General features: G+C 35.0%; 6 protein-coding genes across 10 annotated transcripts in view; 2 read left to right on the forward strand and 4 right to left on the reverse strand.

Annotated features, from left to right (window-relative positions):
- Nucleotides 1–13,072: 13,072 nt before the first annotated feature.
- LOC140878678 (protein FAR1-RELATED SEQUENCE 3-like) lies at nt 13,073–13,618 on the reverse strand. Its single transcript, XM_073282293.1, has one exon. It carries the CDS (start codon nt 13,616–13,618, stop codon nt 13,073–13,075), a length of 546 nt encoding a protein of 181 aa, XP_073138394.1.
- A 90-nt stretch (nt 13,619–13,708) lies between these two features.
- LOC140878679 (protein FAR1-RELATED SEQUENCE 5-like) lies at nt 13,709–14,236 on the reverse strand. Its single transcript, XM_073282294.1, has one exon. The coding sequence runs from the start codon at nt 14,234–14,236 to the stop codon at nt 13,709–13,711; it is 528 nt and encodes a 175-aa protein (XP_073138395.1).
- A 25,157-nt stretch (nt 14,237–39,393) lies between these two features.
- Nucleotides 39,394–41,030, reverse strand: LOC140879436 (probable pectate lyase 5). The gene is made up of 4 exons (XM_073283131.1): nt 40,924–41,030; nt 40,106–40,843; nt 39,766–39,904; nt 39,394–39,615 (listed from the first exon to the last, which is right to left on the reverse strand). The coding sequence occupies exons 1-4, from the start codon at nt 41,028–41,030 to the stop codon at nt 39,394–39,396; spliced, it is 1,206 nt and encodes a 401-aa protein (XP_073139232.1).
- A 3,915-nt stretch (nt 41,031–44,945) lies between these two features.
- On the forward strand, nt 44,946–46,088 carry LOC140883322 (large ribosomal subunit protein eL37x). Its single transcript, XM_073289745.1, has 4 exons — nt 44,946–45,033; nt 45,124–45,259; nt 45,601–45,702; nt 45,817–46,088. The coding sequence occupies exons 1-4, from the start codon at nt 45,031–45,033 to the stop codon at nt 45,861–45,863; spliced, it is 288 nt and encodes a 95-aa protein (XP_073145846.1). The 5' UTR covers nt 44,946–45,030; the 3' UTR covers nt 45,864–46,088.
- A 774-nt stretch (nt 46,089–46,862) lies between these two features.
- Nucleotides 46,863–54,587, reverse strand: LOC140882084 (uncharacterized). 4 transcript variants are annotated; one of them, XM_073287832.1, is made up of 15 exons: nt 54,177–54,587; nt 52,581–52,977; nt 52,312–52,489; nt 51,869–52,008; nt 50,595–51,795; nt 50,392–50,492; nt 49,901–50,045; nt 49,547–49,615; nt 49,410–49,455; nt 48,956–49,323; nt 48,671–48,750; nt 48,428–48,563; nt 48,073–48,271; nt 47,910–47,992; nt 46,863–47,331 (listed from the first exon to the last, which is right to left on the reverse strand). In XM_073287832.1, exons 1-15 carry the CDS (start codon nt 54,244–54,246, stop codon nt 47,197–47,199), a joined length of 3,348 nt encoding a protein of 1,115 aa, XP_073143933.1. In that variant the 5' UTR covers nt 54,247–54,587; the 3' UTR covers nt 46,863–47,196. The 4 variants fall into 4 exon arrangements, with proteins under 4 accessions (XP_073143933.1, XP_073143934.1, XP_073143932.1 ...); XM_073287833.1 differs by having other exon boundaries at nt 46,864–47,331; nt 52,581–52,844; nt 54,181–54,587; XM_073287831.1 differs by having other exon boundaries at nt 46,864–47,331; nt 54,181–54,587.
- Nucleotides 54,588–68,881: 14,294 nt separating this feature from the next.
- LOC140881611 (sulfite exporter TauE/SafE family protein 3-like) overlaps nt 68,882–72,089 on the forward strand; it is a 3,449-nt gene continuing 241 nt past the window's right edge. The window contains exons 1-12 of one of the 2 annotated variants that reach the window (XM_073287059.1): nt 68,882–69,189; nt 69,342–69,598; nt 69,748–69,907; nt 70,011–70,211; nt 70,284–70,345; nt 70,434–70,461; nt 70,691–70,773; nt 70,838–70,924; nt 71,004–71,054; nt 71,318–71,539; nt 71,709–71,802; nt 71,923–72,063. In XM_073287059.1, coding sequence (XP_073143160.1) covers nt 69,374–69,598; nt 69,748–69,907; nt 70,011–70,211; nt 70,284–70,345; nt 70,434–70,461; nt 70,691–70,773; nt 70,838–70,924; nt 71,004–71,054; nt 71,318–71,539; nt 71,709–71,802; nt 71,923–72,063 — 1,354 coding nt within the window. In that variant the 5' untranslated portion in view covers nt 68,882–69,189; nt 69,342–69,373. Of the gene's footprint in view, nt 69,190–69,341; nt 69,599–69,747; nt 69,908–70,010; nt 70,212–70,283; nt 70,374–70,433; nt 70,462–70,690; nt 70,774–70,837; nt 70,925–71,003; nt 71,055–71,317; nt 71,540–71,708; nt 71,803–71,922; nt 72,064–72,089 lie in introns of both variants that reach the window. The other variant, XM_073287060.1, reaches the window with a different exon arrangement.

Genomic DNA, 72,089 nt, shown 5'->3' on the forward strand with positions numbered 1-72,089 from the left:
TAATTTTATGAGTTTTGATGAGCATGATGTAGAAAGGTGAAACGTGAATTGTTCTTGATATTTTGGTTAAAGATTTTTTAGAAAGATGTTCAAGATGTTTGAGAAAGACTTTGAATATGAGTATTTTTTATGTATGTATTTTTAGTTTAAAAGCTTTTGGAAGTTGAGGTGTTCTTGAGTGAATACTTTCAAGTGTTGAAGATTTTTCATGTGGGAAATCAAGTTTCCAACAAGTGAATATTTTGTCTAAAGATTTTTTAGATTTGATGAAAAATATGTGTGAATCTGAGAATTTTGGTGTGTGTATTTTGAATGAAAAGTTTAGATGTAAATCCTTTTGAAGATGATGTTTTTGGATGAATTTTTTTTTTTTAGATTTTGAAGTTTTTCATGTGTTTGATCATAAATTTCAATGAGTGAGTGAGTGAGTAGCTTTGAAAAAGTATCGAAAAAGACCGAAAAAGAGCGAAGAAAAGAAAATTCACACCCTGCCCGATGTTGCCAACATGCGCAAGCAGCAGCACCAATGCAAGGGCGCTGTTTTTGTAGCGCCCCCGCACTAAGGGTCGCACTGGGGTGCCTCCTTTTGGGCGCCCTAGCACTCACTGTTGCGCGGGGGCGCTAAACATCGGCACTTTAGCCCGAAATTTTTTTTTGCCGTTTTTGAAACCTAAATTTATGTTTAAGATATTTTAAGGTGTTTTAAGTACTTTTAAGAGTTCCTATGCAAAAAGTTTTAAGTTTTAATGTTAAGAATGAAAAGAACGACTCATGTGGATCGGTTTAGTTATGTAATGCATTATATGCTAGTATGTTATCACAAAAGCTATGTTCTCTATGAAAGCATGAAATGTTATGGAAGATTTATGAACGTGTTTATCTTTATTTTATTTAACATAGAGCATGACATATCAAGTTTCAAGTTATTTTCAAGGTTCATGATCAGGGGCGGATCCACTATAGGACCACGGCCCCCCGAAAAGTAAAAAAAAAATTAATAGTATATAATTAATATTTTTACGAAACTAAATATATAAATAAATTTCCCCTAAAATAAGTGAGAAGAATGCTTGGCTTGGTGGATAAACTCTCGTTCATATTTGGGGAGATTTAAGGTTGATTCTTGTTTTTTAATTTTATTTCATATTTTCCATCTGATTCTCTCTCTTAGTCACCAAATACCTAAATTATTATTATATTTTAATTAATGATAAATTATTTATTTACTGAAATTTTTAAAATTTATCCTCTTAAATTATATAAAATTAAATGATATTACATTAACAAATAAAATAGAGGAAAATAACATATTAATCGAAGAGGCAATTTCAAATATTTATATATTTATTGAGATTTTTAAAATTTATTCTTTAAAATTATATTCTACTTTTCTCATATATAAATCAATTTTTCTTTTTTTTTTGGGTCCAAAATTTATAGATTGTTATGATAATAAGTAATATTTTCTCTACCTTTTTACGAATATGCTCATATTTAATTAGACTTGCCATTAAATATATTGATTATTTCAATAATCTTTTGCACTACATAAGCACTTATTAAATAAGTGTAAACTTGAAAATTTATTTACAAATTGACATTTTCAAAAAAAAATATTAATTTGTGTGAAAAAATAAGTAAGAACAAATATGTTGCAATAATTGACTATAAAATAAAATGACATATATATATTTGAAGATAGAAATATATATTTTAAAAGTAAATAAAAAATATTTAAAATAAATAAAAAGAGATGAGGAGATATATGATCTTGTTTTTAGATATCGTGTTTGTGGTTATTCTTTTAGTTTCTATGGTTACTGTGGAAAAAAAGTCATTATCAACCATTAATATTAACAAAACTAGACTTAAGAGCAAAATGAAGGAAGTTTTAATTTTTTCTTTGATGCATTGATTATACGTATAAAAAAATTACTAAAAAATTTGTATTGATGTTATCATCGAAAATTTTGAAAATTCTAGTGAACTTTGAATTTCTTTAACTTACAAAATTTTTGTTCGAAAATATAATTGATGCTTAATTATTTGAATATAACTAGTACTGTAATTTATCTATTCTCTTTTAATTTTGTGTCTAGCTTGTAGGCGGGCCCCCATGACTAAAATCCTGGATTCGTCCCTGTTCATGATGACATGATGATTTTAACATATTTTAAAGTATGTATCATGAACGATAAGAAGTTTTATGATGAGAATGATGAATTCAAGAATAATGATGATGATGTTTATGATGATACAGCATGAGAAAGTTTACGATAAAGTTTATGATGAAGTTTATGATGAATGATGTTATGTATGCTTGTAAATATTTTGATTGTGTGGACTTGTGGTGGAAAATACAGGATTGGTGCCCCGGGATGAGCTCCAGGGAGGGCCTTTTCAAAAAAATGAAAGTTTAAGTGGCACAAGACTGAGACGGTACGCATATTGGCACAAGACTGGTATGAGTTGTATCATTATATGCTTGTTGTACAACGATCATGATCACGGGATCCAAAGGTTCTAATGGTTGTCACATTTACATATATTTCATCACCCCAAATGAAGAATTTTTTATATATGCTTTTTATGCATAATGTTTATGTTTAAGTCTTGCACATCCAAAAACATGATGATTTTTATTTTGTATTTATGTTAAATATAAATAATGTTTGTTGAGTTTTTGGACTCACTTTGTTTGATTGATACAGTTGGATTGAAAAGTTATAAACTAAAAGTTTTGGTAGAAAGGCTGAAAATTCAAAGAGACGAATGCATTGCATGGCACGACTGTTCGAGTCTCGGATGTTTTAAAGCGAGAACAAGTTTCATATATTTATTGTTCTTTTGTTATTACACTATTTTGATGCACGGTCTTTAACAGTCAGTCTTAAGAAAAGTTTAGATTTAGTATTTTAAATGACGGTCTCGCGACGACGAGTTTTAATGATTTTATGTTTTTATCATTTATGTTGTTTATTTCATTATGATAGTTTATGTTGGTTTCACGAATGTTTTATAAAGTATTTTTTCGCACCTAGTATCTTTTATTGAAACTCATGTTTTGTCTGTTTTTCCAAGATTTTATTTGTCGGTTCAGGTTTGCTTAGTAGTAGTAGTTTTGGCGTACCCGTATAAGAACTTATCGTAGACTGTAGGCTTGCATATTTTGTTTTAAATATTTTATGTGTGTTAGAGTCATGAGAATTTTTAAGTGTTATTTACATAGATTTTAAATTTCATTCATGAGTTGTTGAACTTGCAAACGCGATGCATGCCCTGTGTTGAAGATTGATTCAAATAATTAGAAGATTTGGTCGTTCTTATTTTAGTTAGTTATTAATTTTGTTTTTAGTGGATATAAGTAGAGCCAATAAAATCTCTAGTTTTTGAGATATTTCAGTTGTTTTTAACGTTGTATTGTTAGCCTATATAAAGGCTTTTTTGTTGTGGAATAAATCAAGGAAGAAAAGAGACCCGTTCTCAGAAAAAACTCTTTTGCTTTGTTGTTGCTTCTTTGTTTTTGCATACAAATATTTCTGTTTTTTCCTTTGTCTATCCAACATTTGTGGTATCTCAGCCAGGTTTTTTCATAACTGGGTTTCTAACTCATGGAAACTAATGGAAATGTTGTGAACATTTCTCAACCAGCAATACCTGTGTTTAAAGGAGAAAGTTATGAATTCCGGAGCATTAAAATGAAGACTCTTTTCAAGTCTCAGGAGTTGTGGGACTTGGTAGAAAATGGATATCCTGATCCAGACGATGAAGCTAGGCTGAAAGAAAATTGAAAGAAAGACATGAAGGCATTATTCTTCATTCAACAAGCTTTTCATGAGTAAATTTTTTTCTAAAATTTTCGGTGCAAATACAACAAAAGAAGATTGGAAAACATTACAAAAATGCGTTCCAAGTTAGCTCGAAGGTGATTGCTGTGAAACTTCAAACTGTTCGTCGGGATTTCGAAACCTTACTTATGAAAAGTGGAGAATCCGTGCAAGATTTCCTGACCAGAGTTGCTGAAATTGTTAATCAATTGAGGTCCCGTGGAGAACAAATTTCTGATCAAAAACAATCGTGGAGAAGGTGCTGAGAAGTTTGACTCCAAAATTTGATCACGTCGTCGCAGCAATTGAGGAATCTAAGGATTTATCAACATACTCATTTGATGAGCTAATGGGATCTCTGCAATCTCATGAGGTAAGAATAAATAAATCAGTTGAGAAAAATGAAGAGAAAGTATTTCATGTGCAAGGAGAGAACTCAAACCAGAAATATGAGCAAAGAAATGTTACTGGTAGAGGACGTGGAAGGGGAAGATGACGTGACAGAGGTGATTATGGCAGAGGCCGAGGTGACAAAAACAACATCCAATGTTATCATTGCAAAAAGATTGGACATGTACATGTTGAATGCTGGAGACCAGATAAGCAAAACAACTCTGCTCAACAAGAAGAAGAGGATAATGTTTCATATTGTAATTAATGTAAGAAATATGGACATGTGGAGGATCAATGTTGGCATAAAAATAGGCAAGCAAATTATGCAGAGGAGCAGGAACAAGAGGGAAATTTGTTCATGGCTTATAAAGAAAATGCAAAGTCTTCTAACTATATTTGGTTTTTTGACAACAGATGTTCTAATCATATGACAGGATCAAATACATTATTTAAGGAGCTCTATGAGTCATACAAAGTAAAAATAAGGCTTGGAGATGACAAACAAATGCAAGTTGAAGGAAAAGGTTCTAATGATGGTCATGTTAATGTTAAGCTCCTCTATAATGTCTATTTCATTCCAAACTTAACTCAAAATCTCTTGAGTTTTGGGCAACTCATGGGCGGTGGATATTCTATCCTTTTTGGTAATGGCTCATGTGTGATTATAAATAAAAAAATCTAATCAAGTCATTGTTGATGTCCAAATGATGCCAAATAAATTGTTTCCGCTTGAAGTTTATAGTGTTGAAAAAAATGTTTTTTTTTTGTCAAAGAAAACACCGAGTCCAGATTGTGGCACTTGCATTATGGGCATTTGAATATTAAAGTTTTGAAATTGTTAAGTCAGAAAGAAATGGTTTTCGGGCTGCCTAAAATTGAAACTTTAGATTTTTGTAAAGGGTGTGTGTATGGGAAGCAATGCAAGAAATATCCTATTGAGAAGTCTAAAAGGGCAACTAAGTGTTTGGAACTTATTCATGCTGACTTTTGTGGTGCTATGCAAACTGAATCATTTGGAGGAAGTATATATTTTTTTGTTATTCACTGATGATTATAGTCGCATGAGTTAGGTTTATTTTCTAAAATTCAAGTCAAAAACATTTGAAGCATTTAAAAAATTCAAGGAACTTGTTGAGAAGCAAAGTGAGGGAATTAAGCATAAAGACACTTCGTACTGACGGAGGAGGTGAATTCTTATCTAACGATTTTATTCAGTTTTGTGAAGATCAAGGGTTGCACAGAGAGTTGGCGGCTCCATATACACCCGAGCAAAATGGCATATCTTATCGAAAAAATATAATGGTGGTTGAAATGGAAAGGAGCTTGCTTAAGGCAAAAGGATTGCCAAAATATTATTGGGCCGAAGCTGTTGCTACATCAGTTTATTTGCTAAATTTATCACCAACCAAAGCTATTTTGAATCAAACACCATATGAATCTTGGAGTGGTAAGAAACCTTCAGTAAGCCATTTAAAAATCTTTGGTTGTACTGCATATGCTTTGATTGATTCACATAATCGTAGCAAACTTGATGATAAGTCCAAAAAATGTATTTTTGTTGGTTATTGTGCACAATCTAAAGCATACAGGTTGTATGAACCTGTCAATGGAAAAGTGATTATAAGAAAAAATGTCATGTTTGCTGAATATGAAAACTCGAAGTGGCAAGAAAAATCTGTAGGTGCTCAAATTGACGATTTATCACTAATTGAAACTCCAGAAGTTGAAGAATTGTCTCTTGAGCAGAGTTCCTCAAGCCCAACTCTTTCAAACTCAAGCATTTCAAGTCCTATAAGTTGTAGCAGCTCTTCTTCAGATGAAATGCCACCACAAAAATTTTGATCATTGAGAGAAATCTATAATTCAACTCAAGCTTTATTTATTGCTGATCCTGTAAAGTTTGAGGAAGCTATAGGCAAAGAAGAATGGTGTGCTGCGATGAACGAAGAGCTGGAAGCAAATAAAAAAATGAAACGTGGGAATTGGTGGACTTACCACAAGGAAAAAATGCAATTGGAGTCAAATGGGTGTTTAGAACAAAGTATCATTCGGATGGTACCACTGATAAATATAAGGCTCGTCTCGTTGTGAAAGAGTATGCACAGCAACAAGGAATTGATTATGAAGACACTTTTTCTCCAGTCGCACGTTTCGAAACAGTGAGAATTCTACTTGCATTAGCTGCCTATTTGAGTTTGCCTATCTATCAATTTGATGTTAAATCTGCATTTTTGAATGGGGAATTGCAAGAAGAGGTTTATGTCACCCAACTTGAAGGTTTTGTTATTCATGGTAAAGAAGACAAGGTGTATAAGCTTAAAAAGGCTTTTTACGGGTTGAAAAAAGCGCAACGCGCATGGTATAGCAAAATTGATTTATATTTTCTTGACAATGACTTTAAAAAGAGTAAAAACAAGCCCACGCTGTACTTGAAGAAGCAAGGTAAAAATGATATTCTGCTCATATGTATTTATGTGGATGATATGATATATATGGGCTCATCTTCTGCTCTTGTTGATGAATTTAGAGCTTGCATGAAAAAAAATTTAAAATGTCGGATTTGGGTCAACTGCGTTACTTTCTTGAAGTGAATTAAGTAGAGGATGAGATATTTGTTTCACGAAATAAATATGCTACCGATCATCTTAATAGATTCAACGTGATTGATTGTAAAGTTTCAGACGCTCCAATGAATTTAAATGAAAAGCTACAACTTGGTGATGGTACTGGAGAAGTAAACTCAAAGTATTTTAGAATTTTGGTTGGAGGTTTGATTTACTTGACTCATACTCGGCCTGATATAGCATTTTTAGTTGGGGTGATATCTAGGTTTATGCACTACTCTTTGAAAACATCATCTTGGAGCAGCAAAAAGAGTGATGTGTTATATTGCCGGAACAATTGATCTTGGATTATGGTATGATCACAGTTCAGATTTTAAATTGTTTGGATTTACAGATAGTGATTATGCTAGGTGTTTGGAAGATAGAAAGAGCACATCTGATTCAAGCAGCTACTCTCTCCATTCTCCCTACGATGACTCTGATTCCATCCTAGTTGGGAATGACACTGGTTTGTCCATTTCTCACATTGGTCATCATGTTTTTCCTACTTCCTCACAAACTCTCAAGCTTACTAATGTCTTGTGTGTTCCATCAATGACTAAAAATCTTATCTATGTAGCTCAACTTTGTCATACTAATAATGTCTCCGTCACTTTTCTGCCATATTTTTTTCAGATGAAGGATCTCAGCACCGGGGATCTGCTGCTCACGGGACCATGTAACCATGGAGTTTACGTCTGGCCACAATCTGCACTAGCACCTCCATCACCCTCTGCCTATCTTTCTGCCTCCATGTCTATCCCACTTTGGCATGCTCGTCTCGGTCACCCATCGCCTGATATTGTTCGTCATTTAGTGTCTTCTAGGCTCATACCAACGTCTATTAGTTCAAATTCTAGTTTTTCCTGTAATTCTTGTCGTATTAATAAAAGTCACAAACTCCCATTTTCTACATCTTCACTTCATTCATCTGCCCCTCTTGAGTTGATTTTTTCGGATGTATGGACCTCTCCTATTACTTCTATGGATGGATTCAAATATTATGTTATTTTTGTAGATCATTTTACTAAATACATATGGCTCTATCCTCTACGTTGCAAATCTGATGTCCTCTCCATCTTCAAAACGTACAAATCTCTTGTTGAAACCTATTTCCAAACAAAAATTATAACCTTATACTCTGACAATGGTGGCGAATTTCTAGCCCTTAAATCGTTTTTGGTCGAACATGGCATCACTCACCTTACCACTCCACCCCATATGCCTGAACATAATGGTTACTCAGAGCGCCGTCACCGTCACATTGTCGAGACTGGCCTTACCCTACTACATCAAGCCTCACTACCTTCCACCTTCTGGTCCTTTGCCTTTGCCGCTGCCACATATCTGATTAATCACATGCCTAAACCTAATTTGTCCATGCTTTCTTCCTTCGATAAGCTTTTTCATCGCCCTCCCAATCTCCTTAAACTTCGCATTTTTGGGTGTCTATGTTATCCCTGGCTTCGTCCCTACGCCACTCATAAACTTGACCCTAAATCCTCTTCCTGCATCTTCCTCGGCTACTCTCTTACCCAGAGTGCTTATCTATGTCTTGATGTGTCCTCCTCCAAAATGGTTGATTCTCGTCATGTGCGTCTTGCCAAATCAATTTTCCCATACTCCTCTCCTGGCGTATCCTCCGATCCCCTGCCTACGTTTTTTGAGTCCACCGCCCATGCAGAAGTGGCCCCGACGTTCTCCGAGCTTCCTCCACCACTGGTCCCGCAGCCGCCCTCGCCTGTTGAGCCTTCTCCTATCCAACCTCAACCTTTGCAACAGACTTCCTCCGTAGCTCCCTCTCTTCCCTTGACTCACCCCATGACCACTCGCTCTTGCAATAACATTTACAAACCAAACCTCAAATACTCCCTTCACACCATAAGTCACACCTTGGATCGAGAGCCCACTTGTGTTACAGCCGCTCTCTGAGACACACGCTGGCGTACTGCTATGTCCGCCGAATTTGATCTTCTAGCCAATGGCACTTGGGATTTTGTTCCCCCGCATCACACTAAAAATCTTTTTGGTTGTAAATGGGTTTTTCGGATCCAACGCAACTCTGACGGGTCCGTGGATCGTTACAAAGCTCGCTTGGTTGCTAAAGGATTTCATCAACATTCGGGTATTGACTTCCATGACACCTTCAGTCCAGTGGTCAAACCTACTACTATTCGGGTCATCCTAAGCCTTGCTGTTCAACGTGGTTGGCTCCTTCGGCAGCTTGATGTTAACAATGCCTTTCTTCAAGGCTCTCTTGATGATGAAGTGTTTATGGCTCAACCACCCAGCTTTCTTGACAGCAATTTTCCGACGTATGTGTGCAAACTCAATAAGGCTATCTATGGCCTCAAGAAAGCGCCCGGTGCTTGGTATCAAGAATTGAGTCGCTACCTTCTTACCCTTGGCTTCTCCAATTCTCGATCTGATGCCTCACTCTTTATTCTCAACTGTGATACCTCTACTATTTATTTTTTGGTGTATGTCGATGACTTGATTGTTACAGGCAACAATACAGCTATGATTGATGATATCATTCACAAATTGGCATCCCACTTCTCGATCAAGGATCTGGGCTCTTTATCTTACTTTCTTGGGGTTGAGGTACTTTCTATCTCTCAGGGACTTTTTCTGTCCCAACGGCGGTACGCTCTTGATCTTCTGGCTCGATTTAACATGCAACACTCAAAGCCCGTTCAGACACCTCTTTCCCCTAGTTCGGTGTTATCTGCTCATGATGGTGCTCCTCTGGCTGATCCTACTGCTTATCGTCAGGTCTTTGGTAGACTCCAGTATTTACTTCTTACTCATCCTGATCTTGTCTTTGCGGTCAATCGGTTATCTCAGTTTATGCACTCACCTTCTGAACATCATTGGGGTGCTGTCAAACAACTCCTTCGCTATATCAATGGAACATTGAACTACGACCTTCACCTTCATCGCACTGATTCCTTGGCTCTTCATGGCTTCACTGATTCTGATTGGGCTGGAAATCCCGATGATCGATGCTCCACTGCTGCGCATATTATTTTTCTCGGTGCAAATCCTGTCTCTTGGAGTTTGAAAAAGCAGCGCACTGTGGCTCATTCTTCTACTGAAAATGAGTATCGAGCCATCGCCACAGGCGCTGCGGAGCTCTCTTGGCTCTGCTCGCTTCTCCATGAGCTTGGGGTACCTCTTCCAGATGCACCCGTGATCTATAGTGACAACATTGGTGCCACGTATCTCTGTGTCAATCCAGTTTTTCACTCGCGCATGAAACATATTGCTATTTACTATCACTTTGTTCGTGACTTAGTGCAACGCTCCAAATTCCGCATTTCGCATGTTTCCTCTGTTGATCAGCTTGCTGATGCCCTAACCAAACCACTATCAGGCCCTCGTCTTCGAGATCTTATTTGCAAGATTGGTGTTTCCTTGGAATCTCCATCTTGAGGGGGCATGTTATCATATCTACCAATATAAATATTTTATTCTCTGTGATTTGTTTACCTTGTACATCGTTGCATCTATTAGGCAATTATTTGTATGTATCTTTAGCTTATTTAGATGCTTAAACTTGTATATAATTCTGCACAACTTGAGTAATAAAATATCAATTTCATTCTCAATTATTATATATAGCAGCTACCTCAACTGCATGTCAAGCTGTTTGGTTGCAAAGAATTCTAGCAGATCTCGGCCAGAAGCAGATTGAAGCAACTAATATTTATTGTGATAATAAATCTACAATAGCTATGTCAAAAAATCCAGCATACCATGGAAGAACAAAGCATATTGATCTTCGAGTGCATTTCATCATAGAATTGGTTTCAAAGGAGATGATTGCCTTGGAGTTTTGCAATACCAATGAACAAGTTGCTGACATACTTACGAAATCTATTTCTTCCAAGAAACATGTCTATTTCAGAAGTAAAATAGGAGTGTACAGCTTTGAATCAAGGGAGAGTGTTGAAGACTGATTCAAATAATTAAAATACTTAGTGATTCCTATTTTAATTAGTTATTAATTCTATTTTTAGTGGACATAAGTAGTGCCAATAAAATCTCTAGTTGTTGAGATATTTTAGTTGTTTTTAACGTTGTATTGTTAGCCTATATAAAGGCTTTTTTGTTCTGGAATAAATCAAGGAAGAAAAGAGACCCATTCTTAGAAAAAACTCTCTTGCTTTGCTGTTGCTTCTTTGTTTTTGCATACAAATATTTTTATTTTTTCCTCTGTCTCTCCAACACCCTGCACTGTTGTATTTGAAAATTTTCTCCACACTTTTCCGCATTTAAATTCTTGCAAATTAAATGTCTAAAAATACAAGACGTCACATTGAGTATCTCTTTTTCCTTCGGAGGCACTTGGGATGCCAGGGCTTTCTGCACGGCTGCATTGATCAGTAACTCGAGCTGCTCAGCATAGATGATGATATTCTGATGAGGATTCTTTGGGGTGGTTATTCTCGATGAAACCCAAGGTATGTGGTATCTTTTCCAGAAGAATATCCTTGAGTTATTTTATTGGTGAAAACCATATTTACGCTTATAGACTTGGTTTTCCACAGAAGGCGCTAATGATGATGCTCAAGAACAATCGGCTAATCAGGTTGGGCAATTTTTCAGGTGAAAGATGGAAGGGATCTGACGGGTAGAAGCCAAACGATTGGGTAATGAGTGTTCCACTTTTCGAGGTCTGCCCACGCTTAAACAAAAAACGAGTTAGTGGCACGCCAGAAGATTTTCTGGTGTGACCACTTTGACGCTCAAGTCAAAAAAAGGATGTATACCCAAAAATCGAAAAAATGTAGAGAGTAATTTATTTTTTTGAGATCGAAAAGAGTTCCCCTGTTATACCTCAATAGATAGTATTTATAGCTCTGGATGGTTATCCCTCCCCTTAGGTTCTCGCGTCACGACCACGATATGGGCGAGTGGGCCACGTTTTATGGGAACGGATTCACTGCTATGGGGGATCCACAACAGGGGATGTTGTTCCCTTAATTATGGCAAGTCATAAACCAATTGCAAATCTTAAATGAGATATTGATACGTAAGGAATTTTTGGGTTTCATTAATATGGTTTTTTTTTTAATTTAGTAAAAAGTTTTAAGTTTACATTAATTGTTTCCTTTTCTTTTGTTTTTCCTTCTTTCTTATTTTCTCTTCCATCGAATATGTTAAATTTATTATAAAACAATATATAGTTTAATTTATTGATGTTAAATTAATGGTTATCGAAAAGAAAAATTTAAATTCATGATTTTAATATTAAATATTATATTATTTCAAAAAATATATCTTAAATATTATATTAATAATACTATTTTTTATCATTTAATAATGCCTTTGTATTATTTTGCAGAATGCTATGAGTATTGTTAATTTTTTTAATAAATTTTTAAATAATATAAGACTATTAATATGTTAATGTTTAACTTAAAATGTAGAATATTTTCATCATGCATTATTAGATAAAACTAAAAGTAATCAGTACACTTCCATAAAAAATGAATAACTCATATATTTTGAGTCTTATTTCAATTAACAATCTTAATATATTATTCTTTCAAAAAGAAACATAGATATTCAAGGACATATATTGGATATATCTCCATTGAAATCCATGGGTTCAAGAGAATGCTCATGATGATCAAGCTGTGCCTACATCAAATAAGAATACTAATTATAAAAACATTTTCAACTCATAAGAATTTTTTTTTTTTGCTTAAAATTTTTACACACCAAAAAATATAATCCTCCGGAAGTTTTTTTTACGTTCAATACATCATATACTTTCACAGTATGACAACACAATAATCCAGTCATCTCAAATTTTCGGCAACTACATGAAATCATCTTGGTGCTAGGATTAAATGTCACCCTCCATTCTCCTTCCTTATCGATTAACCCGACAACATATTTAAATAATGGTTGAGTTTCATTTTTAAATTTTATGTAAGCATCTGCAAACAAAACAAACTCCATTTGAAATAGATTAAATATAGTAGGTATATAAATCTCAGAAAGTTGACGCAACATAGGAGAACTCTCTAGCTTTAATCTCGGTAATTTTTGGCGTGTCTCAAATTCACACCTTAACTCATTGTAACGGTTTTCCTCCAAGACCTGTTCAAAGTGATTAAAAAATTGAATTATATCTAAGTCGGCTTTTATACAACTCTTAATATCAGAATTGACGTTTTCACTGAGTTGTGTGCTCCTCATACCAAGAGTAAAAGCCTTTTTCATGTAACAAGCTGCTCATTTCTCTTTTATATTGTAAGTGGATTGAAACCATGTGTTTTCATGAACATTATATTGTGCTAGTAAAACACTCCATGCCTCCTCAAATTGAGTCTCATCATCAATTCCATACATGCACCTCTTAAAATTAGTCAAAAAATGAGAACCATCTTTCATCAAGTTTCCCAAGTGTTTGATGCCATTTTGCATTAAATTCCATGTACACAATCCATGGAATATCTCAGGCATCACCTCCTGTAAGGGCTTTTTCATAGCTTGATCTTGGTCGGTGAAGATAGTGAGAGTTTTTTTTTGCTTGTGTGCCTCTAAAAAGGTTTTGAACAACCATTCAAAGGATGATTCTATCTCATCATACAAAAGTGCTGCACCAAAAATCACCGCTCCTATATGATGATTGAAACCTGAGAAGATAGCAAGTGGTCGATGTGCACGGTTCGTACAATACGTGGTATTCAATGACACAACATCGCCAAAATACTCATAGTCGATTAGCATTCTTGCATCGGCCCAAAAAACATTAGTTATCTGTTCTTCCACATCCATCTGATTGGCATGATAAAATGATGGATTTTTAGATAATTGTTGTTGAAAATATCGCATCAGACAACCTACTTCACCATATACCATATTTTTTTATCTTTTGGAACGAATATAGTTTTTTGCATCCAACATGGTATAACCAAGACCATCTATTCCCCCTGCATGTCTACTCATCAACTGAAAAAGCGATTTCTGTTTAAGCCCAACCTCTTCTGCCAAATCAATCTCATATGACTGGGCTTCTGTCACTTTACGTTGAGAAGCCAACATATGAACTGTTTCTTGAAGATGGAGAGGGTGATTGTGCTCTCCAATAAACTCATTAACTTTATATTTATTGTCCACAAATGTGACTCCCAATCTTACTTTACAATTCGTTCGAGTCTCAAGCCAAGGATTGCGTGTCGAAGAATCTCTTTTGTCTTCCTTACGAACACCCTCCTTACAACAAACATATTTAACTGAAGTTATAACACCAGTGTTCTTGTTCTTGTTAAAATAATGCTTCCTAACTCCAAATCCAATTTTTTCACCATATTCAATCCAAAACTTCCAAGCCTTATCTAGACTATTAAATATCATACCAATCTTAGGCTTGAATTCATTTGAAGTAGAATCCATCAAGAATCTCGATTCTTGTCGTATCAATTCTGTCTCTATTTCAAAGACATTGACAAAAAAATCAATAAATTTATTTTATATATCAAACACAACAAATTAATAAAAATAATAATATAACTAATATCCAAAAACAATAAATCAAAGCTTAAAACGTCATGTACATCAATTGCAACCAATGTCAATCAAAAGAGAGTGGTATATCACAAATGATAACCTTATTAGTGATAAATATAATATTTGTAATGAAAAAATTTTAATCTTAGAATAGATTATACTACTAATTTTGTTTATAATATTTTACAAATATTATTTGAAAAAAAAAACATCACGGACAATTTTCTAAAATATGCAAAAATGAAAGGCAAATTCAAAATTAAAAAACCACATACATTATTCATGATTTTATATAACTACTGATTATTGATTAATAAATTCACGATAAAAAAATATAACATACTAATTAATTTAATATACAGAATCATATATTTTCTTTTAACTAACTTAAAAATAATTTTAAAACAAAAGAACAAACAAAGAAGCGAAATTTTTTTTTTAATCCCTATCAAAAATTATTAAATATCACAAGATAAAAACTAGTCCTACATGGACATATATATATATATATATAGCAAGCAAAAAAACACAATTCACATGCATATGTCAATAACACAATAAAAAGAACAAACAAATAAAACAAAATAAAAAAAATTCAGCAGCCAAACAATAAATAAAAATAAACATGTAAAAGATCAAGAAATCGAACCTTTATGTTGGAGTCTTTCCTGTAAAAATAAAAATAAAAATAAAAAATTGAATGCAAGAAAACATAAGAAAAAGGTTTAGTTGTCGGAAGAAGAAAACAACGAAAAAGAAAAAAAATTAAATCTAAATATGTTTTACCAAATTAAAAAAAAAAAAACTCATATTAATAAAGCCAAAAAAAAATATAAATTAAACTATACATTGTTTTATAATAAATTTAACAAAAAAATTTAACATAATGGATGGAAGAGAAAATAAGAAAGGAGGAAAAACAAAAGAAAAGGAAACAATTAATGTAAACTTAAAACTTTTTACTAAATTAAAAAAAAAAAAAAACCATATTAATGAAACCCAAAAATTCCTTACGTATCAATATTGCATTTAAGATTTGCAATTGATTTATGACTTGCCATAATTAAGGGAACAACATCCCTTGCTGTGGATCGGATCCACAGCAGGGGATCCGTTTCCACGTTTTATAGTCATGCTCAAATGAGAAGCTATTGGGAGAACGTGTCCCTGAAACGTGGGTGAGAAAAAGTTACAACATTTTTTGACTTAGTCTTCCCTTGTGATCAGTCCGAGCTTGGACTATCATCCTGGTCCCCGGCCCACTCTTACCCGGCCCTCCATTGCTTGGGTTAGAACTTCCGAGACTACTTCTCCCAAACATCCACCTTCAACATGTGCTCTTTATCTCTCGGAAAACCATGCATCTGTCTTGGGTTTTATGATAGCCATGTAAAGGATACTGGACCAGAAATTTAAATTAAAATGCTACTGGAATGTGTTAATTGGTGCAGAGTTAGTATTCTCTGAAGTAATGGAGTTATAGTTGATAATCATCTACTGGAATGTGTTAATTGGTGCAGAGTTAGTATTCGCTGAAGTAATTGAGTTATAGTTGATAATCATTTTTCCTTCTATTTTGTTAATTCCCTATTATTTTATTTTATTTTTGACGAAAATTCCACATTATTCACATTCTAGTAGTATGTGCTACGGTGGCAAGAGAGGTAGATGAGATCCTAGCATATGGGTAATACCCAAATTATGCATCCAACGGTTCGTATTTTTACACATAAGAGTAATTAATTATATATTGTTGACGTGGCAAATCATGAGACATTAGATCTATCATTGGGGTATTACCCATATGCTACTATTTTAGATGAGATTTGGTGAGATTTATAATTGAAAATATTATTTTAGTGTTTGGTAAGTTGATATTTCAAAAAAAGATTGATATTTGATGGTATTTTATAGGATTTCAATTAGTTAAGTGAAATTTGGATAAAATTGGTCGGATTTCACGGGATTTCATGAAATTTGAGTTTATAAAACAATAAAATTATTTTTAATAATACATTTATATACTTTACTTATAAGTTTTAAGTTTTCTTTATAATTTTTTTTACAAAATATCATTTATCTAAAATTTATACTATCAAATTTTAAAATATATTTTAATTTTTTGTCAAACACCAAAATGAAATTCCAATTCCGTAGAATTTTGAATAAAATTACTTTTAGATCCAAATATTTTTAATAAATTCAACTTGAATTTTTTTTTCAAAATTATTTTATTAATAAAAGTGCAAAAATAAATGTAAGTTTCTAAAAATATAATTTAATAATTAATTATTTTAGTTTTTGGATAACAATTATAGATTTATGAGTTGATAAATTATATATTCAAATAAAATATATTTTCAAAATATTTATAAATATATAATACAATTATATGTTTTCCCTATGTTTATATTAAAGTATTATAACTAGATAGTTATAAAATCATAGTCATAAATAATCATATATACGCCTAAAATATTTTTTAATAAACTGATAAAAATACAATAAAATAAATATTATTTATTTATATTTAAAGCACAATCATATACCAATTATTTATTTCTAATTGGTTCGTGTAAGAAATCAAATTTTACGGACATTAACCAGTGTTTTTAAAACTGGACTGAATTGATCGGCTAAACTCGGTCAAGAATCGGTCTTATCATCCTTGAATTGGTTTAAAACCGGTTCGACCGATTCATCTATTTCATATATCTCTTTCAAAAAACATTATTTCCTATATTTATAATTTAAAATATTGTTTTGATAATATATATGATTATTTGATTTTTAAAAAATATCATTTTAATAGTATTTGAGTTTATTTTCATTTGTTTTTACTTGAAAAGTATATATAATTTTTTTGATATTTTATTATATATATGTTGTAGTTTAGATTTTTAGTTTTGATAAATATATATTTTAATATTATATATATATACACCTTTTTTTGAACTAATTTCTAATTTAAAACCTTTAAAATTTAATATATATCAATTATTATATTATATTTTTTTATAACATAACATTATTTCGATATGTTGAACCAAATGTTTTGTTGAACGGTTTTTTTTTAAGAATTTATAAGTTTGATTATAATTAGTCCAGTTATAAAAACACTCACATTAATATAAATAAAGCGCAATATATTTAAATAGCATAAATAGGAATAAAATAACGATAATAGTGTTAAAAACAAAAAAGAAGAAAAACAAAGGTGCAAAATACAAAAGAATTTAACATATGGTAAGCAAAACGATGACGTTTTGCTCAACAACACCAAATGCTGTTATTAAGTAATAGTAGATGATCTGGGTCCAAGTTATTTGATGTAGTTTCCATCATAACCGAGGACAACATTGAAATTATGAGAAATGATTTTTTGAGTTACAATTATAACCGTCTGTATGCATCTCATTATTAATGTATGTTAATTTTTTTTAATTTCAAAAATCAGATTCCATTTCGATTTGACGTTGCTATTTTTGGGGTTTATTTGAGTTTGCTTAAGAGGCATTAATACTCTTTTTGTATGACTAGTAACATGCACGTGCGTCGCACGTGAGTATATATAATTTATTTAAAATTTGTGGATAATATTAGTTATAATTATTTATAATATTTAATTTATTTTCAAAATTTAAAATCTACTCTTTTAACATTGTACGAAACAAATATTAATACCGTGAAACCAATAAACTATTTAAAATAAAATACTAAATCTCATATTTAAACCGTTAATGTTGTTTTAAAAAAAATGACATACATGTGTGTATGGAACTGAAAGAGTACAAAACTTAATTAAAAAAACTAATAGAAAACTTTTTCTAGGAGTTTTATTATGGAGATACTTTGTTTAGGAGTTTTAGATTTTTGACCTAATGAAGCAAACCATGTAAATACCAAACTCTTTGAAAATATTTTAAATGATGAATGCATATATTTCTCTAATTTAATTGCCAAGATCTCTGTTCTTTATAATTATATAAATCTAAATACCAAACTCTTTGGAAATACTTTAAATGATGAATTTCTCTAATTTAATTGTCAAGCTCTCTGTTCTTTATAATTATTTAAATCTTCATTGACGTTCTCTAATACCTTGATAAATGTTGTTACAACTTACATATCAATTGATATTATCTTTGTACTTATTCATCAAATTCCTCCATCTCTCATATTCTGAATTGAGATGCAATATGGTTTATTTTTTATCCACACACTATTAGACAATTGTTACTACAAAGTCACCGACTTTCGCTATAACTCTTTTAATGAACACATCTGATGAACTAAAACGAAACTCTACAAACTCGACTCACATACTAAGTGATATATATATATATATATATATATATATAAAGGTTATTTACAAAACCCAAAAAAACCTCAATTATCGATGAACTTATATGAAATTTATAAATTTGACACTCCAATCCCTAAAAATATAAGAAAGCTCGAAAGAAAACCAAAAGAACAAGAACCAAAATAGTTAGTCTATAAATAGAAAGACAATCGAATATTAGAGTATTAATTGGAAGACTCTAACAACATGCATGTTTTGTGGCCCGACAAATTAAACCTAGAGTGGATGTAGCCAATGGCGGAGCCAGAATTATCAATTTATCGGAGCTAAAATTTTAAACCCTCTAATGCTTTAATTTTTTTAATTGAGCTACTTGGCTAATAATACATTACTCCAAATTTATTCAAAATCATATTTAAAAATTTCAAAATTTTTTTCCACCCGGGCTTTATACATAGCTCCGTTTGTGGATGTAGCATACTGCTTCTACCTTCTATAAGAATTTGATAACTTTTGACAACATGCAATGGGAACCACCCAAAGAGCCGATGGTGCAAAGAAGTTAACTTATTACATCCACTCTAAGTTTTGTTGGGCCACACGACATGCTGTCAGTTACAAGTGCTTTCAAGACACATTAATTATTATCTGAATGTGTCTTCATCATAATTAAAATTATCAGTGTCCAACTGTAACTCTTTGATAGCAAAAAACATTCGCAACAATATAAATATGAATTCTCTTAATAATCTTTGCGAATAAATCCATTCAAGTAATATTAATGATTATTGTATATTTTAATTGTCCGCCACATTTAGTTACAAGTACTCAATCAATATAATTTATATTGTTCAAATTTATGTATAATTATTTTTTTCTATTATACTATCCTACATTATTCTAGTATTGGAAGTTAATATATACTAAAAAAATATCTATATATAAAATTAGAAAGATAAAACATTTAAAGATAAGTTATCGATTCCTTTTTAATTATTATTATTATATAAGTACATATTATTTATGTAAATTTACATAAAATATGGAATAAATGAAAAAAAATTTAATTAAAAATTTTAAAATTTATTTTTTTATTCACACTTTTGGATAAGTAATAATATATAATAGATAAGTAAATTCTTTTTTCCTATAGATGTTCATATAAAATACATTGATACTTGATCACACTAAAAAAATACAAATGAAAAATAAAAAAGATAATAATGTTTAAAAGTAAGTCATCGAAATCTTTTTTCATTAAAATTTTGTTTATTCACACTTTTAGATAAATAATAATATATAATAGATAAGTTAATTTTTTATTCCCATAGATATTCATATAAAATACATTGATACCTAATTATTACACTAAAAAAATATAAATGAATAAAAATATAAAATATTTAAAGTATAATTCATCGATATTTTTTAATTAATTATTTTTTTATTAATTATCATCAAATGAAAAATGAAAGACTTCAGTAAAAAAAAAATTAAAAAAAATGAAAGACTAAATATAGTAGTAGATGTGCAATCAGTCAACCTACCTAGTACCCACTAATTGCAATTAAGTTATAGCTTTAAATATATATAACATAAATATATAATATTTAATACATAGAATATATATTTACTTTTATGCCCTAGCTAAAATGAGACTATTTACTTTTATATCCCTATAGATATTCATATAAAATACTTTGATATCTAATTATTACACTAAAAATATTAAATGAATAAAAATATAAAATATTTAAAAGTATAATTCATCAATTTTTTTTATTAATTATCATCAAATGAAAAATGAAAGACTAAATATAGTAGTAGATGTGCAATAAATCAACCTATCCACTAATTGCAATTAAGTTATAGTCATAAATGTATATAACATAAATATATTATATTTAATACATAGAATATATATTTACTTTTATGTCCTAGCTAAAATGAGACTATTTATTTTTATATCCCTATATATATTTATGTAATCTACATAAAATGTGAAATAGAAGGACAAAGTTGTCAATTCACAATTGTAAAACTTTGCCCTTTTATTCACACTTTTATCAAGACACATTAATTATTATCTAAATGTGTCTTCATCATAATTAAAATTATCAATGTCCAACCGTAACTCTTTGATAGCAAAAAACATTCGCAACAATATAAATATGAATTCTCTTAATAATCTTTGCGAATAAATCCATTCAAGTAACATTAATGATTATTGTATATTTTAATTGTCTGCCACATTTAGTTACAAGTACTCAATCAATATAATTTATATTGTTCAAATTTGTGTATAATTATTTTTTTCTATTATACTATCCTACATTATTCTAATATTGGAAGTTAATATATACTAAAAAAATATCTATATATAAAATTAGAAAGATAAAACATTTAAAGATAAGTTATCGATTCCTTTTTAATTATTATTATTATATAAGTACATATTATTTATGTAACTTTACATAAAATATGGAATAAATGACAAAAATTTTAATTAAAAATTTTAAAATTTAATTTTTTTATTCACACTTTTGGATAAGTAATAATATATAATAGATAAGTAAATTTTTTTTTCCTATAGATGTTCATATAAAATACATTGATACTTGATCACACTAAAAAAATACAAATGAAAAATAAAAAAGATAATAATGTTTAAAAGTAAGTCATCGAAATCTTTTTTCATTAAAATTTTGTTTTTTATTCACACGTTTAGATATATAATAATATATAATAAATAAGTTATTTTTTTATTCCCATAGATATTCATATAAAATACATTGATACCTAATTATTACACTAAAAATATATAAATGAATAAAAATATAAAATATTTAAAAGTATAATTCATCGATATTTTTTAATTAATTCTATTTTTATTAATTATCATCAAATGAAAAATGAAAGACTTCAGTCAAAAAAAAATAAAAAATAAAAGACTAAATATAGTAGTAGATGTACAATCAGTCAACCTATCTAGTACCCACTAATTGCAATTAAGTTATAGCTTTAAATATATATAACATAAATATATAATATTTAATACATAGAATATATATTTACTTTTATGCCCTAGCTAAAATGAGACTATTTACTTTTATATCCCTATAGATATTCATATAAAATACTTTGATTACTAATTATTACACTAAAAATATATAAATGAATAAAAATATAAAATATTTAAAAGTATAATTCATCAATTTTTTTTCATTAATTCTTTTTTTATTAATTATCATCAAATGAAAAATGAAAGACTAAATATAGTAGTAGATGTGCAATAAATCAACCTATCCACTAATTGCAATTAAGTTATAGTCATAAATGTATATAACATAAATATATTATATTTAATACATAGAATATATATTTACTTTTACGCCCTAGCTAAAATGAGACTATTTACTTTTATATCCCTATATATATTTATGTAACCTACATAAAATGTGAAATAGAAGGACAAAGTTTTCAATTCACAATTGTAAAACTTTGCCCTTTTATTCACACTTTTTTACTTTTATATCCCTATATATATTTATGTAACCTACATAAAATGTGAAATAGAAGGACAAAGTTGTCAATTTACAATTGTAAAACTTTGCCCTTTTATTTACACTTTTAAATAGGTATATATAGTCATAAATGTATATAACATAAATATATTATATTTAATACATAGAATATATATTTACTTTTATGCCCTAGCTAAAATGAGACTATTTACTTTTATATCCCTATATATATTTATGTAACCTACAAAAAATGTGAAATAGAAGGACAAAATTGTCAATTCACAATTCTAACGCCCCGTTTTTATCTTAAATGAGTTTATTTGAGTTAATCGGAGATTACAGAGTTCACGAGACGACTTGATTTCGATCAGGGTCCATTTTGCAAATTTTAGAAATTTCAGGGACTAAAACGCAAATATTGAGTTTTATATATTATCTACACTTGTGTTGACTATTCCAAGAATTCTTCTTCTTCTCCAAACCGAGAACCTCCATTGTAGGCGCCCAAATGAGTTTCCAAGCTTTGTGATTTCATTCCGAGCTCGATCCGGCCGTTGGAATTTATTTCTGAAGGCAGATTAGCGATCACTGCAGCGAGAGCTCCGTTTTATCGTAAGTTTTTCTACGATCAGATACATTCTAGTTTTTGGATGTTGTTAGAATCGTTCGAGATTCGAGTATGTTGTACTTGGCGGAGTTCTGATCGTTTATTATCTGTCAGTTTTGAAATAGAGCGACGTTCGGAATTGTTTTGATTTTTGGAAGCTATTTTCGAAAGTTTAAGTTTTGAGATTGGTTGGGTTTGAGCTTTTGTTGTTGTATTAGCATTGATTCGTATTGATATCGATATTGAAATATTGTCTGCGTTTTCGGTTTGTTCAGTTTATAGCCGTTATGCCGTCAGTTTGAGTTTCGAGATTTCGAACCGTTTTGAGTTATTGAACTTGGCTTGTAAGTTGATCGTGGTTATTGATCATTTATTGTATCTGAACAGATTCGTTTGGAGTTTGTCAAGCCCAAGGTTAACAACATTTGATCGTCAAGAGTTGGACGAAGAGCGGTAAAGAGTTTTTCTTGAGCCGTCGATTGTTGTTTAGGTTGTATAGTTGTTGATACAATCTTTTGTTGTAGCTTTTCCATAGTTGAAACTACTTGCCTTGAAAGGTAAAAGTAGTCATCGTAGCGGGATAGCATACTCGGGACAGTTGGTTCTCGAGTTTCCCTTAAAATCACATACTTGCTTCAATACTTGTTCTAGCATGTGAAACTTGTATTTTGTTGATTTATTGAGCTCTTGTTATGTGATTTATGTTTTATGTATCCTTATGCATTCATCTTGAGCCAACTTTGATTTCAGTGGCAGAACCGTCCTTATTTTGTTTAGACGTTTGGGAACTATGATTGAGTGGCCTAGGTCGTAGCCGTTTCGCCTAGTGCTAGCGTACTCATTATAGTTGCTCAAAGTCTAGAGGAGTGGGATACGTGACACCACCTCGATTGGGAGAGTCGGTGAGTCGTCACGTGATCTCATCCTCGGGATCCCAAAAAGCACAGCAGTAATCCCTCGTTTATCAGAATTGATATCCCGATTTAAAGACATGTATTTCATTACGTTGTTATTTGATTATGTATTGCCTTGGAAGCATGTTGATTGATTGTATTACTTGTTATGTTGCTTTTACTGGGAATATCATTCTCACTGGTTTATCCGGTTGTTGCTTTGTTTTGTATGTGTACTTGGCAACAGGAGGGGCAGGATCAAGTCAACGTAGACCTGGTTAGCGTCAAGAGCAAGAGATAGAAGTGAGACTCGTTTAGAAGTAGAATCAACATGTCAATCTAATTTATGTTTTGCGATCATGTTTTGTCATTCGAACTTCTCGTTTTTTATTGTAAGAAAGAATAGATGTAGGTACTACCGAATCGAATGTTTTTCTTCCTAAATTCATGTATTGTTATTGGCTTGTCAGATACTTTAAATGCAAGTGTTTAAGTTTGGTTGAATTTCTTTTCGGTGCCTTGGATTTCTGGGCTAGAGGACGGCACGGGCGCGCGGCCTTTTGGCGAGGTAAGGGCGCGGGCGCGCATTCTGAGAGCGCGGGTGCGCTGGTTCTTGGCGGGGCGCGCTGGCTTCAACGCGGGCGCGTCATTTTTTTTTAAAAAAAAAAAAATCTTTTGATCGCTTCGATTCTTGTTTTCTTGTATGTTTAATTGTTGTTTACTCCGAGATTAGTTGTATAGAAACGAGGTCTCACATTAAGTGGTATCAGAGAATTAAGATTCTTGGTTGAACTAGAGTGAGCGGGGTAGTTCGAGTCCGCATGTATTGGCTCCTCGCATGTGTATGAGTTATATGATTATTTATTTAATATCATGCGAGCATGCTTTATTATTTGAGAATTAATTGAATTACATGATTCTGTGATTTAATTTATGAAGCATGAACTACTTGAGATATAACTGCTTTTGTTATCGACTGGTACCCGGTATTCCAAGCGGTTTTAAGGGCACCGAATCGTAGAGATTGTGTATCTTGTGTCCTAACCTTTGATTATCAGATGGGTCCTCGTCGAGTGATTAACAGGAACACACCGCCAGTCATTCCTATGACTGAACAAGCTAGTACTAAAGTTGATCAGTTGGATGCTACAGCAACTCCTATGGAAACCTTGCTGAAGAGGTTTCAGTCTTTTAATCTGCCTTTGTTGATGGATACTGAGAACCCAGTTGACTGTGAGAGTTGGTTGGATGACATTGATCAGCTGTTCGATTCCCTGGATTATACAGATGACCACCAAACCAGGTTAGTCATTCATCAGCTGCGTGGTGTTGACAAGAACTGGTGGATCACGACCAAGAGATCCATGGAGAACAGAGGTACAGTTGTTGATTGGTCTCTTTTCAAAACTGAGTTTTATAAGCGGTTTTTCCCTGTTTCGTACTGAAAGGACAAGGGAGCCGAATTTGCCAATCTGAGGCAAGGGAATCTGAACATTGAGGAGTACGTAGCCAAGTTTGACAGCTTGTTACGTTTTGCCCCGCACATTGCCGACAGTAAAAAAGCCAAAGCCGATCAGTTCATCAACGGCTTGAATCCCGACATCTTCACGTTGGTGAACACCGCTAGGCCAGATAACTTTGTGGATGCCATGAATCACGCAAAGGGAGCGAAAGAAAGCTTGTGGAGGCAGAGAGGTAATCAGATGGTATCTCAGCAGCAGAGACAGTTTCAGAACCAACCAACTCAGCATCAGAATCAGCCACCTCAGTTTCAGAACCAACAGCAGAGGTACGAAGGTGGAAACAGTGGGGGAAACAGAAGGGTTCAGTATAAAGCAAGGGGGAAACAATTCAAGAGGCAGGGGAACAGTTCTTCTAGTTCCAGTGGTTCCAAACAATTCGGTACAGGACAGAGTTCTGGATCTTCATCCATGTACTGCAGCAAGTTTGGGGGAAGACACTCATCGGATCAGTGTGTGGGAGTCTTTGGGAACTGCAACACCTGTCAGCAACCGGGACACTTTTCCAAGGTGTGCCCTCAGCGTAGTAGAGATCGAGCTCAGAGTGGGAGTTCATCTAGACCTACAGCTCAGCCTGAGAGACAGTCTTCTGCAGTTCACTCTTTCCACCCTCAGCAGCAGAACAGACAGGGAGGTAACCCTAGTGCGAACCAGCCTCCGAGACAGCAGACACGAGTCTTTGCTCTGACAGAGGATCAGGCTCAGGCAGCACCTGATGATGTTATAGCAGGTAACTGTTCGATTTTTGGTTATTCTTCTCATGTTTTGATAGATACAAGTGCTTCTCATTCCTTTATATCTGAGAAATTTGTGTTATTGCATGTTTTGCCTACTGAGTTGTTGCCTACTGTAGTAGCTGTTACTTCACCTTTAGGTGGAGGAATTGTTTCTGTCAGATTAGTCAGGAACTGTGAACTGTGTTTTGAGGGAAATATTTTAGAGTTCGACTGTATTGTACTTGGGCTGTCAGATTTTGATTGTATTGTCGGTATCGATGCTTTAACCCAGTACAGGACAACAGTCGATTATTTTCTGAAAGTTGTCAGGTTCAAACCTGAAATGGCAGACGAGTGGAAATTCTTTGGTAAGGGTTCTCGATCTAGAATTCCTTTGATTTCAGTGTTATCTATGACTCGTTTGTTACAGAGAGGTGCAGAGGGATTTTTGGTCTATGCAGTTGATGTACTGAAATCTATCCCTGATTTGGTTGATATACCAGTGGTTAGAGATTTTGCTGATGTGTTTCCGGAAGATGTTCCTGGATTACCGCCTATTAGAGAGATTGAATTCAGCATCGATTTGGTGCCAGGTACTCAACCTATTTCCAAAGCTCCTTATCATATGACACCTATTGAATTGAGAGAGTTGAAGGAGCAGCTTGAGGATTTGATTGCCAAGGGATACATCAGACCTAGTGTATAGCCTTGGGGTGCTCCTGTTCTGTTTGTTCGGAAGAAGGATGGTTCTATGCGGCTCTGTATCGACTATCGTCAGTTGAATCAGGCTACAGTCAAGAACATGTATCTTTTACCCCGAATAGATGACCTTTTTGATCAGCTGCAGGGTTCTTCTGTCTATTCTAATATTGATCTGAGATCAGGCTATCATCAGCTGAGAGTGCGAGAGGAAGATGTTCCTAAGACCGCATTCAAAACGAGGTATGGTCATTTCGAGTTTATAGTCATGCCGTTCGGTTTGACTAACGCTCCAGCAGTTTTTATGGGCTTGATGAACCGTATCTTTCAGCATTATTTAGACGAGTTTGTTATTATCTTCATCGATGATATTCTTATCTATTCGAAGTACCGTAATGATCATGCAGAGCACTTGAGGATCGTCTTGCAGATTTTGCGAGTTGAGCAGTTGTTTGCCAAACTGTCTAAATGTGAATTCTGGTTAGATCGAGTTGTCTTTCTCGGTCATATTATTTCTGGAGATGGGATTTCTGTCGATCCCAACAAGATTGAAGCGGTTATGAATTGACCTAGACCGACATCAGTACCTGAGATCCGAAGCTTTATGGGTTTAGCTGGTTATTATCGCCGATTCATCGAGAGTTTCTCTTTTATTGCCAAGCCAATTACCCAGCTGACTCAGAAGAATGCGCCTTTTATCTGGACTGCAGATTGCGAGGCTAGCTGTAGTAACCCAGATACCATTTTAAGATAATAATATGTTAAACATGATTAAGGGTTGGTATTTAACCAATTTCGGAGTGTTATTGGACTTCAGAAGTAAAATTTGGGCTTTTTCATTTTGGGCCGGATAGTAAGTTCCGATCCCGGATAGTAAGCTCCGATAGTAAGCTCCGATCCCGGATAGTAAGCTCCGATCGGAACGGAAGCTCCGATCCTGGAACGGAAGTTCCGATCCTGGCCGAGAAATTTGGCTATAAATAGGGTCGTTCGGAGTTCATTTTCAATTACGAATTCCCGAGTTTCCTTCTTTAGTTATATAGTGTGAGATATACACTTGAGGGCCCTATCGGTTATAATAGAGGTTCTGGAATAACCAAGGTGTGGTTATAGTCATCCGAGACTAGCGACTCCAAAGGGCTAACTACGGACGAAGGTATGGTCCGGGAATCTATTTAAGTTTTGAGAGTACTTATTAGCTTAGTTAAGGCTTATAGAATTTATGTAGTGATACGGTGAACTTTTGAATATAGGCTTGGAACCTAGGATCCTATTATACTTGAACTAGCCTAGAGGTACGTACACATTGATTGAGATTGCCAGCGAGTATACATGTTTATATGTTGCATTTATTTGGCATTATTATATGGCATGAGATATGATTTACCGTTTTCTATATTCATATGTCATGTGCATATACACGTTGAGCCTATACCTTGTTATACCTGACTATAGAGCCGCTCAGTTCTATACTCGATAGTCTGTCACTGAGAGTACCGCGACGGCGGGGGCATTTATGTCTGTCTACTCTGGTGTACTAGACGAGTGTGGTTGCACCCAGAGGTTGATCCGTGCAGTGGCAGCACTCATGTGGCGCCGGTACTGAGCATGACTTTTCAGATGACCCTGTACCAGTCATCATGTTGCATGCATTATATACATATGTTTACTCATGTCTATGTACTGGGCGTAGCGCTCACGTCCTAGTTGTTATCTTGGACACCCTATTCCATGGGGCAGGTCGCAGGATGGACGGAGCTGGTAGTTCAAGGCAGGATTAGGGAGCAGGAGCCTTGAGGATTTTATTATACAGCAGGATTCGATATAGCTGTATAATGTTTACTGTTTAAGATTTCGATTTGGTTGTATCACTACAGATTTAAGCCTGGATTATAATACTAAGCTGATATGTAAATTATGGTTAAGTTTCCGCACGTTTTTACTCTGTTAAGTATTTTTGCTGTATTAAGTTTAATGCATGCTATTAGTTGCCAGTTAGTAGGTGATTCCATGCAGGGTCACTACATTTTTGGTATCAGAGCATGCATAGATTTTGGGATTAGTACTTGGGATTTAGTTTAGTCTTGAGTAATTCTTGCGCATTTGGGATTTTAATGTGCAATTCTTTTCAGGATATGGCTGACGAGAGTCACGGTAGTGTTGGCCAGGGAAGTGGTCATCATCATCGTCGCCATCATCATCAGGATGATCAACATCGTCCTCATGAGGGTCGACGTCGCTATACTATTAATAAGTTTATGCAGGTAGGACCGAAACCCTTTGTGGGAGGCGAGAATCCTGAACAAGCTAGAAGCTGGATGTCTAAACTTGAGAGCACGTTCCGAGCTTTTGAGTGTACTGAGGAGCAGAAACTGGAAGTTCTAGAATTCGTTCTAGAGGATAGAGCACGTTTTTGGTGGGATGCCAAGGTTGCTCAGGCACGTACTGAGAGAGGACAGGTGACTTGGGGGGATTTCTGTCGGGAGTTTCAGAAATTGTATTTTCCTCCGGCTGTTTGCCAAGCACGATCTATGGAGTTACTTACTTTGAGGCAAGGATCAATGACTATTGATCAGTATCAACAACGATTTCTTGATCTGCTGCCTTTCAGTCCCCATATCAATGAGAGTGATGCGTCGAAATATGATATCTTTTTACAAGGCCTGAACCAAGATATCTACTCTCAGGTTGTCGTCTGTGATGACCCGGTGTCTTATGAGACTTTGGTGAACCGTTGCCGTCTTGTGGAGACCAGCAACAGGCGTGGACAGTTGATGATGCCAGCACAGCCTAGTGGATTTATTGAGCCTCGAGCTCAATCTGTTGTGTCATCTGTACCTACGTCTTCTTCTACTCCTACTACTTCGTCTGGTTCTCGTGGTTCACGAGGTACTTTCCGCTTTGGGAAGAAGAAGAAGAAGGAGGAGTTTTGTAGCCACTGTGGTGGGAAGCATCCTGCAGCTTCATGTCGGAGAGATACTGGGGCTTGTTATATTTGTGGTCAGCAGGGACATCTGCGGAGAGATTGTCCTCAGCGCATGGGTTCTGCTAGTGGATCGGGATCCCAGGTTGGATCTCAGGCTTCTACTTTTCCACGTCAGCAGCCAGCACCACAGAGTTCTTCTGGTTTTCGTCCCCAGACTCAAGGGCAGGTGTTTGCTCTGTCTCAGGAGCAGGCTACTGAGGGAAGCGATCGCATGTTGGCAGGTAACTTCTTGTTATGTGGTATTCCTGCACTTGTATTAATTGATACTGGAGCATCGCATTTCTTTATTTCTAGTCGCTTCGTTAAGAGACATAGATTACCTTACGTATCATTAGATATGGATTTAGTTGTATCTACTCCGTTGGAGCAGGAGGTAATAACTAAGCGTCTAGTGATAGGTTGCCTTCTGGAGTTTGAAGGTAATATGTTATCGGCTAATTTGATGATATTAGCGATGACGGATTTTGATTGTATTTTGGGAATAGATATGCTGACTTTGTATCACGCTACTATGGATTGTTATCAGTGTTTGGTACAGTTTCATCCCGTTGAGGGTGATAGCTGGTACTTTTATGGTGAGGGTGCGCGACCTCCGATGCCACTTGTTTCGGCTCTGAAGGCATGTCATGTCTTGGAGTCAGGTGGGGAGGGCTACCTCATCTATGCAGTTGATATGTCCATGAGTAGTACGGGTATTGATCAGCTACCGGTTGTCAGCGAGTTTCCTGACGTATTCCCTGATGAGATTCCTGGTTTTCCTCCGGTTCGAGAGGTTGAATTTGGTATTGATCTAGTACCAGGAACTACGCCTATATCCCGAGCACCTTATCGTCTGGCACCGTCAGAGATGAGGGAATTAAAACAGCAGTTGCAAGATCTTCTTGATAAGGGATATATTCGTCCGAGTGTTTCTCCGTGGGGAGCACCTGTTTTGTTTGTCAAGAAAAAAGATGGATCGATGCGATTATGTATTGATTACAGGCAATTGAATCGTGTCACCATCAAGAATAAGTATCCTTTGCCGCGGATTGATGATCTGTTCGATCAACTACAGGGTACTTCTGTTTATTCAAAGATAGATCTGAGATCTGGATACCATCAGATGCGGGTACGAGACTCAGATATATCTACGACTGCTTTCAGGACCAGATACGGGCATTATGAATTTCTGGTGATGCCATTCGGTTTGACGAATGCACCGGCAGTCTTTATGAATCTGATGAATCAGATATTTCGAGATTATCTGGATAGATTTGTCATCGTCTTTATAGATGATATTCTTGTTTATTCTTATGACAAGGATGAGCATGCACAGCATTTGAGGATTGTTCTACAGACATTACGAGATAAGCAGCTATATGCGAAATTGAGCAAGTGTGAATTCTGGCTTGATCGGGTAGTATTTCTCGGTCATGTGATTTAGAGTGAAGGGATATCTGTTGATCCTAGTAAGATAGAGGCAGTGCTGAACTGGTCTCGTCCGACGACGGTTGCTGAGATTCGTAGTTTCTTGGGTCTAGCGGGATATTACCGTCGGTTCATCGAGAATTTTTCACAGTTGGCCAGGCCTTTGACTCAGCTTACTCGGAAAGATGTTACCTTCATTTGGTCCTCGGATTGTGAGGAGTCATTTCACGAGCTACGTAGACGTCTTACTATTGCACCTGTGCTAGCTCTACCTTCTGGATCAGGAGGTTATGTTGTCTATACTGATGCCTCTGGTCAGGGGTTAGGATGTGTTTTGACACAGCATGGACATGTTATTGCCTATGCTTCTCGACAGTTGAAGTCGCATGAGAGTAATTATCCAGTGCATGATCTCGAGTTAGCCGCCATTGTATTTGCGCTCAAGATTTGGAGACATTATCTTTATGGCGAAAAATTTGAGATATTTACGGATCACAAGAGTTTGAAGTATTTATTCACTCAGGCAGAGTTGAATATGCGACAGAGACGCTGGATGGATCTCCTGAAGGATTATGATTGTGAAATCAAATATCATCCAGGTTCTGCTAATCTTACTGCTGATGCCTTGAGTCGGCAGGTGAGACTGTCTGCACTTCAGACTAATGAAATATCTCATATGATTCAAGAATGCTGTTCATTGAGTTTTACGCTCAAGCACAAGAAAGGGAGGAATGGGATTCGTTTGTATACTATTCTATCTGAGCCGGTATTGTATTCTCGGATCAGAGATGCTCAGATATCTGATGTTAAGACTCAGCGATTGGCACGTCTAGCCAATGGATTTAATACATCTGGATTCCATTTTCAGGCAGATGATTTATTGTGCCTATCCAATAGAGTGGTTGTACCTAATGTTGCGGAGCTCAGGAATGATATTCTATCTCAAGCTCACAGGAGTCGATTATCAGTTCATCTTGGAAGTATGAAAATGTATAAGGACTTGCGAACTAGATTCTGGTGGAAGAGAATGAAGCGAAGTGTTTATCAGTTTGTTTTGAGATGTTTGGTTTGTCAACAGGTCAAGGCTGAACATCGACGACCAGGTGGATTACTGCAGAATCTTGAGATTCCCAAATGGAAGTGGGAGCACGTAACTATGGATTTTGTCACCTACTTACCTATGACGTCACGTCAGTGTAATGCTATTTGGGTCGTTGTTGACCGTTTGACGAAATCAGCACACTTTATTCCTTACAACCGGGAGTATTCTTATGATCGAATGGCACGTTTATACATCCAGGAGATAGTGCGATTACATGGGATTCCAGTAAGCATAGTCAGTGATAGAGACCCACGATTTACCTCACGTTTTTGGGGTAGTTTTCAGGAGGCGTTGGGTACCACTCTAAGTTTGAGCACTGCGTATCATCCGGAAACTGATGGGCAGTCAGAGCGCACTATTCGTACGCTGGAGGATATGCTACGTTCTTCTGTCATGGACTTTGGTTTATCTTGGCAGGATCAGCTACCTTTGATTGAATTTGCCTACAATAACAGTTATCATCGTAGTATTGATATGGCACCTTTCGAGGCATTGTATGGTCGACGGTGTCGTACTCCGTTATTCTGGGATGAAGTCGGGGAACGGCAAGTCGAGGGTCCTGAATTGGTGCAGCAGATTGTAGACAAGGTAGATTTGATCAAGCATAGGATCAAAGTTGTTCAAGATAGACAAGCCAGTTATGCGAATATTCGCCGTAGGCCACTTCAGTTTGAGCCTGGTGAATATGTATTTCTCCGGGTATCACCTTTCAGAAAGGTGATGAGATTCGGTGTGAAGGGCAAGTTGTCTCCTCGTTACGTTGGGCCTTTCCAGATACTGGAGAAGATCGGAGATGTTGCTTATCGTTTGGCTTTACCGCCATCTCTTTCCAGTATACACAATGTTTTTCATGTGTCGTTGCTTCGACAGTACATAGCTGATGAATCTCATGTGATTCAGTCTACTGATATTCAGCTAGAGCCAGATCTGTCTTTTGTTGAACGACCAATCTGTATCCTAGACAGGAAGGAGAAAGTTCTTCGGAACAAGACTATACCACTTGTGATGGTACAGTGGCAGCGCCGAGGCGTTGAAGAAGCAACTTGGGAAACTGAGAGTCGTATGCGAGCAGAATATCCTGAGTTGTTTGCTTTGTATTTTTTATTACCATGTAAGATGTAATTACCGTTGTTGTAATAAGACATGGTTTGATGTTTCATATTGTTATCTTTATTATCTTTAGATGTTATTTCGCGGACGAAATATCTAAAGGTGGGGAGAATGTAGTAACCCAGATACCATTTTAAGATAATAATATGTTAAACATGATTAAGGGTTGGTATTTAACCAATTTCGGAGTGTTATTGGACTTCAGAAGTAAAATTTGGGCTTTTTTATTTTGGGCCGGATAGTAAGCTCCGATCCCGGATAGTAAGCTCCGATCCCGGATAGTAAGCTCCGATCGGAACGAAAGCTCCGATCCTGGAACGGAAGTTCCGATCCTGGCCGAGAAATTTGGCTATAAATAGGGTCGTTCGGAGTTCATTTTCAATTACGAATTCCCGAGTTTCCTTCTTTAGTTATATAGTGTGAGATATACACTTGAGGGCCCTATCGGTTATAATAGAGGTTCTGGAATAACCAAGGTGTGGTTATAGTCATCCGGGACTAGCGACTCCAAAGGGCTAACTACGGACGAAGGTATGGTCCGGGAATCTATTTAAGTTTTGAGAGTACTTATTAGCTTAGTTAAGGCTTATAGAATTTATGTAGTGATACAGTGAACTTTTGAATATAGGCTTGGAACCTAGGATCCTATTATACTTGAACTAGCCTAGAGGTACGTACACATTGACTGAGATTGCCAGCGAGTATACATGTTTATATGTTGCATTTATTTGGCATTATTATATGGCATGAGATATGATTTACCGTTTTCTATATTCATATGTCATGTGCATATACACGTTGAGCCTATACCTTGTTATACCTGACTATAGAGCCGCTCAGCTCTATACTCGATAGTCTGTCACTGAGAGTACCGCGACGGCGGGGGCATTTATGTCTGTCTACTCTGGTGTACTAGACGAGTGTGGTTGCACCCAGAGGTTGATCCGTGCGGTGGCAGCACTCATGTGGCGCCGGTACTGAGCATGACTTTTCAGATGACCCTGTACCAGTCATCATGTTGCATGCATTATATACATATGTTTACTCATGTCTATGTACTGGGCGTAGCGCTCACGTCCTAGTTGTTATCTTGGACACCCTATTCCATGGGGCAGGTCGCAGGATGGACGGAGCTGGTAGTTCAAGGCAGGATTAGGGAGCAGGAGCCTTGAGGATTTTATTATACAGCAGGATTCGATATAGCTGTATAATGTTTACTGTTTAAGATTTCGATTTGGTTGTATCACTACAGATTTAAGCCTGGATTATAATACTAAGCTGATATGTAAATTATGGTTAAGTTTCCGCACGTTTTTACTCTGTTAAGTATTTTTGCTGTATTAAGTTTAATGCATGCTATTAGTTGCCAGTTAGTAGGTGATTCCATGCAGGGTCACTACATAGCTTTGTTGATCTGAAGAGGAGACTGACCAGTGCTCTGATTCTTTCTATTTCGAAAGGTACTGGAGGTTTTACTGTGTATTGCGATGCTTCTAACCGTGGCTTAGGATGTGTTCTTATGCAACATAAGCATGTGATAGCATACGTATCGAGGCAGCTGAAACCGCACGAGACTCGTTATCCGGTTCATGATCTTGAACTAGCTGTGATCGTATTTGCTTTGAAGATCTGGCGTCACTATCTTTATGGTGAGTTTTTCGAGATCTTTTCTGATCATAAGAGTCTTAAGTACTTGTTTTCACAGGCAGAACTGAATATGAGACAGAGAAGATGGTTAGATCTGTTGAAGGATTTCGACTGTGAAATCAAGTATTATCCGGAAAAGTCGAATGCAGTTGCAGATGCCTTGAGCCGAAAGCTTTGTTCTCTATCTCTTTCGACTATCGATGTTTCTCAGTTGATCGATGATTGTTTCACTTCTGGTTTAGAGTTTGAAACAGATAGGAAGACTATCAGAGTGTTTGCTATTCAATCCGAGCCGGAGTTGTTTGTTGCGATCAGAGAAGCACAGAAGTCTGAGCCGAGCATTCAGGTTTCAGTAGAGAAAGTCAGATCTGGGCATCAATCTGAATTCCAGGTTAGAGATGACTTTTTGTTTGTGAATAACCGTATTGTTGTGCCGTATATTTCGGAGTTGAGACAGCGTATTCTCCGAGAGGCTCATTGCAGTCGGTTCAGTGTTCATCCTGGAGGTCGTAAGATGTACAACGATCTGAAGAACCAGTTCTGGTGAAAGAGAATAAAGAGCGATGTTGCGAGGTTTGTATCTCGGTGTTTGAACTGTCAGCAAGTGAAAGCAGAAAGAAAGCGAACGGGTGGTCTGTTGCACAGTCTATCTGTCCCTGAATGGAAATGAGATCACATTTCTATGGATTTCGTCACGAAGCTACCGCGATCTGTTCGAGGATGCGATGCTATTTGGGTAGTGATCGACCGATTGACGAAGTCTGCTTGTTTTATTCCGTACAGGATGACGTATCGTCATGATCAGATGACTGAGTTATATGTTAGCAATGTTGCGATATTGCATGGGGTGCCGAAGTCGATCGTTTCAGACCGAGACCCTAGATCCACTTCGTACTTCTAGAACAGTCTTCAGGAGGCACTTGGTACTCGATTGCATCTGAGTACATTTTATCATCCTCAGACCGACGGACAGTTAGAGCGGACTATCCAGACATTAGAGGATATGCTGCGAGCGGTAGTGCTAGACTTTGGCACTAGTTGGCAAGATTCTTTGATTCTTGTTGAGTTTTCTTACAACAACAGCTTTCAAGTGAGTATCGGTATGGCGCCTTTAGAGGCATTGTACGGTAAGAAATGCTGATCTCCATTGTTCTGGGATGATTTGTCCGAGTCACTTGATTTGGGACCGGTTATGCTTAGAGATATGGCAGAGCAGGTTAAGATCATTCAGTTGAGAATGAAGTTAGCTCAAGATAGACAGGTGAAGTATGCAAATGTCAGACGTAGACCTCTGAGTTTCGAGCAGGAAGACCGTGTTTTCCTTAAGATTTCTCCTTTCAGAGGTACTGTCAGATTTGGGAAGAGAGGGAAGTTGTCTCCGAGATTCATCGGACCGTATGAGATTCTCGAGAAGATAGCGATCTTGCCTACAGACTTGCACTTCCTCCGTCTTTATCTGGTATTCACGACGTTTTTTATGTCTCTATGCTGCGAAAGTATCATCCAGATCCTTCTCATATCCTTCAGCCTGACGAAGCCGAGTTAGATGAGACTCTGAGCTATTTTGAACGACCGATTCAGAACCTTGATCAGAATAAGAAGCAACTCAGAACCAAGTTGATTCCGTTGGTAAAAGTGCAGTGGAGTCATCACGGGGTCGAGGAAGCGACTTGGGAGACAGAATCCGACATGAGACAGCGTTTTCTTGAGTTATTCGGATGACGTGAGTTCTTCTTACTGTTTTTAGTTCTTTATTCTATCTTATGAGTTGCGATTATTATTGATTTCGAGGACGAAATTTCTTCTTAGTGGGGGAGAATTGTAATGTCCCGTTTTTATCTTAAATAAGTTTATTTGAGTTAATCGGAGATTACAGAGTTCACGAGCCGACTTGATTTTGATCAGGGTCCATTTTGCAAATTTTGGAAATTTCAAGGACTAAAACGCAAATATTGAGTTTTATATATTATCTACACTTGTGTTGACTATTCCAAGCATTCTTCTTCTTCTCCAAACCGAGAACCTCCATTGTAGGTGCCCAAATGAGTTTCCAAGCTTTGTGATTTCATTCCGAGCTCGATCCGGCCGTTGGAATTTATTTCTGAAGGCAGATTAGCGATCACTGCAGCGAGAGCTCCGTTTTATCGTAAGTTTTTCTACGATCAGATACATTCTAGTTTTTGGATGTTGTTAGAATCGTTCGAGATTTGAGTATGTTGTACTTGGCGGAGTTCTGATCGTTTATTATCTGTCAGTTTTGAAATAGAGCGACGTTCGGAATTGTTTTGATTTCTGGAAGCTATTTTCAAAAGTTTGAGTTTTGAGATTGGTTGGGTTTGAGCTTTTGTTGTTGTATTAGCATTGATTCGTATTGATATCGATATTGAAATGCTGTCTGCGTTTCCGGTTTGTTCAGTTTATAGCCGTTATGCCGTCAGTTTGAGTTTCGAGATTTCGAACCTTTTTGAGTTATTGAACTTGGCTTGTAAGTTGATCGTGGTTATTGATCATTTATTGTATCTGAACAGATTCGTTTGGAGTTTGTCAAGCCCAGGGTTAACAGCATTTGATCGTCAAGAGTTGGACGAAGAGCGGTAAAGAGTTTTCCTTGAGCCGTCGATTGTTGTTTAGGTTGTATAGTTGTTGATACAATATTTTGTTGTAGATTTTTCAGATTTGGAACTACTTGCCTTGAAAGGTAAAATCAGTCATCGTAGCGGGATAGCATACTCGGGACAGTTGGTTCTCGAGTTTCCCTTAAAATCACATACTTGCTTCAATACTCGTTCTAGCATGTGGAGCTTGTATTTTGTTGATTTATTGAGCTCTTGTCATGTGATTTATGTTTTATGTGTTCTTATGCATTCATCTTGAGCCAACTTTGATTTCAGCGGCAGAACCGCCCTTCTTTTGTTTAGATGTTTGGGAACTATGATTGAGTGGCCTAGGTCATAGCCGTTTCGCCTAGTGCTAGCGTACTCATTATAGTTGCTCAAAGTTTAGAGGAGTGGGATACGTGACACCACCTTGATTAGGAGAGTCGGTGAGTCGTCACGTGATCTCATCCTCGGGATCCCAAAAAGCATAGCAGTAATCCCTCGTTTATCAGAATTGATATCCCGATTTAAAGACATGCATTTCATTTTGTTGTTATTTGATTATGTATTGCCTTGGAAGCATGTTGATTGATTGTATTACTTGTTATGTTGCTTTTATTGGAAATATCATTCTCACCGGTTTATCCGGCTGTTGCTTTGTTTTGTATATGTATTGGCAACAGGAGGGGCATGATCAAGTCAGCGTAGACCTGGTTAGCGTCAAGAGCAAGAGATAGAAGTGAGACTCGTTTAGAACTCGAATCAGCATGTCAATCTAGTTTATGTTTTGCGATCATGTTTTTTCATTCGAACTTCTCGTTTTGTATTGTAAGCAAGAATCGATGTAGGTACTACCGAATCGAATGTTTTTCTTCCCTAAACTTTTCTTTTATTGTTATTGGCTTGTCAGATACTTTAAATGCAAGTGTTTAGGTTTGGTTGGATTTCTTTTCGGTTCCTTGGATTTCTGGGCGAGAGGACGGCGCGGGTGCGCGGCCTTTTGGCGAGGTAAGGGCGCGGGCGCGCGTTCTGAGAGCGCGGGCGCGCTGGTTCTTGGCGAGGCGCGGGCGCGCTTGCTTCGGCGCGGGCGCGCGGTCATTTTTTTAAAAAAAATAAAAAATAAAAAATCTTTTGATCGTTTCGATTCTTGTTTTCTTGTATGTTTAATTGTTGTTTACTCCGAGATTAGTTGTATAGAAATGAGGTCTCACAACAATTGTAAAACTTTGCCCTTTTATGCACACTTTTAAATAGGTATATATATATAGTAGGTATAAATATATCCCTATATATATTTATGTAACCTACATAAAATGTGAAATAGAATGACAAAGTTGTCAATTCACAATTATAAAACTTTGCCATTTTATTCACACTTTTAAATAGATATAGATATAAATATAGATAGATATAGATATAGATTTCTTACAACAAAAAGTCTCAAACAAGTTTTTCATACTCTAATACAAAATTTGTAAGATAATGTTTTTCACGGATATGTGCAACATTGCTTAATCTTAGTCTGACACAGGGTTACTTTTAATTCATTTTAGAGAAATTAATCAAGCCAAGTATTGTTGTGAAAAAAAATGTAAGAGAGAATGCTTTATTTAAAAAAAAAAAAAAAAAGGATGGATTGTTACAGATGGATCACTAGTATCGGCTGAACATTTAAATACAGAGGATTGAAAAGTGTGCATAAATAATTGGAAATTACAGTTGTCAACTCTCCAACCTATTCTTCCTTTTGACTTATGGAGTATGAAAGTTTTCTTGCTTACTTCCTAGTTACATGGTTTAATGTCTTTCTACAGAGAAAGAAAGAGGCTGAGGTTGTGGAAACAATTAGCTAAAGAAGTGGACTTGAAAAAAGCTCTTGAATCCCTTCCGTTGTTTAGTCGATCCTATCGCAGCAATCGGAACACACGATCAACACGCGTTGCCTTCTTTGCAGTTGAGTACGCCTGCCCTTGCTGTCATTGAGCTCACGAGGGACGACGGTCTCGCGCTCAAGCTTGATGCTTTGGCGAAATTAGACGAGGCTCCAGCACCAGACAGCGTGAAGAATGCGCCGTTCAGCATCAAGTCGCCTTCTGATCTCCAGTTCCAATTCTTCCATTGGCTTTGCGGAGCGGTCTCATGTTTGGTCACCTTGAAAAGGGATAACTTCACTTATTAGACACACTCAATAGTTAAATCATGGTTTGATCATTGATTATGTTACTATTTTTTTAGTAAATAATTAGATTCTTTTATGATAAACAGTTAACAAGCATCATAATATATCAGTATATATCTCACCTCCTTATGGACCCTATCATCAGGAGCAAGAAATCTATTCCCTTGGCTGTTGATAGTAGGAGCCGCACTGCCACCAATAGCATACATTCGCCAATGTGTGTAGTCGTTGTTCACGACGTGAAAATAGCCATGCCTACATCTGCAAAATATGTTAAGAACAGTGTCTTTTCAGCCATCTTTCGGGTTTCATGTACTACGTCGTCAATGTATACAATTTACATCTACAAACCAATGTCAGGGTTGAAATTTGTAACATGTTACATAGCTACATGAGCCTCGAACATGTGAGGGCGTGCGGATCAAAGAATTTGAACGATAATGCCTGCATTTATGTACGTACCTTGGCATCCTCTGGATGAGCCCTTCCCCAAAATGGTTGAAGGCAATGGTGACTTGCATAGCTTTATCACGTGTGTAGCTATCGCTATGCCCCAAGAGCATGACCTTATCATGATGTGTCATGTAATTATTCGAAATGGTGATGGCCGTCGAGCCACGTATGGCGTCGATGAGGCCATCTTGGCAATTGGACAAGGAGCAATGATCGATCCAGATATTGCTGGAACTGAATATAGACACCCCATCGCCGTCTGATAAGCCTCTCCATCCAAAATGTTTAGTAGAATCTCTCACATAAGCATTCCCCCCTTGCTTGCAGTCATGTATGTTGATGCCATGTATGATGATATTTGTGACATATTGAAGGGTTATGCAAGGCCCATTAGCTATGTGCACACTCACACCTCTGCCATCAATGGTTTTGAAGGAGGTTATCATGAGTTCTTGCTTGAGTGTGATAACCATGTCGCGCGAAAAAATGATCCACAAAGGCTCGGTTTGGATGACGCCGTATCTCAGAGTCCCCGGTTTCGGATTCACTGCATCATCCCCAGGATCTGTCACTACATAGATATTGCCATCTCTTCCACCAATGGCCCCTCTTCCGAACCCAATCGAGCAATCTGCCAACTGCTTCCTATTGTTTTTCCAGTTAGGGTCACAACTCCAGCACTCGTCAATGGGGTTGCTTGCTCCACAGGATAGAAATCCCAAATTCCTTCTTGATGCATTAACTTTTCTGCAAGAATTATAGCACATTGTTAGACTGTGTTAAGTAGAACGAAAATTGCGAAATAAAACGTTGTGTTGTGTACTTACTCGTTAAATTCTTGCACTACTAGTTCAGGGTTTGGAAATGGGGAAGATAATGTGAGAAGTGGAAGCAAAAGAAGAGATAATATTAGAGGGAAAAGTGGGATTTCCATGTTTGTTTCTTATTTTGATTTGTATATAGAGGAGAAAACAGAGGAGTGGAGGGTAGTTATCTGTTATTTCTGGTTTGGTTTTCAAGCGAATGACATTGTATTTATATAGGAATGAAACAACATTAATTGGCCCACCTTTTCTCCACCATTCTGAAATTTTGCATCTTTCCATGTGATTACTGAGTATTTAGAGTTTTAAAAATTTTGGACCAAGAAATATTAAAAGCATCAATACAATATTTCATTCACACTTGAGCTTGTATATATTTTGAATTTGTATTAAAATGTTTCACAATTGAGATGTACGACCACCTCATTTGCAGTCATATAATTTGGAATTTGGATCCGCGTGCACACCCCCATAAACATGGGTTCACTCGATCCATAGGTGATATTTTGCATTGCTAAATAAGGAAAAAAAAAACATTTTTGTCTTCTATTTTTATCAGTTTTCTATTTTAGTCTTCTAACTAGTTATTCTCTAAATTTTAAATTTTGGCTATTTTGGTCCGATTCACCCAAATTTCAATCTATTAAACCAACATTTATAAAATTATGTGAAGGATGATTATTTTTCAAATTGAAAAGTCACAAATTTTATTGTTTGCTTAACAATTTCCAACAAAAAATAGATATTCTGATAAAAATCGAATCAATATAGCCAAAGTATGAAAGTTAGAGGACCAATATAGAAGTTTACTAGTTAAAAAACTAAAAGAGAAAACAAATAAGGATAAAAGACGAAAATGAGTTTTTTTTTCCTAGCACGATATTGTACACAACATTTTATCAAAAAAATATATATATATTTACACAACACGAGATCCAAAAGCCATATAATTGTGTTAAAATAATTCAAATTTAAAAACTGGAAATCTTGAGAATTTTTAATAGTCACATGCAATTCTTTGGATTCTTGAAATTTAGGTGAAAAATGTATAGATTAATAATTCAAAACATATCATTTATTCCCATCTTAAACATAAAACATGTTCAACCCCTTATAAAATAGTAATGGGACTGGGCAATAAGTCAAATCTTGAATAATCAAGTAAAACTATATATATATATATGCAGCAATGATTAGAGCTTAGTCAACTTATCTTAATTTTCTTTTATTTATTTCATGCAATTGTTATTATAATTAACCGGTCTTCATAAATATGATAAATATATGTACCAAAATTAATCTTGTGTGTTCGATGAACAGGACCCTCAAAAGTCGCGAAAAATTAATTTTATATATAATTTTTTAATTAAAAAAAATCAAATTTGCCAAGAATTCACATGCATTAGTTCCTGGACTTGATGATCTTTTATGTAACGAGACATGTGCCAACATTTACAACTATGATTCTATTCCCTTTGCACACAAGCAACTCGTGAAAAATCATTCAGTACCTCATGTAAGAAATTTATTAATTCGAGTAGAGTCTGGTCTTCGGTCTTCCTCGATTCAGATTAAATGAGATTTTAAAATATATATGTATATATTAGTTTTATGCCAGAAAAATATATATTTGAAAATCCTGAGTACGTCGTCTTCATCGTTGTTATTGCATCAGCTCGAAGATATTTATAAAAGACATAACATAATCTTATTGTACGAGCAGTAGATCCTAAAATACAAATTAAAAAGTTGATCATATTTGAGTAGACTCGGGAGATTGCTTGCAGGTGTTTGGGGTAATTTCAAATTATTTTTTATTTTGTTTGACAAACTTAAATCATGTTTATTATTGAGTTTCATATTTTAGTGACATATATAATGAACAAGTTGACGAATGAATTAATTAATTAAAGTGGAAAAAACTAAAAACCTCACATGGTTTTAACTGTCACAACCACAAAACCCGCCGAGAATTTTCTTTTTCATTTTCATTTTAGTTCCTTAAATGATCCCCACTGCACAATTAATTTTAAAATTTACATAAAAATCCTTGTGGCACGGTGGCGCCGATTTAGAGATCAATTTTATGAGATATATCTCCAATCAAATCTACTCATAAAAAAATATTTTTTTAGTAGGCTTTATATAAAATAATCTCACAAATTTATATTCATATGACGGATCGACTCGACCAGTATTTATAATTAAAAGTAATACTTTTAGCATAAAAATCATATTTTTTCATAATTCGCGATCGGATAGAAGATGTCTTACAAAATTGACCCGTAAGACTATCTCATAGGAGTTTGATGTACTTTTATATCAAAAACATTATTTTTCACCATAATATAGATAAAGTCAATCTATACTCTTGCATGTTTCTGGACGTAAATTGCAATATTTTTTTATAAAATTTACTTGATATTGAAGTAAATAGCACTTATCTGGCAAAATGATGAGCATATTATATTATATTATTAATTTATTTTGCCTTGGGGTACAAATAAATTCAATTTAGAGGTGAATTTTTGGTATATCGTACAAAAAATATCGGTATGAATACCGATATCGAAATTCTGAAATTTTGGTATGAAAAAAATCCATACTGATACCATATAAATACCAAAAATAAAATTCGTTATATCAAAAAATGTCTAAAAATAGAAATAAATGTAACATCTCAATTACATGTAAAATTGCTAAAGTTATCATACAAATCTAAAGGACGATCGATTATCATAAATTCATGTATATTAGTTTTTTCCATCGACGTGACGATGAAAATTGCCAAAATTTAAAAAATAAAGGACAATTATGAAATTTGTTAATCATCAAAATCGGAAAGAACCAAGCACATGAAACCAAGATTACAAATTTCCCGATCTTAATATGATTTTCATCTATCCAATATACCATCATCATTAGTCAATATAAATTCTTTATTACGTATCTTCAAGATATTGATCTCTGAGTCACGTGAATGGTTGTGTATATCTTATTATTAGTTCTTATGGAAGATTACATGAAAATATTGATGAGTCCAGATCACCGACATGTTTGTATTTTATTTTGAGAATTGGTCACTATGATACAATCAAAACTTTGACGAATAAAGTTAAAAATAAAAATAAAAAAAAATTAAAATTAAAATTAAAATTAAAATTAAAAAAATGCTCGTGAATAATGTATTTCAAGCTCTGTACCCAAAGCCTTACATTTCTAAATGCTTTAAAGAAGAACTCCCCTAGTTTGCTTAAGATAAATGCAACATTAACACTATATATGTTACAAGCCACATATAACATAACGAATATCATATGATGGACTGCAGGAGATTTTTGCAAGCACTTGCAAAAATAGAAAAATTAAGCTAGTGTTTAAAGGAGAGCTTATATGAAGCACTTGTCAGTTTTTTTTTTTCACGAAAATTTCATAATTTTGCGAAATTTTGTAAATGAAAAACTGAAAAGAACTTCTTAGAAGCTCTCCCAAATACTACCTAAGAGAGTGTTTCTTCTCTTTTCACTTGAAAAATCATCTTGATTATTTCTTAACTTGAAATTCTGCTCCTGCTTCTGTTGATGCTCAATTTAATTAAACTCTCAAAATGATTACGGAATTTGGTAAATGAATAGACATTATTCTTGATACAGTGATACTCTTGCCATTGATATTTTTTTAATCAAAAACTATCTTTTACCTTAATCATATAAGAATATTTTTGTTATATATTATGAAAAGGTCGGTATGAAAATAACTTATTTATGAATATTCTACCTTAAAAATTTTAGCTTTCACTTATTTTCAAATATTATACGCTTCTAATTTTTTTTTCCCATCTCAATATTTTATAATCTATAATTTAATCACTTTGATAAAACACACACATTTTGATACACACTCCCTCCCTAAGTAGGAACCAAATCACGAAACACCCCTTATAGATTGGAGTAATCACCAAGTCCATTGGGCCACTTATTTGTAAACAATACAAGACATGAACCCTGTTGGCGGCCCATTTAAAGCCCAAACCCTAATCGATGTATTTATCGTTTTTGAAGAACGCGTAGCGCCGCCGCTCTCCTTTCTGCAACTTGACAGGCCACAGCCATGGTGAAACCCTGTTTGATCTTTGATGCTCTCTCCGTAATGGCTTCGTCTATGAAGTTTTCACGTGACAAGCTCTTGTTTTGTATTCTTTAGGGTAAGGGAACAGGGAGCTTCGGGAAGAGGAGAAACAAGACCCACACGCTGTGCGTCAGATGCGGCCGCCGCAGCTTTCACCTCCAGAAGAGTCGCTGCTCCGCATGTGCTTACCCTGCTGCACGCAAGAGAACATGTGAGCTTTTTTTTTTTTTTTTTTGTAAACGATGTTCGCTGTAAGAATGTGATCTTGAGAATTTTGTGACTTTGGGAGGAGAAAGTGCAAAAGGAGGAGAGAATTGGATGATAACTTTTGTTTCTAGCTCGGAAATTTTAATTATTTTTAATCAATTGAACAAAACAAGGAATGACTGATCATGTGTAGTTGTAAAAATGGTGTCTTGCCTCCTTATGTTGGTGCAAACTTGTGTCATGTGTTAAGAGTTGCATACTAACTGTAATTCGAGGTCCACACGGATCCTATGTGCTTGTTTTCTATGATCAAGGATATCTGAATTTTGTGAGGTGTTGCATTAGATAACTGGAGCATGAAGGCCATTCGTAGAAAGACGACTGGGACCGGGCGAATGAGGTACCTAAGAAATGTGCCGAGAAGATTCAAGACCAACTTTAGAGAAGGTGGGAATGATTTTGCCTTTATTCTGCATTAGCTCCTGTTTAGTTTTGCAGTTTTTTTTTGGTTATATTTGGTTCAAGGCAATGTGCATGATGGTAATGTAATGGTTTGTTTAGGTACTGAAGCAGCACCAAGAAAGAAGGTGGCCGCCGCCTCCGCATGAGGGCTTTTGTCAAGGGTACACTAGATTGTACTTTATGTTGGTTGTTATTTTTTCACCTGGGAAGATCAATTTATCTTGGGTTTCTCATTTTGGATCGTGGCCTATCCTAGCATATTTTTTGTGATTTTGAATTTGTTTATGAAAGAGTGATGAAAAGACTCTTCTTGTTAGCCTTAGTACTTGTTCATTCTTTATTATGGGAATGTCTTCTTTGGGTTTTGTGAAGGTTTGAGTTTACAATTTTTTCCAGCACCCTTGAAATTGTTATGTTCAGCTGTTCTAGTGTAACTAGTTATTCATTCAGTCGGAGGTTCAAGTGTTGTGAGATTATTTAGCCATTTTCTCCGAGAGTGCCGATGGATACTGATTCTCTTTGCCAACTGCTATGGCTTCATCTCTGGTCATACCAGTCTGGGAACTTCACTGCTTGCTTGGGTATGCCAAGGGCAGTTGCTACCACATCCATTTGATAGCTGTCGACCCCTAGGAAATATGTGTTTTTATTTACTTTTTACTAACCGAGTTTGGTATGACTCGGTCTGTGCATTTTGAAATTACTAATCTTCTTTTATCTTTATCTGAAATTTTAAATATTTAATCATATTTAACATTAAAAAGTTATTCATACATGAATAAATGCGTGCGAGGTGCACTGCGTTAACGATAGGGGTGCAAATACTTTATGATGCATATCCTGAATGGTATCTAGCACAACTTTTAGAAATAGTCATATTTGTTGCCAAACTATGGATCTATCGGTTCATATCTTAACACATGGTTCCGGGATGGGAGATCCTAAACTAAGAATATCCATAACAATTGTTCATGTCTTCACTCATGGGTATTGTTGAGGTGAATTCCTTGAGATTATGTTTAACACTACCTTATTTGCCATTCAAAATATTAATCAAGCTTTTAATACAATGTTCATAACAACTTTTTAGGAGATATCATCCCCAACACTTGAAGATAAAATAAACATCATCAGATCTTCAAGATAAAATAAATCCTCATCGTGAACAGACGAATTCATGGTGTCATACATCTTCGATTCCGTGTCAATTAACCTACTCATACATCTGTTTTCTATTCGACTAAGGTGTTATTGCACATTCTCCTTTATGCTAAAATTGAATTCCAATTTTGCCAAAAAAATGATTTCCATCCCCTATTCTATACAAACAAATGAATTCAAGAACCAAAATCACACCACCGGAAAAATGAACTGTACTAGGAGAAATGATTAATCTCCTCGCACAATTCTTACAGTAACCCACACAGCTATCTTGTTCTTTCGTGTTATGTACTGAGTAAAGTGCTCTATGCATACGTGCTAGTTCTTTTTTAGTTCACCAAAACTCTCTTTTTCATCATACAATTGCCGGAAAACAGGGTCAAGCTCGGGAAATGCAGACACGAGTAGCAACTGAATAAGTTCAAAAGCCAGCTGCTTCATGAAAACAGACGACTGTACATAAAGATCAACAGTAATTTATTAGTAATGATGCAGATAACAAAGCCATGCTTATATACGATTAATGATGGATGTCAACTGACGCAGAAAGAAGTATAGATATTCACTTGTGTCAACAATGATATCCTCAAAAGTATGCACCTTCACGTGTAAAATTTGTGGCAAGAAATTCTAGTAAGAAGGGAGTAAAAACAGAAAAAAGATGCAAAAGATAAGAGGTAAATTGCTTTCAAGTCATAATGTGTAGAACAATCTATCTTTAAATAGTCGACCACCAAAATGTGCTTAAACAATGCCACTTATAAAAGGAGACGAAAAGCAAGATTCAGATCAGTCAAATATGGCCTAAAAGAACCTATGGTAGGTTAAAAATGACTTGATACAGAGGTGCAGCTACCAAACAAATAAGTTAAACCTACCAACCAGAAAAACACGTCAATTACAAGGGTATGATGCAATCGACAAGTAATGTTGTAGAACACATTCACAAATTTTAAATTATGATGAATCAATCATGATTCATGATGTGTGTTCCATAAGATAAAAAAAAATAGATCAGAAATCAGAATAACCTGAATGAAATAGTAGAGATCCTTTGCGCACTGTTCATATTCCTTGCGTCCAACAAGGCCTACAACAGCAGCTGGTGCCTTGTCTGCAGCAGATTTCCAAATTCAACAACATTATAACATGGCCGCCATTGAAATTAGGTACAGATTGGTCATAAATTATTACCAATCATTACTTCATACACAAGTTTGGCTCGCCGCTCAGCTTCCTTCTGTTGTATCTCCTCCATATTTTGGACATCATCTAGTTGAGGTGAGCAGGGAGTGGAAGGTTGGTCACTAGGATAATTTTGTCCTGGTCTTGCAAGTTGTGGTCGCTGTCGCCTTGGATGCTTTGTTATGAATATCCCATCAGGCCACAATAACTATGAATATCATACAGGTAATAAAATTGTATCATCAAAATCATTATGTATTGGTAGAACAGCATAGACAATGTAATAGTTCATGGTCAAGTAGGCAATGACGATTAAGGAAAGAAAAAAACTGTACAAAGATGAATCAAGATGTCGAACAGATACCGTCTCCAACCGCCGGATCCCAGAAGCAACAACCGAACCATATCGCAGAAGCTGGATTTTCCCAATCAACCAATCATCAAATGCATCACCCATTCCCAATTGTAAAACCTGCTTGACCACCCAAAAAACCTTTCTCCTGCAAACCGCTCAAAAATTGTGCAAATCAAGAAGGAAAGAGTGGGTTTGAGTTCAGGTGTACGAACGAACCCCATATCCACATGTACAAAATTTTCACAATTATACCTAATCCATCCACCATCCTTGAGCTGCAAAATGGCCTCAACTAAATCCAGTAAAGGAACACTTAGGTTTGGCGGCACCCACTGATTGAAGAAAGAGAACTGATCACTACAAGATCAACAAGAAAAAACAGGGCATAACATAGCAACATCAACAGGAGACATAGAACTAGTTCTAGAAATTAGAATATTTGATAGCCATACCCATTTTGCATAAACCAAGACTAATTAGAGGATAATGTTTAATGGCATCAACACAAAGCAAAAACATAGAAAATATGTAAATGACCTCACTAGGAAGGGTTGCATCCGAGGAAACATAAATGGCGTCAGCAGAGAGTGGAGCTCGCCTATCTCCATTCGCTGCTCTCTCCATGTTTCTTACTGAAAGAATGTTCTTAGGCTCTGAGCTTTTGAAGTCACTATTTGACTCTTGAGAAGCCTTTCCCACTTCTTTTTCAGGCTTTTTTGCTGAAAGAGATTGGTCTCTTGCTTTCAGTTTTGAATCCTCCCAACCATGATCGCCCTTGATACGTGATTCTGAATGATGGTTCTCATTTCTAAAATTTTCTTTCGTGGAGGATATAGGATCATTGACAGGCTGAGCGTTCTTTTTAGGCCCCTTGTTCTTTTCATACAATGTGCCATTCAAGTCAACTGAAACACAGAAACAGTTTCAAACTATAGAAAGATGAAACTGGAAACATGTAAAAAATTATCTGCTGTTTGGAAACTTGGTTTACCTGGAAAAGTCTCAATAATGGATAGTGAATCTGAAAAAATGTACATCTACAGCATTTGGACATAATAATCAGATGCTAACAAAAAGATTTAAAAAAAAAAGGGTAACATGAAACTAAAAATGCAGGTGACATCAAACCTGAGAATCGACACTAAGGAAATCCCAAACTTCAATGGAGCAGGAAATCGTTGGAAGCTGGAGAAGCTTCTGCACAACAGTGGAAAGTCAAAGAAATATTATCCCCCAGACACTAAACCATTTTCCTTTTGCATGTATGCACATAATATCCTAGTACAATTCTTGTGCAATCGTGGATGTTAGACATTTGCAGTTCAGGGATAAAAAAAGAAATTCCCAGTATAGAAATATAACATCAATGGCATGAACCGGATCAAACTAGACATCTGAAGGAGACAGAAAATATAAATTTTAAAGTGGCAATCTCAAGAACGAAGAGAATGGGAAATATATTGAGTGTAGCAGAAGTATGACCTTCAAATACTGGTCAAGTAATGTACAACGTTCTTGAATTACGAATACATCTAGACCTGTCGACAGGAAATGCTTTGGAGGCAAATGGAGATAATACTCTGGAAACTCTTTAAGGCGCCTATGCAACTCCTCAAAATGTTGGAATCTGTCAAGATGATCAAAATGAATTATGTCATGGGCTAGCATTACTGCTTTACACAATTCTTCATGTATATAGACTACACCCTATGTTAGGATTCAACGTTGCTCCTATTTTTCCTTTTCTCCCTCAATAGATTTTCTTTTAAAATATCTGTGGTAAATAATATTCTATATAATAATTCTCCAATAATAATTCTGAAGGAGATATAGAAAGTCAAAACACTGACTTTCCCTCTCCGTCAAACTTCACCATTTAAATGAGAATGATCAATCCCGAAATGGTATTATTCACCAATTCAAACAAAGATTTTTCATACGGCGGTTATCGGAGCCATATCTCATCTAAGTACCTTCTTTTGATAGTCCAACTGTTATTATTTACATCCGTCACTGATATGGAATACACGGTGAATGTTTTGGATCCACTCTTGACAATATTGGCACCTAATACCTGCAAAAAAAAAAAATTTACCGCTCACTTCAACCACATCCTCAAACTCAAAACCTGCAGGCAAGTAGAGGTTATGGTTCATTTATGGTCCAAAAGGGGTACCTCGCATCTTAGCTTGAAAAAAGAATCAGCAATAACTGAATTTGTTGCTGAATTCACGGCCAACTTATGATTTCCAGGTAAATAAGCAGTGGACAAAGATGGTGAAGCTGTTGCTTCACTAAAAGCTCTACCTAACAGCTCTGTCTCACCATCATCACTTGAATCTCCAGGTTTGTCAACTACATCAGTTGAGTTCAGTACATCCTGCCCATCTCCCAATAAGAAACTTGTTCTTTCTCCCTCTTGCCACAAATGTCCGTTGTAACCACTTCGCCTAGATCTCTTCTTTGCAGATTTCGTTCTGTGCAATCTTTTAGCGATGAGGTGACCTTTTCTTCCCTTTATACTCCTGTGACCGTCAAGAGTTTCAAGTGGATGATGAATGCGACTGAAATTTCTTTTATTTTTTCCATCCCAGACTTTAATGGCAGGTGAATCGAGACCTGTGACATTGCTGGTGTCTTCACCCTCAGAGTAACTGCTGCTCCAGGATTCAACCTCTTCCGAAGGCAGACTTCTATCTTCATATTCCCCTTCATGTAAGGAAATTGAAGCTTGATTCTCTTTTGCCAAAGTATCATTATCCCCAGGGTGTTTGTAACATCCAGAACTAAGAACACCTTTATCCAAAAAACCACCCATTGTTTCCAATTCATTTTTCTTCTGCTTTGGCAGCTCCACTGTGTTAGATAACACCCCCAACGAGTTCCCCTGCACAGGATCAGCCAGTGGATCCACATCTTCCTTCGTTTTGTAGTTCCTTCCCTTTTCCCATATATTATCTAAATGTTCTGGAGCCAAGGAGTCAATCTTTTTGTGTGAAAACACATGAGGAGAACCACCCAACACGTCCCCAGATCTGACCAGTTGATTATCTTTACCATCGCAGTTATGAATATCTGGTAAAGAATTCCAAGAACGGGTGGACCGTGTATCCATGGAAAGCAATGGATCCTTAGAGAGAAGTGTCTCACTCGTATTTTCCAAGTCAAGATCCCCATCACCTTTGTTATTCTGATCTTTCAACTTTACCAGTTCAACACCATTAACAGAAGGATCTGTGGACTCTGAAATATCTTCAGATGATACCTGTGTGGATCCATTAACTCTCGATTGTGATGTCATATGAGTTGCATTACCTACCATATTAGTCTTCTTGTTTACAGAAATAATTAGAGATTCAATCCTCTCATTAATAAACCTGACACCAAATTTGGCAGAGTTAAAAAAACAAATGGGGCACAATTTGCAAATTATGATAAACGTATACTCACCTTGGGTTAGCAAGATTTATGACTGGTCGTATTACAACACAAGCAAGGAGTTCCCTGGTCATATAGCGAAACAAGGAACACTGCAGATCCTCTGGTTTGAACGTAAACAAAATGACACCATTCATGACATGTTGAAGAACCTGCCAGAATAAAAAATATAAGATGTTACCAGTAGAGGACAGAAGACGCTGTTTTGGATTTTTTTTAAAAAGTATAGCCAACAGAGTGCCTCAGCAGGGTGGATTGTGAGACAAAGCCAAAGAGGGGTTAGTCTATGCTATACCGGGAGTGTTTTTCCCCCTATTTCAATATTATTAGATCACGTGAGACCCTTATATTTGTATGAAAATTGACGTGTGTTGATGATCCAATGGTTGTAATTTGACCACATCATGGGGGGAGAACCAGGTGTAGCATAGAATAATCCCCAAAGGAGAGACAACCTTATGCTCAGCTTCAGCAGAAAACAAAGCAGGATGCAGTTTGTTATCTGCCGCGAGAATAGTCTTCAGTTCGACGTCTCTCTCTTCAATTGTCAAAAATCTTGATTGCTGCGCCTCAATCTTTGTCTTAGTTGCACGAAAAAGCTCCAGCTGACTGCATAGAAGATTGATAGTATCCCTGTGCCAAACCAAGCATCTTCCTTTCACATAAATTCAGAAGCTATGGCAAAATATAAAAATCAATCAAATAAATATACAAGGATAAGAACCTTGTTAAAAGATCCAAGAGATTGACATTTCTCATGCGACTGGAAATTTCGGCTAGTACACCATTCATTATCAGCACAAGCTCTTCTGGACCTTGTCTATCAGTAGTTATGCGAGAATACCATAAATCTGTCACCCACTCTGAGATAATATGACGAGTAAAATGATCAAGTGCTTCCTCCACTACAGGGGAGTTCACCTTATTCTTCCAGTCAGACCTTTCACCAACAACTCTTGGGCTCTCAACAAGTTTTCTCTTGGTAGAGCTGTTTTCAGATGTTGGTTTGCTTTTGTAAGTAGCAGTTTTCCTCCGCATATCAAAATCCAGAGACAAATAGCGAAAAATGATTATTAAGAACATGGCAGCAGGCAAGTTGACTAAAACTGATGAACTTGTCACTGCAAATAGAAAGACATCAGCTTAATGAAAATGGACACAGAGATATAGAAAGGTTGTCCAACAAAACAAAGTTAATACATGATATGATTACAGAGCACGTAAATTAGATAATGTGCTTTAGTGTTGATTTTCTTGGCCCAAGTTAAAGAAAATTCTTATACCATGTAAAACATTGGTATGCCAGAAACAAAATAGAATCGGCCCACACTCGGTGATTACATGACTGATTTTTCTAGGTATTTACAAGGGAAATGCATATGATTCATGGCAGAAACATGTAAAATAGAATTCGATTATGTAAACAATTAATTGAGAACATCATCGGAACCTCAGCAGCTCAGCTCCCACGATACAAGCAGAGATCATAGGTATGAAGTATTAAAACATGGCAACAAGCATTGATAAGTATGATAGTTTGAGTTCAGTGCCCTAAGTCCTGCCCGAGAAGGGATTAGAAGTGGGATTCAAACATGGTAAATAAATTAGATGTTTGATCAAGAAAAGCTATCAGAAAATGTTGGTGAAATAAGCACAAAAACGAAGTAAGAATTTGATAGAGTGCAACAATAACTACTACTTGAAGAGAGACCAAAACATAGCATTTAGGTAGTGTATAGTTACAAATTTTGAGTTACTAAGTTAAAAAAACTATACTTTTGGTAAAATGACAGAATGGCAAAAAAATGATCTATAATCGACATCAAAGCCAAAATCAAGTTTGTTTTTTTATCGCGAATAATAGGAACAGGATTGTTTGCACGCAATAATTGTCCTTATGGAAATAGCTATTGATATGTGATGTTTGTTTTTCCAGATTCCGCCACAGAGTTCAAAATATTTAAGTTCCAACTATCAGGTACAAATTTTGGTCAAAAGCTAAACTTGTCGCAGAGGATCATAGATGACATTGATCGAACAGTGGCCCTAACCATGCCAAGGCTTCTTGAGTAAAAGTGGAAAAGAGCACAAAAAGAGAATTTACTTAAAAATGAGAAACTAAAAAACTGAATATTTAGCTCCTCGAATATGAATAACATGAATAAGGGTTTAAGTTTTAAGAAGATGCACCATCTTTTCACTTCAACAAGAAATCCGAGGCAGAAACAGAAAATGCTCAATGAGAATCATCTCATCTCATATGATGAATCAATTATCGACTATCCATCTGTCTCAAAAAACCCAAAAGGAAAAAAATCACCTACACGACATGAGATAGGAGAGTCCAACAACGCACACGACCAAAATGACAATTCGCTTCTTAGCTTCATCGACGAGATCCCTAACGCTCACAGTTGGTATCTGGCTGCTCATTTTCCGACCTCCGGAAACAGCTCACCTCTCGATCACACCACCATAAAACCTCGATCCTCCACACTTGTCAAGTACAAAGCTCCAACAAAACCAAAAAAAATCGAAGCAATCACCGCACTCTTCAGGCCATCATCCAACAATCTCCAAAACACGGGAGAATAACTCGGCCGAATCCACCAACTGAATAACTAATTCATGTATATAGCAATCCAATGAATGAAATATTCCACGTTGGTATACAAATGTCGCATCGCCAATACATTTTGGGGGTTAGGGCTTTTATTATTTTATTCTTTTACAAAATATACGCACATTAACGAGGTGCGCTTGTAAAATCTATTTCTATATATTTATTAGGAAGTGTTATTTTTACTCCAAAAATTGTTTCTTCCACACCACTTTTTAAATTTCTTATCTTTACTTACAAATTTATCTTTAATTAATTACTCATATTTTACTTAGACTAAAATACTCTCTTATAATCATTGACTCCATTAACTTTCCTATTATATTCCGATGATTTCCAATCATAAAATTTCCAATTTTAACATGTTATCTTTCTTTCTTTCTTTATTTTTTTTATACGTTTTCTGCCTTTTATTTTTTTTATTTTTTATTTTAGCATAATCTCTCTTTATTTTGTATTCATTTATAATGGAAAAAAATCAGATAATCCAATTGAAGTTTCTCGTTTATTGCATTTTATTTTATATTTATGTAAAAATATCTTTAAAAAATCTATTGTAAAATTTCTATAATTTTCTTCAATAAAACATCTTACTCATATATATCACAATCAAATCAAAATATTAAAATAAATTCAGATTACAAAAAATTGCTTCAATAAAACATCTTACACAAATCAAATTTAAAAATAAAAGCTCAATCTCAATAATGCTAATCTCTTGAACTGCATAATTTATTACAATCATTACCTGTCATTGATTCACAAAATTAAACATCAGTACATAATACTTCAAATACCTTTTAACATTAATTTGCCTGTACACATAACATTAGGAAATGAAAAAAAAAATTACACACATATTTAAAAAAATTATTAAACACAAATAACTAAAATGTGTTTACCATTTTAAAATTGATTATTTGCCTCATCGGACGATTTTGTTGCTCCATTTTCTTGGCTGGAAAATAAAGAAAATGATATTTGAGAGAAACTTCCATTGGATTATTTGAATTTTTTTTTCTCATTATAAAAGAATACAAAATAAAGAGAGATTATGCTAAAAAATTTAAAAAAAATAAAAGGCAGAAAACGTATTTAAAAAATAAAGAATTAAGATAACATGTTAAATTTTATGATTGGAAATCATAGGAATATAATAGGAAAGTTAATGGAGGTATTTTAGTCTAAGTAAAATAGGAGTAATTAATTAAGGGTAAATTTGTAAGTTAAGATAAGAAATTTAAAAAGTGGAGTGGAAAAAATAATTTTTGGAGTGAGAATAACACTCTCCATATTTATTATCTATTACTATATTATATATTATGTATGAGTCATTGGTCTCTTGGTATCTATTAATATATCTATTAATTTATACCTATATATTAAATAAAAAGGCTTTATGGTCTCTTGGTATGGACCAATAAATTAACAATTTAAAAATTTTAAAAAAAAACTATTCCCTCCACTATTTCAATTTTTTCCATCATTATGATTTAATTTTTTTAATTTAACTATTTTTTTATTTTATCTTATTTTATTTAATATTAATACAATCATTTTAATTAAAAAATTTAATTGAAATATAATTTTATTATAAAAAAATTATTTAAGCACGCAACAAGTCGCTAGTATATATTATGTATGAGTTATTGGTCTCTTGATATGACCAATAAATTGAAAAAAAAAAAAAGTTTCCTCCACTATCTCAATATTTTCCCCCTCAATTATGATTTCTTTTTTCTTTTTTTTTAATTTAAATATTTTTTTCTTTCTCCCTAATTTGTTATTTAATATATAATACAATCATTTTTTAAAAAAATATTTAACACACAATGCGTGCAATTACTATATACTAGCATCTCGGAGCACGCGTTGCGTGCTCGTACAATCATAATTTTGTTTTTTAATTTATTTTTGTTTTATAAATATTTTTAATTAAATTATAAAATAAAAAAATATGTAAAAAATGGTAAATAAAAATTTGGAAAACAAAAAAAAAAACTAATTAAGGGTATTATTGACATATTAAAAAAAAACCTCACCAAAAGTTAGTTACTATTCACCTCTCTCCCTTAAGGCTTTAATTAATAGTATAGATTATGTATGAGTCATTGGTCTCTTGGTATGACCAATAAATTGAAAAAAAAAAAAAAAAACTATTTCCTCCACTATCTCAATTGTTTTCCCCTCAATTATGATTTATTTTTTTATTTTTTTCTTTTTAATTTAACTATTTTTTTCTTTTTTTCTTAATTTTTTTATTTAATATATAATACAGTCATTTAAAAAAAACTATTTAGCACGCAATGCGTGCAATTACTATACTAGCATCTCGGAGCATACGTTGCGTGCTCTTACAATCATAATTTTATTTTTTAATTTATTTTTGTTTTATAAATATTTGTAATTAAATTATAAAATAAAAAGATATGTAAAAAAAAGATAAATAAAAATTTGGAAAACAAAAAGAAACTAATTAAGGATATTATTGATATATTAAAAAAAACCCTCACCAAAAATTAGTTACTATTCACCTCTCTCCATTAATTAATAGTATAGATGTAAAAAAAAAAAATATAAATAAAAATTTGGAAAACAAAAAGAAACTAATTAAGGATATTATTGATATATTAAAAAAAAACCTCACCAAAAGTTAGTTACTATTCACCTCTCTCCCTTAATTAATTAACTAGTCGTCGTGGCACACGCGATGCGTGTGTAAAACATGAAAATAACGAAAATTAGATATTTAAAAGTATTTATATCTTTAATTCAGAAATAATACAAAACAGAAATAAAAATAAATTCAAAAAAATATATTATAAATAGTGGATAGGAAATTCGGAGGATGGAGGTTGTTGGAATGAGTGAGAAGTGGGAAGGAAGTTGAGAGAGAGAGAGAGAGTGAAGAGGGGTATAAAAGGAATAAATTGGTAAAAATTCACCATGACACCAAAATCAGTTGGTATAGGGTGCTTAGACTTAATAATATAGTAAGAGATAGTAAGAGATAGTATAGATTATGTATAAGTCATTGGTCACTTGGTATGACCAATAAATTGAAAAAAAAACTTTTTCCTCCACTATCTCAATTTTTTCCCCCTCAATTATGATTTCTTTTTTTCTTTTTTCCTTTTAATTTAACAAATTTTTTTTCTTTTCTCCCTAATTTTTTTATTTAATATATAATACAATAATTTAAAAAAAAACTATTTAGCACGCAATGCGTGCAATTACTATATACTAGCATCTCGAAGCACGTGTTGTGTGCTCGTACAATCATAATTTTGTTTTTTAATTTATTTTTGTTTTATAAATATTTGTAATTAAATTATAAAATAAAAAAATATGTAAATAAATGTAAATAAAAATTTGGAAAACAAAAAAATAACTAATCTGAAATTTGTGCAAACGAAACTTAGTAACTCGAGGAGCAAAGATTGATCTGAAATTTCCCGAAAGAAATTTTCGAAAATCAATCTACTGATTATTCGAAAATTAGGCAGCCTTCTTGGATGGTTTTTCTTAAGCTTTAGCCTCCCTTAAATCTTTTCCTAACCTTCGAATTCAAGAAAAACAATATGGCAAACTAATAAGCCTATTGGTCAACCACACTTCTCGTGAATGAATAGAGGAAGTGAAAAAAAGAAAATGATTTTGATCATATCTCTAACCTTACTCCAAAAGTTGTGGCAGATTAGTGGAAAATAATGAATATTAATCTTTCCAATTCTCCAAGCCATCTCCTCGGAAACTTGAATTGAAAATGAATTGCTTCTGATGCTTCGAAACTTGATAGGTGAGGGAATAGATTTACGTGATCGAAAACCAGCAAATATTCGTAAAGAATCGGTGACTGAATGGGTGATTTCTTGATCTTAAATAGGAGCTAAAAAATCAGCTTTGATCTCACGCATAATGGAAGGAAATTTGCAGCTTATACTCCTTGATTTGTTTTCCAAAAAAAACTGATATGGTGCTATGGTTTCGGTCAATATCTCGCACTCCGAGAAGGAAGGATTTTGGCTTCCATGTAGAGAGTTTATTCCTTATTGAATATACTTGGGGCAAAAGTCTCGGGTTTTATAGTTTGCGCGTATGAAGGATGAGTCCATGCGGTTGTGCATCGACTATAGAGAGCTGAATCGTGTTATAATAAAAAAAAAGTATCACTACCGAGGATAGATGATTGGTTCGATCAGTTTCAAGGGGTAGTGGTGTTCTCCAAAATTGATTTAAGATCAGGCTACCATCAGTTGAAGATGAAAGATGAGGAAGTGCAGAAAACGACTTTCAAGACTCGATGTAGTGACCCTTACCCAGGTCACCTACTAATCAGAGATTAAATCCTAAGTAAGCATGCAATTAATAATAATCAGAGATAAGCTGCGGAAAACCAAATAAATGATGGACCGGCAGAATACAACCGATTAAATGAAATCAATACACAACCTAATTGAATTCCACTTAATACAATAAAGTATAACCTAGCACTAACTCGGTTGTCCCACCTGGTCATCGACTACTCCAAGTCCCTGGGTGAACTACCTGCACCTGGCCCGTCGAATGGGATGTCCAGACAACAAATAAAACACTGGACGTGAGCATTAAAGCTCAGCACGCTAGTACAGGTAAACATACAAATATGATGCATGCAAAATAAAATGTCTGGGTATACATATCTGGGATATACTTATCCAAACTGCTCAGACTGTCGCTTCGGATATGAGTTGTAGCTTCGGATTCAAACCACTGGACCCAACCACTCACTCCTACTGGACGTGGATAAAAAATGTCCTCGGATCACTAGAGTCGGCGCAACACGTCGATCGCAGAACCCTCAGTGTCACAACGTCCTAACAAGTTGAGCGACCCTACACTGGCTCATCTCGAAGAGACACATGCTCAATATGATATACACATGCAGCATAATATCTCAAAGTAATAACATGCAATCATGGCACATAAATGCAACACTTAAGCATGCATACCCCCTAGCAATCTCAGTCAGTACTTACGTACCTTACTAAGACAGTCCTAAAAGCACCACTCTAGGTTCCAAGCCTACAAGTCAAATAAACATCATCACTAATCATGTTCTAAAATTTTTAACTAAGCTAATAGATACTTCCTAATATTTTAAGGAATCTCGGACCATACATACGTCCGTCGTCAGCCCGCTGATGGCAATGACCCCATAATTTGGGCACAACTCTGCTATGACTATTGGGATGCCTCGCCAACTCTTGGACTCCATCTAGGTGGTTAGAAATACCTAAAACTACTAGAGAAGGGAAGGGAAGGGATTGGAATGAGCAAGAATGAGGGCTCTCGACCCTTTATTTATAGAGCACATTTGGACGATCCGAATATAACGAAATCAAGAGAGAAAAGAGAGGAACGTAGATGGAAAAATACATAGAGAATTACTAAAGAAATTCTGGAGCATTTAAGATCGATTATTAAAAGAATTTCTGAAGAAAATACTACTGTTACACTGTGTTGCCGAATAGTGTTGGAAACACTGAAGAACACACGAGTGAAGTGTTGTTCTAAAAGTGGATCCTTGGTTTTTGTTTTTTGGCTTAGAACTTTCTATTGGTTTATTATTCTAGTTCTTACTAGTTTTTAAGAAGTCTTTTATTTTCTCAATCCTTTGAGAAAAGTAGTTTTTCATAAAACAATCACTAGTTGGTTTTTGTAAACTGATTTGATTTTCTAACGATTATTTCGTCATGAGGCATCGCACAATATTTAATACTTGTTCATAAATATTTGTGTGCTATTTACTGTTATTTATTTATTCCGCTGCATAGTGTTCTCTTGAAGTGTTGATAACACTGAAAGATAACACACACTCGAAAAATTATTTCTGGTATTTCTGATGATTTCGGGCTGCCCAAACCTAACATGAGCGACTCGAGTTAGGTTTCTTTGTAATCTTAAATACCACTTTTTATTACTATTTTATGAAATAAAAATTATATTAAGTTTCCATCTTTTAATCATTTATTATTATTTATGTTGTGATTGTGATTATCGATTGCAAAGGCTTTAGCTTGGGGGGCTTGTTTGGACCTTGTATAAATTATCATATATATGATGACATAAATACTGGCTTTAATTAGTGTTTTCATATTTGAATCGCCGACACGGAAATACTTTATTGCTTTGTTATTGTACTAATAGCCACTTGTTAGTACCTTTTTTTCTTATCATCACTTGATTTTCTTCGTTTCCTGTATAGTAGTTGGCGTGGGGGACCCGTGCTTCATTTTGTTCTTTGGATCTTACACTAAATGAGCAAAGTTTAATAAGGCTTAAAGAACATTTATTTTACGAGTTTTTTATGTGAAGAATAATAAATTTTACACTTTCATTATTACCTGATAATAGCTTGTTCTCAATACTATTTGAGACGAGATAATAGTTTTAAATTGATGGTTGTTGATATTTGGGCAAATTATTTTAAACTCCCCACTACCAAACTTCTCTTTAACTTAACTTTCTACACATCTCTTTCTTTATTTTCACTCCTAGGGGTCCCTATTTTTGAATTAAAAAATAATTAAAATTAATCCTTTGTATGTGGCTTTGTTATACCTATCGAACCAGTCCCGACCATGCAAGACTATCAGTTACGCAAGGTTTCCAGCCGATATACTCCGGATTAGGGTCCAACATGCTTTCGTAAGATGAATTAAATTTAAATACCTCTTTGACCATAATTTTGTCGGGTCATACCTGCTGAGTTTTACGAAGTGCTCCTCACACTCCAACCACGCAGTCGCAACAGATGGTTTCTGCACAAGCTCCTTCAACGACACCCAGCACAGCCTTAATTCGTTTTCTACCTTAAGGCGTATGGTATATAAATTTAATTATAAAATATGAGCATGAAAGAACGAGAGATTTAGGAAATTTATTCAGACATAATATTATTACATAAATCAACTCCTTTGAAGAAGAGAAGACAACTTGTTTAGCTACTCATAGTAGCCTTGTTCTTGAAATACATAAAAAAAACATAATACAATAAAAAGAGAAATATTACAACAATTTATTTGTAAGAAAACTGAAGGAAATGATCGATGTCTTCAGCTTCCTTAAATGCCTGTATTTATAGTTGTAGTTCCACTCGTTTCACCGAGAAACTTAAGGAAATCTTACAGCTGTCTTGTATTTCTTTATGCCATTATTGATGACATCTTTTGCTAGTGAAGGAGGCAGTTGTCTTGTATTTTTTATGTCATTATTGATGTCATATTTTACTAGTGGAGGAATCACATGTCTGTCACTTTCTTTTGGTTGTATTCTCCTCACATGCCTTCTTTATTTTTGTCGGGGCATCTTTAGCTTTTGAAGTAGGCCCCTGTGAAAACGCATCTTCGGTGATCTTTGTCCACCTTTGCTTGTCTCGGAAAAATCTTTTCGATCCGTTCGGGGTCTAAAGGTTTTTCCAAATTCTGGCTCCTTCTGATTTGGGTATTCTGGGCAGATATTCTTTGACCATCGTCCAATATGAGCCATGTTACAAAATTTTCGGCGAGTTTCTTTACTCCCCAGCAGCTTGTTGTTCCACAAAAGATTTCTATTCTTTTCGAAGAGTTCTTCCGCAAAGGCTGTAGTTTTTCCTGTCATTGTGTTTAACAGGAACGATCCATTCACAGAATTCTGATAAAATTTGAGTGGAAACTTGACTTTGTCCATCTCAGTGAGACAGACTCAAATACCCCATGCCCTTCTGGTTGAAATCTCATTTTCCCCGAAAGTGTACACCAAGGGTATTTCTTCAGTTTTAGGATCCTTGATAAATTTATGACTATTTATATCAGGTCTACTCAGCTTGATGAAATGAAAGGGTTCGTGTGATCCTTTCACTGTTAGTTCAGGAGCTGTACTGAAAAAGTATAACTCAAGCGCATCTCCTCTGGACAAATTATCATTATTTGCCCATGTTTCTTGTACTGCTTTCTGGATCCATTTTGGTAACTGTGATATATCCGGAAAGCTTGGTGACGTTGTATAAACTGAGTTCAAAGCCCCAAATTCATACAGAGTTTTACATCTTTAAGATTGACATTGTTTTTTAGCCAAACCCTTGGATATATTCCTGCAACATCAACCCTACAAGTGTTTGGGTTGATTTCACTCCTTGTATTCAATTTCTCCCACCTCTGTTGATAAACCTGGAATGAAGAAATAATAGATGGATTAGTATCAATCTTAGATTTGCCCTTGTCAGTGTTGGGCCTAAGATTGATCTCTTCCTCTTTTATCCCAAAGGCGGAGGGTTGACTTGATGAGTTCTTTTCATCAAATGTCGCTTCATCCAATTCATAAAGCTGATGGTAGATTAGCACTTGTATCTTGGGTATTAGAATTCCCAACATCTTGTTCTACAACCAGTGGCTGTATTTCTTTTTGTAAAACCAATGGTTTTATCGTTTCTTATTTATGAGAAACCAATGGCTTCTCTATAGCCCTTACAATTGGCCCTTGAATAACAACCCATAGTTGAGTTTGAGCTTGCAAACATCTTGTAATACGATTAGATGCTTTGATCCGATCAGCTTGTTGTAACCTGCCAGCCATTTCAGCATTAATGACTAACTGATTGAACTCGATTTGAAGCAACCCAAGGTGTTCCCTGAGATGCCTCTGCATTTTCATGATGGAATCCACGTCACTACCTTCCATCCCTTGTTAAAAAATCTGCAAGAATATTTTCATGAGATTTAATAATAACAATATCAAAAATATAATTCTGACATAAAAACTTGCCATCTTAATAATCTAGCATTCTCTAGTTTAGATTCAATCTTATTCCTTAAAAAATCTTTTACCTGAGTATTATCAACTTTTAAGGTAAATTTTTTAGCAAGTAAAAATAAAGGCCATTTTTCAAAAGCCTTTTTAACAGCGTAAAATTCATTTTCGTTGATATGCCATCTGATTCCCTCAGATTCTGTAAAAGGCCGCTACAGTATCTGCATGGTACTTCCCCATTTGGAGTGGGCTTAGTAAGGAATGCTTCCCACCAATCGTCGCTGGTATCTGTAAAATAATACCAAATCATCCTCATCAACGGGTATAGCCATTTTTGGGAGTTTCTTACAAATCTCCTTCAGTTGGTTTACCCCTTTAGTATGGTCATCTGTCCATATAAACCTTGCGTCCTTTTTTAACAAAGGACTGAACACCTTCCTGTGCATCGCAAGGTTGTTTATGAACATCCCTGCAAAATTAACCACTCCAAGAAAACTTTGGAGTTGTTTTACGTCTTTGAGTTTATCTGGAAAATTCTGTACCTTTTCCACAATATGGGGCTGTAGAATAATTCCAGATTCATCAATTTCTATGCCAAGGAATTCGATTTTCCTTGTTGCTATGACTGCTTTCTTTTTAGATAAAACCAGTCCTTTTTGTTTACAAATTTTAGAGAAAATCTCTAAGTGTTTAACATGTTCGTCTATGTTTTTTGATGTTATAAGAATATCATCAATATAAACAAACATAAAGTTGAAATAATCTTTAAACAGATTATCCATCTTTCATTGAAATATCTGGGGTGCATTAGTCAATCTCATAGGCATAACTTCCCAAATATAGTGTCCTTGTGGAGTAGAAAAGGTTGTGAATTTCTTACTGCCTTTTTCCATTCGAATCTGGTAAAAACCAGACTTACAATCAAATTTTGTGAACACTTTAGCATTTCGTACACAACTAATTAGATGTTCTTTACTGGGTATGAAGTATCCATCAAACTCTAGGATTTTATTAATACCTTGGTAGTTAATAACTAACCTGGGTTTCCCTCTTTTTATTTCACCGTGATTTCTGACCAGAAAACCTGGGCTGCTATATGGTGAAATTCCTTCTTTGATTAGACCAAGGTCCAAATGTTCCTTGATAATCATTCTCATATCCCTTTGATCTGTTATGTTCATCGGGATAGGCTTATATCTGACGAATTCATACTTTTTACCTTCTTTTAGAGTAAGACTGACTTTGAGTTGATTTCTATCCCACCATGCCAAAGGATGCTCGTTGTAACTTTCTTTGAGCCTCTTTTGACATCTTCAAGGGATATCTTATTTTCTAACTCTATATCTCTGTGATTTAGAGTTACCTTGAGAAGCTCCATATCCTCTATTTGGAGTTCTTGTTCTATTGTTATTTTCAACATGGTTTCTCCAAACCTTCTTGAATCTTTCATTTTTGGGTGAAAAAGTTGTCCTTTATCACCACGCTGACTGCGAAATATTATCGACAATTGTCGATAAAAGGCAACCTTGAGTCTTTGAACGATAATTTTATGATCACAAATTGTAGTGAACATAAGTTTTCTTGACTCATTGTCTTGTGTGTACTTCTTAAACATTTGTAAGAAGTTATTTTCTAACAGGATATCAGCTCCTGTATCATGGAAGTAGATTGGTGGTGTCTTTACCTTGTACCAAGGTGTTTAACCTGCTCCGTTCATAAGGATCTCTGCTTGTTTTATTCCTTTGCAGAGAATTAAAATTCTTCGAGAGAAATCTCATCCAGCAATTTTTGGCAATTCTTCTTCGCATTCTTCAGGGAAGACTCCTCTTTTTGCTGTACAAATTCCTGCTCCTGATTCAATATAAGCTGCAAAGTATTCAGCCTTATATTATTCATACAACATCCCTTTTGGAATGTATATGGAAAAAGGACTCGTTGTAATTTTTTAAAGGGATTACTAAATGGTCCTGCCATTTTTAGCAAACTGTGTTTTAACTCAGTAATCCGATTAAGACTATTCACCTTTAGTTTTCCGAGGGCCTCAAAAGGTAGAGTATTGTTACTCCTTTCTACCTCTTCAATGCGTTCTAGTAAATCATGTTCATGACTTACTAATTTCAATAGTTGCTTCTTCCTCTGTTTATAAACAGAGTTTTCGAATCAGATTAAGGGATTGCCCCTTATCCAATTCTCTTGGTTTTCCATTTAGTAGGATTCTTATTGAATCCTCCAAGTATTTTATTTTGCCATGAACTCTATGCCTTTTTCAAGGCGTTTCCATGGTTTATGGTCCTCCAAAAACTCTAGGCCAAGAATGAGCTGATCCACTTCTTTTCCTGGAATTTCACAGATTTGAACTTTCAATTCTCCAATATTTATCACTCCTTGGTAAGTTTTTTCCTGTTGTTCCAAATAGTAAATCGAGTTACAAGGGAACTGGTTCCGATGACTTGTAATTTCGAATACTATTTTCACTTTTTTCCATCCTTCTGGAGATCTAAATTTTCCTATTATAGAAAACTTCTGTTTCTCTGGTGGAATTTCTTGAATAGGAGATTTGTCTCATCTCCTACTTGTCATTCGGTTTCCTTGAAAAGATAACCTTCAGGATTCTATTTTAAGGTCTCTGTATATAACCGGTCTATCTTGAATTTGAATGTCTGTTTCCTGAATTAAAGGAAACTCGATCCTTTCTGGGTATATTGCTTGAGCAACTTTTTCGAAGATCTCTGGAATTTCAATGAACTCATTTCTAATAAATAATTTAGAATGGTGAGTATTAGAAAGAACATATGAAATTTGATACGTAATAGAATATGGCCTATTACCTTCCTTCATTAGTATTTTTTCCTTGAAGTTTTGATGCAACGTCAGGGCTTGACTAAAATCTCTATCATCTAAATTGTAGGCTATTCTTGGATAAATAACTCCCACAATTTTTCCTGCACACAAATTCCCCGAGATAGTTCCTAGGATCGCATCTTGTATATTCCCCATTCTTTTATCGCATACTACGATATCTATGGGTGAATCTATTCCCTCTTTAAAAGTAGCTTTGATCATAATCTGGATTGCTCCAATATGAATCCAAGACATTGTCTTTGCCACTTCTGCTTTTAATTTCTGTAATTCTTCTCGAATTTCTTCAAAGGGAATTAACTGCATCTCAATTTGATTACTGGTTAATTTCATAGGGATCGCCATTTCCCTTCTTGATACCTTATAAATCAAATTATGTCTTCTTTGTCTTAGCCCCAGATTTCCTAAGACTCTTTCAACTTGTCCTGCCGAAAATCCTTGGTACTTCTGTAATGTCGGATTTTCTCTCATAATCATTTGGACCATATTATGGGATATCGTGGTTTGACTAAAGAATCCAGCCAAACTTTCATGTGTTTCATGCCGAAACACTTCCTCTTTACTCTGATTCTGATTCTGATTCATTCTCAGAAACTTCTTGACTAAACAATATCTCTTCTTCGTATATGCTTTCATCTGAGGGGATATCCTCAAATTGATATACTTGGACTAGATCTTGAAAGAAGACTGCATCATCCATATCTAGTGTTGCTTCAAAGAGTTTAACTCCTTTTTTCTCATTTTCTGGACAATTTGTAGATATATGTCCTCTTGCTCCTCACGTCCAGTAGTTGCAATCCTTGAAACTCTCACTTGCTCTTGTATGATTTCTTCTGAAAGTTCTTCTAGATGATGTTCTTCTCCTGCTTTGTGATGAGCATGTTGCTGGGGATGTTCTTGTAGATCCACTTCTTCTACCCGATCTATAGGATCTGGCCTTTTGTTTGGACCAAAATGTTCTTGGTTTCCAAGAACTTTTCATTCTTTTATTATAGGGATTATTTCTGAATTTCTTCCTTTTAAATCCCTGTGATCTGCTTCCAATGATCGTTGGCAGATCATTTTTTTTACAACATAAAGGTGTACGTTTATCTATACCCCTTATTTTCTTGTAGTTCTTCTGTAATGCTGTCATATGGCACCATTCTGCCAATTTTCCTTTCAAAAAGGAGGCGCGTCTTGCCAAAGTATCAAGATTACCTGGAACGTCTTCTTTAATCAGCATTTCTCTCCAGGGACTTGGCATTTTTGCGAAAATAGCTGAATAGCTATATTTTCCTCGACTCCCGAATTTCATTTGTATTTAGTGAATAACATAATGTATTCATCAACTAAACAGATATCATGTAATTCGAGGCTATACAGAGCTTGAGTATATCTTCTCTTTTTCTCTGTATCTTGATTATTGAAATAGTCTACCCCTATGAATTGTGCTTTAAATAGGGTGGTCATTCTTCCTCCAATTTCGCTGAGGGATTCCCCTGCTAAGATTTATTCCTTAGTTTCTGGCATAGTCATCTCCCAAGCGATCTTGACAGATCTCACTAGACTCATTTTTAGAAGTTTAATGAATCCTTCTTTATTGAGATCTAATGTTCCTGCTGCTATTCTCATGGCTGATGTCCAATCATCTATGAGATCTTCTTTATTTTTGAAGTCCAGAACATCAAGGTTTAACATAACCCCATAAGGATGTATCGGGTCTAAAACAGTTTTACCATAAGGAGTTTGATGTAGTGGTATCTTACTCCTTCTTGATCTGGTTCCTGCTGGATGTAAATTTTCTCCAACATGGAACTCACTATGTGGTTCTTCTGTTTTAACCACATATCTTGGGGGATTCCCTATGGGTTGTTCAGGGGTATTCATTTTTAGATCTACTACTTTGAGATTCGCAAAAGAATCCGCAAGATCTTGTAGATCCTCGAGATTTAATCTTTCTAAAGTAGTCATCAGATAGTGTTTTTCTTTGATACTGCTTTTATAAGATTAATCATCATTTCATCATCAGTTAAAGGTTTTTGAACCATTTTGGTTTTACCTTTCTGATGTAATAAAGGTTCGGTAGCAAACGAGAGTGGTAACCTTCCTCCTGTATTTCCTTTTCTAAAACCAGAAGTGTGTTCTAGATTTATGATTTTATTTTGAAGATCCTTTAGAGTTCCAAGAATTTCTTCTTGTTTCTTAAGGATTTCTTCAATTTGCCGACGTATTACATACAGCTGATTACTGTAATATTGTACCGTCTTTTGAATTTCTCCAAGATCTCTGGAGAGTTTAGAGGAATCTGGGGTAATTTCTAAAAATTGAGAGTTAGAAATCATCTTTTTTTATCCCTTCAAAATTGAGAGAATTAATCACAACCTGTTGTAAGTAATCTATTGTGAATAGATTAACTTGTTTATAGGATTTCATAGGAATAAAATCCTCTTGATTCAAACCTCCGTTTGAAGTCATCTTTTATAAAAATCTTCTCTTCAACAAAGAAAAGTATGAATTAATGAATAATATTATATCTGAATAATTAACCTAAAGCTCTGATACCATTTTTACGGATAATTCATTGTACCATAATTAAGCATAAAATCTTCATATTTTAGCATAAATTCTTTAGATTTTAAGCATAAATAAGCATAAATCAAGTACAAGAATTAAACATTAAATTATTTAAGTTTGATTGACCTAAAAAGGTATTGCAAAGAATCTTGTTGATAGGAAGCTAATGTCTTGGGTTTGATTATTTATCACATCTTTCATTAAAAATAAATAAAAAATTGATGTCTGTTGATATTTTCGTTTCGTTGTCTTTATATGGAAGTCTCAGACTTGGTCTAGTAGCTTCAAAACTGCTTTTTGTAGCTTATGCTGCATTGATTCCAAATAAATGTGCATAGCAACACCTCCAAGATAAGTAGAGCGTTGAAATTACTGTTTCTTTTTCCTGTGGACGGCAAACGCACGAGGAACAAAAGGGTCAAGTCATTAATGAGTGGTATGGTGCGGAAGAACTTGGCCCAGGCATATCTTGCTTAAGGTTTTGATTGCTTTTACCGTCATCATAGTGATAGCGTTGCGTGTTTTGGAGGTAATGAAGGCATCCATTGCCTCTTGAGGATTTATGAGGCTTTTTTCTTGAAATTTCTTCCAAAATCTTTGACTTTTTTTTCACAGCGATGTTTTTATGGCGGTTTGAAGCTGATTTTGTATAGAATTTTACTCGTTTATATGTGTTTTTAGGGTGAATAAGAAGTGGGATTTTGAGAAATTTGATGGCTGTGGTTGGAGGAGAATCCAAGAATCCTTTGAAAGGAATTGCTTTGATCGTGATTGGTGTGATTGTCTTAGCTTGTGGGGTTGTTTCTGCAGACGAGGGTTTGAAGCGGGGGATTGCAAGGAATGATGGGAGCATGGAAAATTCTGAATCTGGTTACTTGACCAAAACAATCACTTTATTTCTGCGTAATGTGGAAACACTTTTTCAACATGTTTGGCCTGTAAGTTTCTTCATTTGCCTTCTCTTGTATTTTCCATCATTCGAATCTTGTTAGATTGTTGGTTACTGAAATAATGATAATTTGTTGAACGATTGAGTCGATTTCCATTTAGCAATTACTATTCTCTGTGACTGTGAGATGTTTCACAGAACATGGAATTTGGCTGGAGAATTGTAGTAGGTACAGTTATTGGATTCTTTGGTGCTGCTCTTGGGAGTGTAGGAGGCGTTGGTGGTGGTGGCATTTTTGTCCCGATGTTCATTTTAATAATTGGATTTGATCCAAAGTCATCTACAGCACTATCAAAATGTAATGGATTATATTTACAACTGTGCACGATGTATCAAGTTCCATGCTAAATCTTACTTTTCAATCAAAGTACAGAGGTTAAAACCTTCTGTTTGTTGTTCAGGTATGATAATGGGCGCTGCAATTTCTACTGTTTATTACAATCTGAAGCTCCGCCATCCTACACTTGACCTTCCACTGATAGATTATGATGCTGCTCTTCTTTTCCAACCAATGCTAGTTCTTGGGATCAGTATTGGAGTTTTTTTCAATGTGATTTTTGCAGAATGGATGGTTACCATCTTGCTAATAATTCTATTTGTAGGTAAACGGAATTTTTCCCTTTTTGCTGTAATTTTATGTCAAGGTCAGATGTTTATTGGTTAATAATTTACAGGCACTTCTACGAAGGCATTCTTCAAGGGCATTGAAACCTGGAAAAAGGAGAGCATAATAAAGGTGGTGGCCTGGAATTTCGCCTCTTCTAGTGCTCTATTATATTGAATATCTTTAATCTTTGGTTTTACTCTCTTACTTTTGACTCCAGGAAACTGCCACACACAGGAATTCTAATTGTGAGCATTCTCATTCTCATTCTCCATTTCATGAAAGATTGGAAACATGATTTTGAAAAACTATCAAAGCTTTCAGCAACATTGATGAATAAGTAGCATCGGTTGTAGAAAACATTCACAGGAAGGAATGTTCTTAAGATTAAACATAGTTGCTTGTAAAGAAATCCTAGCTACAAAAAGTTAAGTATCTTGTATTGGTCAATATTTCATCTCATGTTTTAAACATCAGATGATGGAGTTCCATATGAACGTCTACCTGAGGGCCCAACTACTGAAATTCGAATGCGAGTCAATGAATTCAAGCCACTGGAGGTAATGCATTATTAATTCTGAAAGTTCAAAGACATTTTCAAGGTTTAATTTACAACTCTTCCAGGTCTCAACTATAAACAATGTCTGCTGGAAGGAGATCAGCATTCTTTTTCTTGCGTGGTTCATCATTCTCTTACTCCATATTGCCAAGGTTGTTCAGCAATACCCACTTTTATGACCTGTTATTTCCTCTGAGCTCTTGTTGAGAACTCGATTACATGTGTTTTCAGGATTTAACAGCCACATGTTCGGTAGCATACTGGATGGTTACCCTCCTGCAGGTATGATTTTCATCTCACAATGTGGAAAATTAGGGGAAAAAATGGAGAAGCCAAATTTTTATTTATTGTATTCAATCCATTCATGTATGAAAAGCACACGTGATTTGGGTTGCACAATTGATAAATGTTGCATTCTTAAATAAAGCAGAAATGCTCTTTTGTTATTCTACTCAACCAATTCTTGCGCAATGAAGCACATCCATAGGTTTAGGCAAGATTCAATGGGTAATCCATGATGATTTGATTTTGTATTTCATTTTTAGATTCCGGTAGCTGTTGTAGTCTCTGGATATGAGGCAGTTTGCTTATACAAGGGCTGGAGGGTGATGGGATCCAAGGAAGACACGGGAAATACATGGACGATATCCCAGTTGATTTTTTGTTGTTTCTGTGGGGTTTTGGCTGGTATAGTAGGTGGGCTGCTTGGCCTTGGTGGAGGATTCATTCTAGGGCCATTGCTTCTTGAACTAGGAATTCCACCCCAGGTGAATTTCTTGAATAAAATTGTAATCTTTCATCAGAACAAGTAAGTTATCACAAATATTATGTTGTATGTTCTGATGGCTCATCTTCTAATGGGCAAATCTCATCCTTAATTTTTTGACCGTGCCAAGTTTACAAATGTGTATCATGGTTCAAATTCTTGTGATACAGGTCTCGAGTGCCACAGCCTCATTTGCAATGGCATTTTCTTCATCCATGTCCGTGATACAATATTATCTCCTGAGGCGATTTCCCACGTCATATGGTATATAATCCATCCATTCCCTTTCCCACTACGTATTTGGAAATTAGTGTCACAGACCTCATGGAAACTTCATGAAAGGTGATGATTGTTATTTCGATATCTCGCCACTCTTTCTTGCAGCCCTATATTTTATTGCGGTGGCTATGGTTGCTGCATTGGTAGGGCAACATGTTGTGCGAAAGATGATCAGCCTATTCGGTAGAGCATCAGTAATCATCTTCATTTTGGCCTTCACAATCTTTGTGAGCGCAATATCCCTAGGCAAGTATTATCGAAAATCTCGTTTT

Source organism: Henckelia pumila, chromosome 2, assembly GCF_033568475.1.
Source record: "Henckelia pumila isolate YLH828 chromosome 2, ASM3356847v2, whole genome shotgun sequence".
Taxonomy (NCBI): Eukaryota; Viridiplantae; Streptophyta; class Magnoliopsida; order Lamiales; family Gesneriaceae; genus Henckelia; species Henckelia pumila.

Bases quoted from the DNA above. Each gene is read 5' to 3' on its own strand.
- LOC140878678 (XM_073282293.1), bottom strand. From the start codon at position 13,618: ATGGATGTGGAAGAACAGATAACTAATGTTTTTTGGGCCGATGCAAGA.
- LOC140878679 (XM_073282294.1), bottom strand. From the start codon at position 14,236: ATGGATTCTACTTCAAATGAATTCAAGCCTAAGATTGGTATGATATTT.
- LOC140879436 (XM_073283131.1), bottom strand. From the start codon at position 41,030: ATGGAAATCCCACTTTTCCCTCTAATATTATCTCTTCTTTTGCTTCCA. The intron at 40,844-40,923 runs GTAAGTACACAA...TAATTCTTGCAG, and splicing joins GTAGTGCAAGAATTTAACGA to AAAAGTTAATGCATCAAGAA. The intron at 39,905-40,105 runs GTACGTACATAA...CATATTTTGCAG, and splicing joins CTCATCCAGAGGATGCCAAG to ATGTAGGCATGGCTATTTTC.
- LOC140883322 (XM_073289745.1), top strand. The intron at 45,260-45,600 runs GTGAGCTTTTTT...GTGTTGCATTAG, and splicing joins TGCTGCACGCAAGAGAACAT to ATAACTGGAGCATGAAGGCC. The intron at 45,703-45,816 runs GTGGGAATGATT...TGGTTTGTTTAG, and splicing joins CAAGACCAACTTTAGAGAAG to GTACTGAAGCAGCACCAAGA.
- LOC140882084 (XM_073287831.1), bottom strand. From the start codon at position 54,289: ATGAGCAGCCAGATACCAACTGTGAGCGTTAGGGATCTCGTCGATGAA. The intron at 52,490-52,580 runs GTTCTTATCCTT...GGTTTGGCACAG, and splicing joins CTCTTGGATCTTTTAACAAG to GGATACTATCAATCTTCTAT. The intron at 49,456-49,546 runs GTTTGATGTCAC...CAAATGCTGTAG, and splicing joins TCCTTAGTGTCGATTCTCAG to ATGTACATTTTTTCAGATTC.